Source organism: Manacus candei, unplaced genomic scaffold, assembly GCF_025592945.1.
Source record: "Manacus candei isolate 608988 ecotype Guabito, Panama unplaced genomic scaffold, ASM2559294v1 h1tg000018l, whole genome shotgun sequence".
NCBI classification, from domain to species: Eukaryota; Metazoa; Chordata; class Aves; order Passeriformes; family Pipridae; genus Manacus; species Manacus candei.
The window spans coordinates 21,833,645-21,905,733 of NW_026138066.1; positions in this window are offsets into that span (position 1 = coordinate 21,833,645).

Sequence of the window (72,089 nt, forward strand, 5' to 3'; positions counted from 1 at the left end):
CTGACTCCTAAAGCATCGATATAGAAATGTATTACAAACAAAACATGCCAACTGCTTGCAGCAACAGAAGGGTAAATCTCATTCTAAAAGGTGTTAGCAGGAGTGCTTTACGTAAGAGACAGGAATCCACTGTCCCACAACAGCTCCACTGTTGCCAGCTGGCTGCCAGACTCTAACAAAGATGTGGGTTAGTTGGAAACAGTGCCAAGCAGAACAACAAGAAAAATAAAAAATGGACAGGTTTAAGAAACTACTTTTTGTGTGTGTGTGTGCAGAAAAGCAAAGGACACTACAATGACTATGCAGATGGAGGTTATCCATTGTTTATTTTCCTACTTGTGGGAGACACAGAAAGAAATGAGGAGTGTCCAGACTCAGCTTCTTACTTAGATGATAGCAACTCTTCCATGGAAAATACAGCTGGTTGATTCAGCAATGCCAAAGTCCCCCTGCCAGATCTACAATTAGCACAGGTTTCCTGGTTCATAAATGAACTGAACTGCAAGAATCCAGGGTATCACATTCCCTGAAGAGCAGTCGAAGGGAAGAAGTGGGAATACCACAGAAACAAGCCAACTGCAAAGGGCAGTCTCTGAAAGTGAAGTAAAGCAGCTCTCAGGCGTGTGTGCCCTATCCAACACTGGCTATGATTACTGTCCCATGAATAGCCTTGTCTCTGAAAACATGTAATTTTGTTATTTTCTGTTCCTAGGAGATCAGGGAGTTGGGTATGGGAGTGATTTCTCCATGACAATCTGTAATGCAGATTCCCTCAAATTGTACTTTGCATCTGGTAAAAGTTCAGCAAACAAGGCACATTTTGAAATAGAGGTTTCTGCATAATCTTGGATTTTGATTGCCAATTCCAGACAGCATCATGAAGGTTACAGCCTGTTTTCCAAGTCATTATTCAGGGTTACTTCACAAGGGCATTGGTGTCTAGACCCTCTTTGCTGGACAAATAGATCTGAGGAAAAATTAATAATTGTGTATTGAAGTGCACATGAAAATCCAACAATTAGCAGTACAATGAAAACTGACTGATTTGCAATAGTAATACAACATTAATTATGAAGCCATAAAATGTCCTAGTGTGCCTCAACTAGAAATTAGTCCCCAATATGCAAGTGGCACTTCCCTGTTCCAAAATCAATGCTGTGGGATGTGAAGGAAGTTGCCTCTGAGATGGTTTTGCTTAAAGCCAGTGGAGAGCTGAAAAGCTAAAACATGTGTACAGATTTTGAAGTGTCTTTAAGTTCAGAATCAGATTTTGTTTCACACTAGTCTTTAATCTTATTGAGAACAGTGCTAATTATTGGAAAGTTATGGGAGTAAGAAGAGGTAAATTTACTCTGAATTGAAAGAAAATCTATGGATATGCAAAGTTACTGCAAACTATTCCAAATATCAATGGAGAAACCTTGTAACACCTTGACCTAGATTTAAGGCCCTTTCAGGACACAACAGAGCTTGTAATTTCTGCAAACCAAATATTTCTCTCTGTGGTGTTAGGTCTGGCCTACTCAAACTTGCATCAGTGTAATTAAAAGTGCATTTTTAAATCAATTTAGCAAGCCCATGCAAACCCTATGTGGGCACTTTTTATTTCAGACTTGCATTAATTTATCTTAAGTGAATTCCTTCCTGACTTAGGCTAAATCAATATAAGCCAGGACAAAATCAATTTAGGAGTGTCCAAACAAGTGTTCACATTGGTTTAACAAAATCGATGTGTAAAACGATTCAAATTACATTGGTGTGACTTTTGTGTGAAGACAAGCTTGGCTTAACTAATTTCCTCAAACTAGACATTTTACAAAACCAACCAAAATGAAAAATATGAAATTTCTTTTGGATCCAACGCTATTTACATTGCACAATTAATTGTCTTCAAAAAGTTTATAACATTTGAGAAAAAATTCTGAAATAGGTTAGAAGCACCATTACCAGTTTGGTTTTCAGAAATTTGTCTTAATCATTTATTGATGCACCTGTGAGTTCAGTGAAATGCAAACAGAACTAGGAAAACACCCAGGAAACAGGAAACTTTCTGGACACTCATCCCTAAAACTACGGTTTCATGGGTTAGACTGAAGATCAAAAAAGTTCCACTGAACTCCATTTTTCATCCATCAGTTGTTTTGCAAACCTGACATTTTTGAGAGGCAGTGGGTGATATTTGTTCTGCATGTCTTTGGAAGTACTAGTCTAGTGTCTGTGGTTTAAAAAAAACAAAAAAACAAAACCAAAGCAAAACACACCAATCCACAAAAAGAGAATTCTAAGAAAGGCATTTTGAGGAAGGAATTCTCAAAGTGCTAGAGAAGTGCAAACAGATCAGTATTTGAAACATTTACAAAGAATGAAAACCTTTCTCTCCTCATACAAAATACTTTATCAAACAAACATGAAACAACTTTGCCAGTTTTTCGTGTCAGGGTGAATATTAAATATTTGTAAATTACAAGATTTTATATTAATCAGTTAGATATAAATTAAAAAAAAATCCAGCTATAGAGGAATTCACAATTTTATTTCACTCACCTTCTGAAAACTCTGCACATTTCTCAATGTTACTTGTGAAATGTACCAACTCCCTTCTAAAGTTTTTAATGTTCACAGACCTATAATTGACTGCCAGAATTTGAGTTCATATCTAATACTTTCAAAAATTTAAAACCAACCTTCATTTCTCTCTGTGCAGTATTTCTTTTTGAAAAGTCGAGTCTTATACAACGTTTTTGTGTAAAGGTGTTTCTGAATTGAGCTTTTAAAAGAGAAAATGGAAGGCTATCAGGAAATGGAAAGAGTTTTTCAAAACCCCAGTACTCCAAATAGCTTGTCTATCTACCAATGAGCTCTTCTCACAATTCTGTCATATTCCTTGCTTTAAGAACAAGCATGAATATTTTCAGAAAGATAAAACAAAAGATTGTTAATAAAATCAGTGGCGGAAGGGTCAAGTTGTAGCATCTAATTGAAAGTGTAAGAAATTTTAATTGTAGGTTCAGTATTACAGTTTCACACAAAATCATTACAGTCTCTGCTCAGTGTGAAGCAGATGAGAAACATTTCTGATGCATACTATAGTCATCATTGCAAAAGCTCAAGACAGTAGGAAAATCTCACCCAAATCAACTGAAAAATCACAAAATTTCAGTCTTTAGATGCTAATATAATATCAGGAATACTTTAATAGCGTAACTTTTATATTTACAATGCTATATTTACAATGCTGTTTTGATTCAAAGTGGGGTCAGCAAGATAAAATTTAACGTAGGGTATTGTACACTGCAGATCCATAAATCTCCTCTGGGATGGAAGTGCTATGAACCATCATCACATATACCCCACAGCCATATTTCCACTGGTTCACATACTAATCCTCTGGCCTGTGGGAAATGGCCTTGTCTAAGACACAAATAACTTGAAGTTTTGGGCTATGCTTTGCTTTCTGCTGAAGTAATTGCAGGTTGTCAGTAGAAATTCAATTTGTGCTGTTAATTCAAATACAGAGGTCACACTGGGAAATACATGACTGTTGTGGTTTTAACCAGTTGTATAAATGGGAGTGAGAGAGAACCTCTGCTGTTTCAAAGGCAAAGGTTGCTCAGGCCAGGCACCATTTTAGAGAAAGCCTGTGCTCTGCCTGTGCATCTTCTCCTCCCTCTCCTCAGGATTTCCTAAGGTACTTCTATCTCCACTGATAATGACAGAGGGCAAGGAGGTGGGTCTTGGGACTAACAGTGAATATGAAAAACTACATCATAACTTCCCCCTTACACATGCCAAAAACTGCTGAGCCACCCCTGTGTCCCTGTTCCCTGGCTTACAGAAGGGACACAGCAATGCCCTGCTGCCCTGCTGTGCCTCAGGGTCCAAAGTCCCTGCAAAGATCAGGCAGCAATCAAATTTGTGACAAGCAAGAACCATGGTTTTCATGTTCTTGAGAATGTACCTACCAGCTCACCTTCTCTTCCCAGTGAAGGACTAGGTCGAGCTTAACTGATCCACAGAGAGATGGTGTCAAGCAGTCCTTTTCCAAAGGAAAGGGATATAACCTACAAAGACACAAGGGTAGGGAGGTAGAAAAAAAGAAAGAAGAGAGCAAATAAAGGACAGAACTCTAAAACTAGGCTGTTGCATCTTAGTTACTATATCATATGAGAAACAGCCCCACAGGGGAGGTCAAGAAACCTCTGCACAAACTGGAAATATTTCTGTAAAATATAGGTATTTTAAAGTCTCGAGGAGAAAAAAAAAAAGAAAGAAAATTTTTAAGGAAGGCATTTTGTGAGATCTATATTATTTTAACCTGGAAGTAGGCCTCCTGAATTAAGTTCATAACACCTTTCTCATGGCTGCATATTTCTATATTAGCTATCCCTGCAGCATCTGGAGCATCTCTGAACTTCCCCTTCCATGAGAGCTGCTCATTTGCTTATAGAAAAAAAAGATTTGTTTTTTTCTGCAAAATGTGTGATCTCATGTCAGAAATCAAGGAGCTTTGCTGCTAGAGTAATATACTTGAATCTTGGTATGTCTCATGTTCTGGATGTAAAAAATGCTTTTGTTCTTTGTATTGTTACCTCTTTCACACTGCTAAGCACCCTTTCTGCTTTCAGAGGTAGCAGCAATTTTGTCATCACAGTTGTCCCTCTGCTACCAGAGGGTGCATGCAAGCTGCTTTTTTAAAGAAGCCATCCTTTGTTCACACTGTTTTTATGTAAATTAAGTCAATTTAAGTAAAGGTACACAAGTGGCAAATTGCTTTTTTTTTTTTTACTTCTTCAATGAGCGTCTTTCCAGCTTTCTTGCTATTTTAATTTTATTTACCTGTTGTCTCATTAATATTGCTCAGTTTTATCACTGAAATTTCTTGCTTGCTAATCAGGGATACAAAGCACTAATATCACATTTATTCATGGCATCTGTCAAAATGAAACAGGAAAAAATATTTTTCCACCCAAAAAGATTTTCAGACATGTTAGGGCCTTGGCAAAATATGTAACGAGAACAAACAAAACCACTGGAAGACAGAAAAATCCAGATCAGTAACCAGCACAGCAGAGGTGGTTGGTCATAAAAAAATGAAAACCCATGTGATTAAAATTGGCCTCTGGCAACTCTTCATCTTGCACAGTAATTGAAAGTAAATTTGGTGGAACACATGAGAACCTTACATAAGCCCCTGATGTCTGGTGGCAGCTTTAGGTCTGCACCAAACAAAAAGCAGCAGAGAGAAGCCATGGCAAAGCTGCCTTTGCAACACCGTGTTGCACAGGACAGGTTTTCCTTCTTGCCTTTTAACCTGTCTCTGGAAGGGGCTGGTGTCTTGAGCACCCTCTTCCCAAGTTTTGCAGCTTACGTGGATCAAAAATTTGTAACAAGATCTGAGTTGTATAGGGCCCTCAGAGCTACCTGGTGTCAATGCAGTCATTTGGATGATTATTTACATTTTCTTTTCTCTCTGTGAAAGCACTGTTGTGGCACACAGGAATCAACAATAATCTTCCTTCCATAATTCTGTAAGCTATTTTGCTCAGTCTGCTTGCCAAAATACTCGCTCATGAATATGCAATGAGGTGGAAGAAATATTTCTTTAAGTTTTAAGCCCCTTGGGCCTTTAATCTTGAAGCCTTTTAAATCCAGGATATGATTTTTTTGTGAGTATGCATGTATATGTGCTGAAGTGTGTGTATTGGTGTCACTTCTCTTAACTTGTGTGCATACTTGATTGCTGGAGGGCTTTCATTCTCATTTAGATATATCATGTACTCATGGACACGTACAGCCAGGACAGTTTTTGCCTATTTTTGATAGTATGGAAGAGACTGATTATCCAAAGTGTTTCCTACTGCAGATACAGGGAATAAATATTGATGCATTTTGTAGTAGGGAAAAAAAGGTAAATGAAACTTTTCAAGGGCACCTGCCATACAATGACTACAAAAACTACCTGAAGTGTCCAGTATGGCAGCAAGTGTTGGAATAGGACTCTGTGTGACACAACTTACACAGTGATCAACTGGAAAATACATGTCAACAAAAATATTTTCAGGACAGGCTGGATACAGTTTTAACTGTCTATATCCTTTGGTGGGCCACTTGACTTCTTGGACTCTGGGGTGATGAAGAGGAGGAAGCTTCTGCATTTGATGTGTGCAGCAAGGCAAAAGGGAGAACTTGTCATACCTCAGCTGGCAGAGAGCTGCACCTGGGCTCCAGTCCCCACTCTGTTTGAATAGGAGCAGTGGTGTCAACTTGAACTCCTGTTCTGGGGTACACTACCCTTCCCCCCATTGAATTGGGATGCTAAACTGAAGTATTAATTCAATTTAGCCTGATAGCCCTAATCTTCATGGAGACACTCTTTCTTGAGCCTGCCTGGTGAAATTTCCTGCCTAAGAGCTAATGCACTCATCCAAGGGTTGGGGTATTAATGAGCAAGACTTTTATCCAAAACTGGCAAGAGTGACTCCCTCAATCCACATGGATCTCCTGAATCAAACTATATAATTATTGAACCAAGGTTTCAAGCACATCTGTATCTTCCAGTTATAAGCAGCATGAAAATGGTTAACTCAAACTAATTTGGGAATGCCAAGATGACCACTTCTGTGTTTACTGAAAATAAATATCAAAACATTGAAAGGGAAGCCAGTGATTCAGCTCTTCAACTCAGATTTCCAGGTAACTTATGGTGCCACAAAATCACAGTTTTTGAGCAAATAAACAACCCTACAAACCTAAGTTATTACTTCTTACCAAGAATTACTCACCAGTCATAGAAACACAGTGCCAAGAGACAGTTCTTGCCCAAAAGACTTAACTCCATGGAGTTCTGCTCTGTCTGGAGAATATACCATAAAAAATAATTATGAACTGGTAGCACAAGTTCTATACTCTGAAAGTGGTCCACATATTTATTGCAGCAATTAAAACTTCAGCTCTTGTGCTGCTTTCCACCACTTCCTTGCTTAAATTTCTGGCTCTCCAGAATCTGCTTACTGATTCCAGTGAACAGTAAGGCATGCACTAAAGCCTTATGAATCCCTCACAAAAAGGAGTTCCAGAGATGTGCAGTCAAGCATACACTGTTTTAGAAGAGCACGGAGCTGAGAAAGAGACATTTGGATAGTTAATTCCAAAAAAGACATGAGATTTGTCCACATTTGGGGAAAAATGTGATTTTTCCACTCAAGGTAGGGCTGCTGAAGTTGCTGGGTAGATGAAGAATATGTCCAGTATGCCCTGAAGGAATCTGAAGTGAAGAAAAAAACCAAATTGTCCATAATCATGAATTAGCTCTCTGGGTTCTGGCTCAAAATCATATATTTAACAGATTGGGTAGAGCAAGGAAGGTTCTTTCTCCCATTTGTTTTTTTCATTTCTGTGTGTATGAGTGCTCCTAAGAACCGAAAAAAAAAAAAAAGGGGGGGGGTAGGGGAGAAAAATCTAGAAACAAAGAAACAAAAAGAAAGAGATGTATCTGTCTGATGCTGTTAGATTAAATTAGACTATAATGATTACTGTGTGCCTTCACAAAAGACATTTTGTAACATTTAAGATTTCTGCTAATTGAACGAGGTACATTACCATGCAAAAGAATGTTAGTGAAGGTTGAAAAGGACAAACCAACTATTCTCGTACATCACCATAATTATGCAGCCCCATGTTCGAACAATTACATTTATGTAGACCCACTGTTAAAATCAATGTTACTTGTACAGCTAGTCCTTAATCAATGGAATCAGTCAATTTACCATGGTCACATCCTTCTTCTTAATTAAGACAGTGATATCTCTGGAGCGCAGGGTCTCAAAGAGATAAATAAGTACAGAGGTTGGGAAATGTCAAAGAGGTGACTCCCCGATTTTACTCTCAGCGAACTTGGGAGGAAATAAGACAGTTCCCTCAGTTCAGGGAAGCAGCACAATCTTCTGAAGAGATGGCTTAGCATTCATTAAGAAAAGAGCAGGTAGCAGTGTCTGACAGAAACAGCACTAATGAGCAAAGAGTGCTTTCAACATGCATATCCTTCATAGCCATGGTCTGAATTATGAAGGTTGTGCCACCTAAGCCAATTTTAATTAGAGCGAGCATGGACCTCTTTGGACAGTTAGCCTTTCTTTCCAAAATCCATTTCAATATGGTGTCATTTTGTTGTCATAATCAAAATGGCAAAGTGATGGAATAACCTACTTAAAATGTCTGCGGTGTTAAAGCAGATATGGCAAACGTCCTCTAATGACACATGTAATAAGGGTATTACCTAGAGGACTTTGACAGTGTGTTCCGTGTTGTCAGCGTAGTTGGAATAATGATAGAGGTCTCCTCTGGAATAGGACAGAGGTCTTTAAAGACCAGGTCTAAACTTCCTGTTCTACAGGTAAGCTATTAAACTCCCATGTGCTGAAGGAAAATAGAAAAATACAGATCTACTGAGCTGCCAAAAGCAGATGTAGCCATAACTCTGGGGATTTTTTTCCCCTCTGCAAAATATATTTGTACCGTCAACCTGCAAGATTATTCAATCCTTCTATGGTAAAACACACATCAAAGTACATAAAGTGAAACAAACCTGAAAGTTATTTATACTTGTTTGTTTATAAAAGAATGACCTTTCCAATTATTTCTGATACTGTACTGATATGATATTTACAGTATAGCAATAACGATAATAATAAAATACAGTCCTGTTCAGAGGGACCTGAGAATGATCACCTAGTCCAACTGCCTGATCATTTCAGGGCTGAACAAAAGCTAAAGCATGTTATTGAGAGCATTGTCCAAATGCCTCTTACAAGCCTCAAAAACTTCTCATCTTGAAATACTTTAGGTGTTCTGGGTCCAATATTGAAGGTATTAAAGGTATTTAGGGGCAAAAAAAAGCCACCTGACTGGATCTTCTTTCTCTTTAACATCAGTTACAATCCATGACAGATTTCTTTAAATATAAATTAAGTCTGCAGCAATCTGTTTTACCAGGTATTTTTGGGAAAGATGTGAAAAGTCGGGTCAAAACCATCTAAACAACTCTTTAAAAAATGGGATCCAGGAGTCTAAATCCATGTCCAAGTGGCATAGTGCTGGACTGTGACAAAGCACTTGTAGTAAGCTCAAAATAAGGACTCCATAAACATAAACATCAGAAGGCTAAATTAAATGTCATCAGGATGCAACTGTACTGCCACCCAAACCCAAACAAGTACCTCTGTCTGGGCTCACAGAACATTTCTGACACACAAAACTGAGTTTTTGGCAACATTTTTAGTTTTGTTTCTTTTCAAAAGGCAGTAAATTAAAATAATATTAAAATCCAACTCAGTCATGAACATCCCCATCTAAATTTGAAAATAAAAGCAGAAGTTTGGCATTTCTCCCATGAATTTGGTTGAAGGACTCAGAAAAAACAATTTTAGAGAAAAATCCTGAAAAACTTATTGTTCTTTAAAATGCCATCTGAAAGAAATTCATTTATTGAAACCTGAAAAGAAAATCAATTTCTGAAACATGACCTTTTTCTCAGAAAAAAAATCTTTCATTTGACTTACAGTTCCCACCACTAATAAGAATCAAAATAAAAATGAGTATACTAAAAGAAGAAAAAAGCTCTGTTGTAGAGATAGACAATGAAGTTGTAAATATATCCAATAAAAATGAACTATATTAAAGTTTTTGTGCATTAAGACTATGATGAACAGGAGCCCCTCCCCTAGATTCAATCTCTACTCTGTTCTACACTCCTTGTATTGCCTAAGCTGTGTAACAATCACTGCATTTCATGGCTGAAAGTTGGAATATTTTCTCTCCCTTTAGGTGTATTGCTAAATTTAAGAAGTTAATGCCTTAAATGTGCTTTGAGAATTTCAAGGCAAAGTAGAGAAAATTAGTGTTGTTTAAAACTATTATCCTAAGACTCAGACAAGAAAAATTCCCTTATTTGGACTATGTATAAAATCATGCATATAAATTCAGTTTGAAGTTTGCTGCAGCAAAAGCAGTAAGAAAAAAAAAATCATACCAGCATGCAAGAATAAATAATTTGACTTGCTATAGAACAATTCTTCTTCTCCTTTACTCTCTCTCCATGTTATGACTGAAAACTCTGCTTAACTCCTCTAGATGTATTTACTTCTGCATTTGGGGTATTCTGGTGAAAGCCAAAACTATAAACTTGAAATGAAAGTGATTTAATATTGGGGGGAAATTACAGTAAAAAAAACTGGAATGATTTTCACAGTGTCTTCAGTAAAGAAACAGAATTAGGAGGAAAAAGCCAAGAAAGCTGCAGGGATTAAAGAAGATATTTTATAAATTTGAAAGCAGCTGTTCAGCCATATGTGCTTACCTTTTCATTTTTTCTCAGCTAGCACTCTTTACCCTGGATCTCTACCAACCTGGCTTGCTTTTAATCCAGCACTATCATTGCCTGAATAACCAATACCCTCCCGATCTTCACAGTGGAATCCGCAGTAAGGAGGCTTTGCTCTGGTAGGATAAAACACACAATTTTTTCTTTTCCTTTAATTTATTTTAAATCCTGCCGATTCCAGTATGTTGCAGTATTTCAAGATCATGAATTGCTTGAGCAACTTGGCCACGAACCTCACAGCCTACAGCCATATAACAATACAGCCATACATCTGTTTAGGAACCCAGACCACTGTGCCCTCCATTCAATAAAGAATATAAACATGTGATTAACTTTTATCATATGTTTATAACTTCCCTGAAGAAAGATAACATAAAGTAAATGTTTGCCTACTTTTTTCACCTGAGACTTGCAACAGTACCTGCTCAGGTTTAAATATGATGTCCCCATAAATACAGGCACATGCCCCATCACAGACAGAACTATGAATAAAATAACCTGAAATGAGAGCCAAATATTCCCAAATGCTCATGGAATTCCCATTCAGGTCTCAATATCACCTTTTGGAAAAGCTTTCCGTGTGCCATCATTTTGCAGAAACTATCTCAGAAGCCGCTAATTTACATGGTGTGCTGTCAGGAGTGTGTTCTGTTATGTCAAGAACATATTTCTTATATATTAATTTATTTTACACTGAACTTTGGAAAGCCTGCTCATGCTTTTGTCCTTTTGGGTACTTATTAATAGAAAAATGTGACAAATGGTAGGACTTCAGCAAAGATAGCATATTTAGAAAGGGAAAATGAATCACTGCACATTCAACAATGGATCATATCAAAACTGTTCTTAGCCTTGCATACTTTACATTCAATGGTCAATCTTTGAACAAACTACTGTCTGAGCTATAGGCTCCCTGACTCATTCATCACAGCATAACTCTACCTTCTACATTTCAAGAAAACTACAGAAACTAAAAGTGCAATAAACCCAAAAAGCTGGAAACAGAGATGACGCCCATGGCAACATTAAAAACAGAACACTGAAGGCATGCAGCCATCCATTCAGCTCACAATTAATGCAACTCAAGATAGATGTCTGCTTTTTTCTAATGCAATATCCATCAGGTAACCCATAAGAAGAGCACAAGTTTGCTAGAGTCATAGGACACAAATAATAGAGACCAGTTTCAAGTAGGGATGGAAGAACTAGACAGAGAAAAATCAGTAATATATAAAGTATTTTTATATGAAGCCAAATGCTGAGACACAGCGTAGTGAAACTCTAGATTAAAATACAGTCACAGTACCTAACATGAAGTCCAAAATCATGTACATTGCTCTTCTCCCCACGCTGAATTAATAAAAACTTGTGATTCAGACAATGAAGTAATTGGGACCAGATAGTTTTCTGAATTTGGAGCTTAACGCCACCTTTAATCAACTCTACTTCAAACAAAGTAACTTGAAAAGTTACTTTTCTTCTGATTTTTTAACTACTTTGCTGCATTCTACATATCCTGATTCTGGCCTTGCCAGAAACATTAATGCCAAAATATTATGCCAAATCTTGAGAGTTTTCCAGCCAAGTTTCATCCTCAGGATGGTCATGTTATTTACTGAAGTTAACTTGAACACCCATATTTTCAAATGCTGAAACAGCCTTATAGTTGCATTTAGCCACTCTTAGATTTAATTTATGAAAATATTTTAAAAGCTGCTCAGAAATCAAATTACATGCAAAGATATTCTCTCCTTTATGGTCATATATTCTTTTGTGGAGTATGAGACATCTCATATTTTTCTTGTCTGTGTGTGCAACCAAGGGATGTTAATCAGGAAGGTTTGCAGAATATCTGTACCATGTGTCTGCAATCCAACACCCAAAAAACACCTTTAAAGAGCCTGTAACAAGCTTGAGACTCATAGAAAATGAACATAATTCCACTTCAATGTGCCACAAAAAGGTGACTGAAGAGATCAAAAGGAGAGAATATTGTGAATTCTTCCAGACCTTGGTAGTATTCTGGAAGAGTAAAAGGAGCTACTCAGTATCACCTTCATAAGGTTCTGGTAGTACAAAAAGTATGACACACATGAAACTATAATTTAAAATATGGCTTTTAGCCTTAACTCTAGAAAAAAAGAAACTGCTGTTTCAATAACAGTCCTTTAAGTCTTGTTACTTACATGGAGTTCTTTGCCATGTTTCATTACAGAGTTATAACTCTACTGAAACTATTTCAAGAGTGAATGTCAAACATCTGAAAACAGTTTTGTAGCGCAGAAAGAAAGGTTAGTGTAATACAGTTAAGAATGGGATTTGTCTTCTTCCCCCTCCTATTTTCTTCCCATCACCCAGAACACTGAATATGTATTGGCACAGCTTGGGTACCACACAGAATAGAACAGAATTTATATAGATATATGGCCTTTCATATTCAAGGTATCTCAGAACACTTTATGGAGCAATGAGTTAGATAATGGAGTGACTGTGTTGGCAAACTTGACTCTCATTATACACTCAGCAATAGATCATACATAGTCAAGACATCAGAAATGTGAGAGAAAGCAGAAATGTTGGCCAAAATAAGGGGCATACATTAAAAAAAAAAAAAAAAAAGAAGCCATAAAGGAGTGAAAAAAGATACCTACCTCTTACCCAAAGGAGGGCAACATGCAGCATCATTTGATGGCTCACAGTTGGTCAGTGGTTTCTACAATGGAGTCTTCCTGTGCTGATTAAAGTCATATAACATTCCTTTTCAAAAAACGTTGCATGTCTTAGAAATCTCTTTGTATGATCAAAATTAATCAGATAAGGCAACTGTTTTTCAAACTTCATATAAAATACAACTGCACCTTTGGAGACCCTGTAAGCAGCAAACCAGCTCTGGAAGAGGTGCAGAAGGACTTGAAACACCAGAAGGGTAACATGACAGAGCACAGGCAATTCAAGAGGTTTCTGTAGCACATTGACAATAAATTCTAGACATCAGTGATTGAGGAACCAAGAAGGGGAGATGCTGCTGAACCTTATACTTACAAAAAATTATGAACTTGATAATGATGTGAAGATCAAAGGCATCTTGGGTTGCAGGGGCTATGGGATGGTGGAGTTCAGGCTCCTAAGAGAAGAGGGACAAAGCCAAACAGAGGATCACAACCCTGGAATTCAGGAGGCCAAACTTTGCCCTGTTCAGGTACCTGATTGGAAGAATTATTTGGGATATGATGACATGCTCATGGAGAGAACAGAGGTCTCGGAGAGCTGGTTAATTTTGGAGGATCAACTTCTGCAAGTTCAGGAATAGTGCATCCTAGTGCACAGGAAAACAAGCAAATGCATAGAAATATGTGGATGGAGCCATAGCCTTTTTTGTAGTACCTAGAGACAGATCAAGAGTCAGTGGGTACAAGTTGAACTACAGTAAATTCTATTTAAAAATAAGAAAAAACTGTAGGTCTGATTGGATACTGGAAGAGGTTGTTCAGAGAGGCTGGAGATCCTCCATCTCTGGAGATACCAAAACTCAACTGAACACTGTCAGGAGCAAACTAGTCTAGTTGAGTGTGCTTTGAGCAGGGGAGTTGGACTAGATCTCCAGAAGCACCTTCCAATCTCGGTCATTCTGTGATGTTATAGCTCCTTAAAAAACAAAAACATTTATAAGATAATGCATATGAACACTTCAGTGACACATCACTGAGACACACAGAGTGGTTTAACAAGTATACCCACACATATATTATATTGAGAATAAAAATAAAGTCAAAAGGTATAAATTAAACTCCTACAACACAAAATGGTGGATGAATGTTGGGTCAGTCTTTGTTACTCCTGAACTCATGGAAGGTGATTTAGAAGATAATGTCTTGGTTTGTCTCTCAGTAATGAGCAGATAATAGTTTAATTTCTCCCTGAAAATGTAGGATCTATGTTACATTTTCACAAAGTTCATCAGTTTAAAGCTTCATTTTCCTCCTCTCTAATCCTGCATACCTGGGGAAGGACTGTGCAGTGATTAATCACAGAACAGGATCCCAACTCAAGTCACAGAGATCCACCATTCAAAGGTAGATTTTTCCTGGGGTCTGTAGTGAATTTCTCCAGGATGAAAAGGGGTTTAATGCATATCTGCCATATTTGACCATTTGCTTTTTAGCCCTCTAAGCTTTTAAGCCCCCATTCCAATAGGGCTCTGTCAAATAAAGTGCACCCTCCAAAGTCCCATGGTCAGAAGCACCCAATCCCTATTCCTTGCTTTCCACAGAGAAAACATCGAAAACCTGTGAGGACCCTCCACACACGGATCTGTGGGGCACTGTTGCCCTGCCCACAAATGAGAAAAGATCAAAATGACGAGTAATTCATATTTATAAGGAATCAGTTCCAGCAAGAAATTGAACCAAGAAGCTTTGGGCTCAAAGTAGTGTGGCTTCCTGCTGAGATAAGAAGAAACGACTTTGTCTCTAACCAACTAACTAGGTGTCACGGGTGATGTTCTTGCTTTAATGCCTGCCTTACATATGGTGCCTGATAACTGCAGGGATAAGGGGATAGAAATACATGTCACAAAACACTACCAGCATGCGAGTGGGATATGCATAAATGAATGGATGTGAATGGCTCTTTTCTAGGCCAACAGGCTTTCTGTCGTTTCTTCATTATGTCTGAGAGTAATCTTCAAACATGCAAGTCTTCCCTTGAAGAATATATTAGCAAAAGAACCGGTGTAAAAGGTTCTGTGTCATTAAGAGGACTTGACTTTAAGAGCAGCTTATGTTGCCTGGGAAAGAGTAAATAAATGAAGTGCTGGTTTTTAAATTAGCATCCTCCCATAAAGCCAAGAAGCGCACGCTGCAAAATGCAAGAATTTGTGCATTGGTAAAAATATCTTATCATCAGTTTGTCTGTAGTCATAGGATCAGTAAAATGAGAAAACACTACTAACCTAGTGCCCATTTTGTATATAACTCCCTGTAGTAGAAGTCTAAACTTCAAAGAATGTTTATTTGTGGAACAGCTGGGGCATCTTTGATCACAGAGCATCGTGTTGGACCCAGTCTGGTCTGGTTTGAGTCAGTTGACTCCATTCTGAGCTGGTTGGATCTGGTTTAATCTGTTTTGAGCTGGTTCGATTTGATTCAATCTCTAAAACAAACATCCTGACAAGCTGTTGTGTTTCTCACCATCAGTGTCATGGACAAAGGACCAGAGCGTGCCGGGTAAATATCAACCAATGCTGAAATGCATCTGGGTTGAATTGACCTGAACTGAGACAACTGAGACTGAACTGAGACAATATCAGATTCCTCACCCTGATGAATTTTTTTTCCTCTTCTCTTAAGAATTTCTAAACATTTTCAGTACAAATTTGATATTATCAAGAATTGATACATTAGCTTGGTCAAAGAACGCTGTGATTTGGACTTCTCTTTCTTTCCATAATTCTGTATGTTCAGTTCCACATATTCATAGACAATTGTGGGTTGCTAAAGCCATCATGCTCAGGAGGAGAGGAAAAACCCCACCTCTCCTATCAGAATATTTATAGCTGCCATATTACTTATGGTTATGACAGTTTTATGCCAGTTATCACAATATTAACATATTTATATGCCATTTAGTACTCAAATGCTAATAAAACAAAAACAAAAAATTAAAGAATGGTAAAAGATCCCATTTTAATATTTTTAATCTTTGATATTGATATTTTTTGTAAATACAGCAAATGCTTCTAATTATATTTTAACAAGCAGTTATGAAGAGGTATGCCTCCTATTGGATCCTAAATGACTAAAAATGACCTACTTTAATTTTATTCATTATCTCTAACTGTTATTAGAACCTGTATTTGACATATGTGGATATTATTTGATCTTTTCAAACCACATTCATTCTCATTAAGAAAGCCCCAAGACATTTTCTTTCAGAATATTTTTCAAATATTCTGAGATTTTGCTTGTTATGTGAAATGTGACAGCACTTTCAAGTTCTTTATTATAGTTTTTTTTTCTACGGCAAGAACCAATTATCCCTTCCCAGTACTGGTGTCTAGTTTTGAACTCAATATTTAAGCAATTAGTATCTGTATCTGTAAATTAATACATCTATATTGCTAATGTAGTTTTAATCATACAAAACGAGTAAGAACAGCCTTTTCCACTGTTGCTAAATGTAAAGAAATGTTTATTTAAGTTAAAATAAAATTAAACTAGGAGAGGATGAGAAGTGGATATAATTTTTTATGGCACTTCAGCTTTTCTTTTTCTGAAGAAGACTACTTAAAGGAACATCACCTTTTTCAAAGAAAGTTGCTTGTTTTGCACAATTTCAACTTATTTTCATACTTTTCACTCAGTAATTGCTGACTATATAGACATCTTTGTGACAGACTCAAATTCATTAAAGTATTTGAACTTTTTTTACCAAAAAAGTGCATTTTAAGTTAGAAATATGCTGAGTTCTATGCTGAAAATGTTTCAAGACAGAAATTATATTTAGCTGTAATTAAGTATCAGGGCTAGGAGTTATTATGAATACACAGTGATTGATATAGATTTTACTGTTTGTTATAAAGCTCCCTTTTTGGGAAGTATCTGTGATATTCACTAGATCAGAGAAATGAATCTGGATATGTACAGATGCATCAGATTTCAAAATACGTTTCATCAGTAATCTACACAAAATAGCTCTTCTGGCAAATGAAAACTAATTTCTTCATTTTGTTTTCTTATCTTGCCTGCAGAAAATGAGTAATAACAAAACTGTACTATACAGATTTGAGTTCATTATTACCTTCTTATGTTAATCACCAATTAACGGTTTCTTTCTCTCATGAATAAAAATTCTATAAATATTTTAGGTCCACTTGCTGATGTGCTGATGGATGGGTTTATCTGACCTGCAGATGGCTGTTGTTGTTACATCCTATTCATACTGATGGTCTTGGAATGCCTGTCTAGAAATGCTAGAGAGGAAAATAGAAAAGTTGAGAATGAAAAGAAAAATTACTAAAATTGCATTGAGTCTGCTATTCAGTTCAAATTTGGTGTAATACTCACATCATTGTACTTCTTTTCCTGATGTGCAGAGATTATTCTTATACTGCACTTACAGCCAGGTGAACAAGCTGATGAGAAAAAAAAAAACGAGACTTGGCTTAACATTTGACTATTGCAGATAGAATTGCCTTAACTCACCTTTGTTAAATCAGATGAGAAAAGATAAATGCAAAAATTAGTTCAGGGAGAAGTTTTCCTAGGAGTTTCAAATACCTACACACGAGACCATCGAAAAAGGACAGTAGGCCTGAATATTTGACAGATTCAGTAAATTTCAGCTCTATACCCAACCATCACAGCAAGCCACTGTCTTCAACACTGGGAACCAAACACTCTTATCTCAGTTTGTAATCTAACAAAGTTCAGAAGGTAACTTCATAGTTAACCTGCTGGTTCACTTACTCTGTTCGAGAAATCACAGGCACTCTGTAACTGGTCAACGAGGAAACAAAATCAGAAAAGGGAATTTCAGGCTGACCTGGTACAAAAGAAGGCCCATCCTGCCCATGACAGAGTGAGGGTGGTGTAGTTACAGAGGATATTGTATAAGTGGAAAAGTGGAGCAGTTATGCCAATTCGTGGCGGGATTCTGCTCTCTAGGGGCCAGATGCTGCTTCTATAATTCATAAGCTCTGCTGGCTCAAACCTGATCAAATCACCAGTCCTAAAATAACCAAACAGGGATTTGTCAGATGCACCCCTGATCCTCTACTAGCCTTCCCCTACACTCTGAAAGAATCAAGGCATAGAGGGGACAGAGCAATATCTGTGCTTTGAATTTGACTTGTCTTGTTGACTCAGAGATCTGACTGCCCAGTTCCCACTGCCACTAAAACACAGACATTAGCAAGGTTTTATCTTAAACCCGCTGCAAATAATGGTTTTTAACATGAGAAAACAAGGCTTATTTCTCTTAATCTTGTTCTTAGAAACAGTTGAACTCTTTCAGCCTACTCAGCCTGAGGCAGATATTCAACCCAGAAAATTTCAGCCAACATTCCTGAAGTCTGAAAAAGTTACAAACAGCAGAAATGTGGTCCTATATTACAGGGGGATTGCTAAGCAATTAGAGGCATAGATGTTCTACCTAAGATGTTCCACTTAGGTCATTCACCTGTGGACAAAACCATAAACAATTTGTAGCCTTTATTGCAAAGGAAGTCGCACAAAACACATTCAAGTCAAAATTAGTCTAGGAAATCAACACTTAACACAATGAGCAAACAGAGAAAACATGCTTAGATGCAAGTCGTCCTACATCTACAGTTCAGGTAAAGGTCAGAAGGATCTGATCTATGCCCAGATCACAGAGCAAGTACACAAGCCACATGTTTTGAGCCTGAAAGAAATGCACATGAAGAGTGGCTGGTTCTTCAGAGAAGAAAGTGTAGCCAGATGGAAAAGGTTAGATTTCCAGGGTGAAGTGTAAAATCTATTACTTCTACTTATATGATTAAAATGCAAAATTGTGTTAGGGAAACAGAAGCAAAAGTAAAAAAATAACTTTTTTTTAAAATGTAAAAGTTACTACAATTTTTCTTTAAAATACCATTAGACTGGATTTATTTTATTTTTTTGTAAATTGGAAACATTTCACTTTCTTTAAATGTAGGTTTTGACTATGGGAATTTCGATTTTTCCATCACTTATGTACAAAGTTAATAACTTTAGCTACCCTGAGAAAGCACCTTCAAAGGCAGAAAGCTTGCAGTTTATTTAAGGAGCTTAATCTTCACTGAAAATTCTTTTTTTCAGCCTGATGCTTCGTGCCCAGATCATATTTGTTTCACACAGTTTTTATAACCTTAGCTGTTCTTTCAGAAAATGCAGCTGTTATCAACAGAAAGATGATTGTTCAGTTAGTTCTTGACAAGCTCAATGGAGAAGTGATGTCACTGGCTAAGTGAGCTGGCATATCTGGAATATCCTGGAGCCTTAACTTTACTTCTGCTTTAAATCGTGTACATAATTAGTTACAAGAATATAATTTAGCACTAAGGAAGACATTGATCACTGCGACAAATCCAGGAAGAGGAAAAGCTTGCTTATTTTTTTTTATTGCTCCCATTACTGCCAGGATATGATTCTATGATATACAGACAAATTAACTGAATGAGATTGTGAGGCTACTTGACATTTTAACATCTCAGGTACCTGTTCATCCTTTATGCCATTTACTTCTCTTCAGAGCGGAACACGAACCCTTCAGCCAGAATTTCATACCTTCTTGGTTACTCTTCCAGAAGATAAACTGTGCTTCTAAATACCACTAAGAAATAGCTAACCATCCACAGAGTCTCAAGGCAATATTCAACAGCATGACCTTCCCTCCCAGAACTACAGAGAAGTGGAAGCAAAGTAGACAGAGGGGTAAAGAAGAAGAGCTGCCTGCTGCTAATCCCAGACTTGGGTTTGCCCTCTACACCACATGTGCTATTACAGAGGCATGAAAAACGTGTTGTGGTTGAGACCACAACTAATGATCCAGAAAAGCTGAACAAAGTGGCCACTGGAGCCATATTTTGGTTCTGTGGGACTTGGTCTCTGCACTGGAGTTGACTGCAAAAGTTCCAGAGTCTCCCTTAGCAGATGTCACGTGCTTTCAGAAAGCTCAGGTACCGTTTTCTCAATGACTCTCTCTAGCTATTAATGAGGAACTGCCTGCATATGTGCAGAAGAGGTTGAAGAGCCAATCTGTTTTGAGAGGTTTTGGGCTGATATGAGTGAGTATGAAAGTAAAATATATGTTTCTTAAGGAATATAGCCACTCTGAATAACTCTGAGAGTTACTCAAATCACGCTGATCATATTTTTCAGAATTACATCGATTTTTAAGCATCATTCATCTCTACCTCATTTTAATTAAAATGTTCTCTCCCTCGTCCATATCCATGCAAAAAAATGCAGTTTGCAGTTTGACAGGATATTATTGAACAGTATGTGAATTGGTTTAAAAGCAACCAGATTTGAAGCATCCATCAGTCAGTAGCAGTGCACTCATAGGTCACTGAAGCTGCCAATTTCAATCAACTCTGTAATTAAATACATCACCAATATAGATTTTGTGTAAGAATGTCACTTGTTCTTCAGATGTCTGCTACGAGGACAAATCGCACTTCAGTGTCTTTGAATGTGCCTTCTAAATACAGTTTTTTAAAACAGCATAACATATCCATCCATCTCAATCCAATTTGCTGAATAGAAATCTGTTTAACGAATACATAGTCTAAACACTGAATTAAAAAACAATAAGGGTGTTTCCCTCTCTGTTTAAATGAATGCTGTAATGCTGTAGTAGATATTTTATTGCTTCTCTTAAAACTCTTCTGCTGGTATTTGTTACGTAAAAATATAAGGAAAGAACAGTATCTCACAAAAAGAGGAAAATTGTTCACATCATCTGTAATTAAAATTACTTTGCTTCATGTTCAAAAATAAAAGAACAGGATCTTCAGACATGAGGAAATAAATCATTAATTCTAACTTTGCTATGGACAGAAATATCAGGCATTTTCAAATTAAAAAAAAAAAAAAGGAAAAAATAAAGAAAAACCCATTTAGTGCTTTGGAGTGTCAGATTCTTCTGTTATACTTGCCATTAGATTGGAAAAGTCTGAAACAAAGCTGAATTACCAAATATATATTGCCTGCCATTTGATTTAATCTTCAAATAAGCTCCAGGAAGCAGGTCCCTGGACAGTTAATCTTTAGTTTTGTAGCCCATGCACATTTTCAATAAGGTTACCAGGGAATTAGGCCCGGTAGGGAGGGGAAAGGCATATTGTCTCATTCTAAAGACAACTGTCGAGATCCTGCTAGCAAATTATAACTCTCCTAATACAAAAAAACTTTATTAGCTGAGTCCCTGCTGCAGTGAAACAGTAGTCACTCAGAAGTGGAATGTTCTTCACGTTTTCTCTCTGTAGTTGGATACTTATCCAGTTTAAAATATAAAACCTGTAAATATCACAGGTATAGCACATTTTAAGGTGCAATTCTACAGCCTAGAAGATGTTAAGGAGGCTACAACTGAGGATTCTGAGGGGAATGCTAATGGATTAGGGGGGTCAGGGATTTACCACGTGCAATAGTGACGTTATGGAAGGCTAGTTTACTCACCTCTTTAAGCAGCAGTATATAGGTAATTGTGTTTGTGGAAAACTGGCACCCTTAATGATTGCACCATGAGCTAAGAGGAAGCTCTAGAAAAATTGAAATATATAAATAAAAACAGGATTTTATTTCCTGTGCTGTGCAGTTCCCAGGGCATGAATTAAAACCTGTAGCAATGGAAGCATCTTAGCACTCTTTAGAATATTTAGGTCTTCATTACCAATTCAAAAGCATATGATACAGGCAAATTTGAAAATAAATACATTTTTCAGACATGCAACACAAGACATCACAGTAAAAATCCAGCTAAAACGTCCCAGTGTATATGTCCTATGAGGGAAATGTATTTATCTAGTAGCACAGCAGTAGAAAGATAATAAATATACTCTGAATAATGGTAGTTTCAGGAAAATCTAGAGAAAGGTTGATAAGACCATATTTAAAGAAGGCTTGAAGGAGTACAGAAGATACTGGAAGGGGATTGCATCAGACTGGAAGTTCAATAGCTAATTTGCAAGAGTAATTTTGGTATTGGTTCTTCAAACAACTGAAGAAATCTTAGTATCAAATTAAGGTTAAGGTAAACATGTTTCTCATTTAAATGCTACAGTAGCTTATAGTCTATTTGTGTTTTCTAAATTGGCAAGGTAAAGAAACTAAAAAAAAAAGACACAAACCCACACTAAGAATTATTAAAAAAAAATATAATTACATTTCATGTAAAATTCAGGGAAATACAATAAATAGAACTTTCCATATAAAAGAAAGCTTCATCTAACTCATAAATTAACACAAACCATTGCTGTTCACTAAATATTCTTGCTATCACACAGTAGGCAATGTTTAGGCTATGGTTGCTATCTGCAGACTCCTTTTATATACAAACTTGATGATTATACTTTTTACAATCCCATAAAAAATGGCATCATGTTCCTTCCAGTGCAATGAAATTATTCTTCCTAGCTTAAAATTACTTCTCTCTTACCTCAGGATAGTTAGAACAATGTTTCCTCTCTCAATCTCACTGACCTGTTACTTGCCTTTGAAGCAGTGAACCAAACTGTTCTTGAGACTATTCTCTTTTGGCCTCAGAGACCCTCTTTCACTTTTCTTCCTAATTTTCTAGCAATTCCTACAGTGTATTCCTTGGTAAACTCTCCTTATCCTCTTCTATTGTCCTACTGGGGGGCTTTTTTCCTCTGTCCACTTTTCATCTCCGGGTAGTCTCACATGCAAACAGGAGCTCACTGAAATGTAAAACTGACCCCTAATCAATACCTGAGACAAGTCTCCACCTTATTATGGACCGTGGAGTGCACCTCTTCCTCTTTCTTCTATGCTCAGGCTACAAAGGGTATACAAGAAAGGAGGAAGATGTGCATTTCAAAACGTAGAAAGGATGAAGATAGGCCTCAAAGGAGTACCTTATTATCATCTGTAAAGCCACCTCCTTATTCATCTTCCTGGTCTTAAAATTCACTGGTGTGATGCCAACAGAAACTGAAAAACACTAGGTCCCAGCTGTGCTGAAACTACTGGTGTCCTTCTTTCTTTGTCTCCTGTTCTTGAATTCAACCACTGTCTATTCTTTTAATTTTTAATGCTTATATTGTACAATCCCTAGAGCAGGAACCATTTTTGTGTTTGTACAGAGATAAGCAAGTGGAATACCAGACTTTGACTCCATCATACAGGGACTATGATGCCAGAGAATGTTGATAATGCACACGACTCAAGCGTCTGTTCTACAAAGGATTTGTGCTTCCAGTGGAAAGATGTGTGGAACTGGAAGAACAAACAGCCTTGACTTTGTGAATGTGCTGATGTCTCTGAAATGCACCTTTCCTTTTCCTTAGAAAAGACATATGTGCCTTCAAGGCCTGACACTTGGCAGAAAGGGCCATTGCAAGTATAAGAGCAATATTAAGGAATAAGTTCCTCCTCCAAGGAGCAGGTTATTCTAGGCCAAGTATTATTTACCTATTACTCAAGTCCACCTTCACGTGACCCCAAAGACTTAATTTTTTTCTATGCTCAGACATGTTAAAGTACATTATTCTGTCTCAGTGCCTCAGAGCAAAATGAGCAGTATTCAGACCATAGTAAATAGATTACTGGAGAGAGAAATTTAAAAATCCGTTTGACCAAATCGTGAGAACCTAATCACTCTACAACCCAAGCAGAGAAATTTGAATAGTATTTCAGGCACATTAACCTCAAATAGCTGATTTGAGCAATTTTTTTGTGGTCATCAGTAACAGGTGATAACTCAATTGCAATTTCTTGTGAATTACATTACACAGTTCAATATATTTCAAGGGAATCCTTCTATCAAGACTGTAACTCAACATCTAAATATGGGTTAAAAAAAGGTAATAGAGAAATACCAAGACATCCAAATTTTCTGTGGTGCTTTGTTTATTTTTAAGGACCTGATAGATTTTACAGGGACTGATTAAGGCTCACTCATAGATACAACAGTACAGCAGGCATGTAACATGTGAGGTTGTGTTTAATAATCAGTATAGGCTTTAAATGGAGAATGATGAGAATGATGCAAGGGACCTTGCTATCATATTATGTAAATACTGGACAGAAAACCTGCCACTGATGTCAGTGAAAGAAGGTTTACTGCACTTCTAATTTTACTTCTACACATATTTTTGTTTCTACGATGTCATACAAGTAACAGCAATGGCACCATGGGAGCACATCCACAGACACTGACAACTCTTAATTATTATAAAGACTCAGAAAAAAATTTTACGATTGATACATACCAAAGAGTGGGATATTCCTTGGATGGGTGGCTGAATACAAGGAAAGAGATTTGTAGAAAAGCAGAATCAGGAGATTCTTTAAAGTTTGGTATAAAGCCAGATTTTCATTTTACAGCATATATCCTTTTTTTTTTACATCTATTTTGCTTCTCAATCAATAACAACACACTAGTGAGCCAGATATGATGAATCTCATACACTCACTAACTTTTAGCAAAAGTATCAAGGTATTTGTCTCAGGGAACACCAAGAATGAGAGATGTCAGAAGGCAAACTTAGAGCATCTGCTGGAGGAGACCCCACATGTTCCAACTCATGTTCACATTCCTCTTCATATTATGCCTTCTATGCAGTCAGAACAAGAGGTCTCATTTATTTTATTCCACTTAAGTAAAAATTTATGAGGGAAATTAATTTTGTGTTAGGGTTACGCTCTGATTCTATAAAACTAAAATCCTTTAGTCTAATCTCGACTTTTTAAATCACAGATGATGGTTAACAATCCAAAATCTAATACATCTTGACACAAAACATTGCTTCAAATCCAAAAGTTTCAATGGCCCATTCCAAAACTAAAATGCTTTTTTCTCCACAGTATCTCTACGAATTTTCTGTATTCCCACAGAACATTTCAGCGTTGACAACATAACATTTTTGGTCGGATCTGCTTCATGGTAAAGGATTATTCTATTTTCCCCCACTACAGCAGTTTGCACCTTGGAAAGTGAGTTACTTCCCCTGAACATGTACAACTTCTGGGTATTGCAAAAAGCCTTCTTAATGAATTGTTCTAGGTAATTTATCCCTTGTAAGGTAACAAATTTTCCTTAAGAATGTCATCTTGAGCATTGCAGTGCTTAGCCATTCTTTCCCAATATTACACTGCGATAAATAAAGCAGGTAGCAAAATTTCCTATGGCTCTCAGAGGTGAAATTCAGTCTTAGATTGGCAAGCATAATAAATATCCATGATTCCTAGATCTGGTTAACTGACCAGCCAAACAAGACAGTGCAGGGGTGTCAAGCCTCTGTGGTAAGAATGCCTAGAGTAGATGTAGTGCTGGGAGACCATCCAGCACAGCATACACCAATACATGCTTCCAGCATGATTAGCAATGCTCACATTTTACTAAGATGGACATGGCTTTAAATAAAATCCTCAGGGTAAAAAAATAATAATAATAATTAAAAAAATAAATAAAATAAAAATCAAGGATGCCATCTGACTTGACAGTAACGGTATATTACTTACAGTACATACCATGGCAGCAATATTTTCTACTATCTCTCCCCACCAGACATGAATGGCCAGTATTTCAAGAACCAAGGATGCCAAATTACACAAAGAATACTTATCTTGTGGTGATGTCTGCTCTGTGGATGTTTCCTTTCAGGAAGGTTTGACTTCCCTGGCATAGTCTACACTTCTATGATTCTGAAAGGGAAGTTCTTTATTTCTGTAATCCCTAAATGTAAATGACTCAGGCCAAATTTGAACTTTGCGGAAAGAACAAAAATTTTTCTTGCAAATTGTCTTGCCTACAAGAAAGAGGGAGAGAGATTATTTGCAAGGGCATGTAGTGACAGGACGTAGGGGAATGGCTTCAAACTGAGATAGTAGGTTTAGATTAGATATTAGAAAAAACTTCTTTACTGTGAGGGTGGTGAGGCACTGGCACAGGATGCCCAGAGAAGCTGTGGCTGCCCCATCACTGGAAATGTTTAAGGTCAGGTTGGATGGAGCTCTGAGCAACCTGAGCTATTGAAAAGTGTTCCTGCCCACTGCAGGTGGGTTGGAACTGGATGATCTTTAAGGTCTTTTCCAACCCAAACAGTCTGTGATTCTATGATTCTATGAAAGGTACTTGGAAGCAATTTAACAAACCAGAATTAACCTGCTGAAGACAAGCGCTACAACAAGTTCATCCTTTCAGTGGCCAAAAAAGGAAGCCACTGAGCTCCACAACTTATCATCTGTTTCAGCAAAAACCAGAGGAAGTGAAGCAGACAAAAGGATAGTGAACAGGGAAGGCTGAGAAAGAGTATGTGAATAGTTCCTCCTACCTCAGGTGTTCTTCACAAACTCGTGCCTGGGAGATGCCCAGCCTCCAGGAGCCAGTCTGCCAAAGAGCAGTGCTGGAAGACAGGACATGCTGAGGAACGGAGCTGACATGGATCTGGTTTCCAGTAGGTCTCCTTAGACCTATAATAACTTGTAGTTTTACTGTTATTTGACTTTCCCTGCTCTTCTTAAATAATACGACAGAAAGAAAGTGTGCTAAGTCCAAGATTTTCTTAAACAAAATGGGTTCAACCCCAAAAACTTAGAGACAAAGAAAAGAAAAAAACAATTCAGAAGCCCCATTTAGCAAGGAATCTGTTGCAAAGTTCCATTTTTTAATATTTATTTGCCACATTAGGAAAAAAAATTAGGAATTTAAAAAGAAAAAGTCAAAGTTTGACATACTGTGACATTGTCAAAAGACCCAATTTGATTTAGGCATTAAAATCCCATTTTTTAAATAGAAACTCAGCAATGGACTCAGCTAGACCCTTTCAAAAACTCTTTGCTTCAATTTTTAACAGCATGAGGATAAATGAGAAGCTTATAAAAAGTAAGACAAATGTGAAATAAACAGAATTTTTTTAGACATGGCACGAATCAGAAGACTGCAAAACTCAAAAAAGGATTTTCCTTGTTTCTCAGAAATGGATACATTCATTGTTCCATGGGGATCTAATTTTAACTTCTTAGTCAAGGTTACTTGTAAAAATACTGTAGGTTTCATTACATAAAGAAAAGGTGATAGGTTTCTTTAAGTACTCAGGACTTGCTGTAGAGATTGATAGATACTGTCATGTTCAGGCAGTCAAGTACCTACGGTACAACTCGTATGGTCGTGTCTTGGGCTGTCATGTGATCTGGAACAGAAGCCTTTATTTACCTTCTGAATAGAGTGATCTTACCAGAATCAAAAAGTAGGAGCTCCATCCACAACACAGGAGTTAAACAAGGAACCAGCTGAGGTACGAGATAGTTTTTTCATTTTCTGCAGAATCATAATAGGCAGAGAGAACATATACATAACATAACTCACAATATTACTACACATTTACTCCTGTTCTGAGCAGGCATGAGCTCGTTTTGTACATGGTTCAAGCTGACTTGAAGTGATTTACTGACTGTATTCAGTGTAATGTATTCTGTCCCTCAGCAAAGCTTATTAGTTTGGCTCGATGCTACACTAATATGTCTACACACCTCCTGGCTTGTGTTCAGCCTATTCAGAGCACAGGGAACCAAAGCTCACACCTGACTGAAAAATGTTAGGCACACATATATTGTATTAGGTTTAATGGAAATATAATAAAAGAGGGATAAACAAAATTATACTGAGAACAGCATCTTCTGCTTTTACGCCACTTCGGTGCAGGACAAGAAAGACACTAAAAAAAACATTAAAGATTATTTTGCTCATAATTTGAAGAATATACAGTTTACAGATTATTAGATTAATGACAATTTGACCTTGAAAACACCTCTATCTGCTGAAAGAGCAACACTCCATCACCTGTTTTGATTCATTAATGTATCATTTAACTTGCTATGACACATGTTCAGCAGTTATAATTACATTATGGCCTCCCTATTACATCAGCTCTGCTCCAAGTTTCTGTCACCACAAGTCCAATTTTCAACACAGAGCAATCCAGTGCACTCTTTCCTTATTAGTGTCATCTTTAATGTAGCACAGAGTCTGAACCATTACTTGGCACTGAGAGTTTAACAGCAATTAACCCCTGCTCTATCCCCAGGGAGAAGTACATCAGCAACTTGCCAAAACACTGTAAACAAGCTGGCCAAGATCAATGCAAAACCATGCTGGCTGCAGAGCACCTACTGTATTAATTTAGGACTGATATAGAAAAAGAGAAAATAGTCTGCATGAATTTGACCTAAAAGGATGGCCCACACAGGTTACAAGATTTTCTTGAAGCTGAAAAGGGAAAATTCTAAATCCCCAGCCTGTTAGCTTACAAACACACATTCTTTTCTATCTTGGCTCTTATACTATGCTGATCACCATAGGATTTGCAATGATGGCAGAGAATAAACATTCATTACCAGCTAATCGGTTAAAAAGGAGTCATGATGATTTTTATTTTCCTTTTTCCAGGTGAGGAATTAAACACTTTTCAAGCGTTATCAGGAAAGAAAGCGAAAAGCGTGAAAACGCCAATTTCTCTTGGTTTCTGGTTACTGAACGGGACAATGCACATAAAAACCTGAACCAAAGGTTAAGGTTCTTTCCCCATGGAATCAAAACAGAGCAAACCAAGGACTGCAGAACTCCCTGCAGGTCCCTCACTCCAGCTTTCCCTGAGAGAGGACAGCATCTTCAGCCATGCTCTGACAGGGTCACACAAAGCAACCCAGAATGCGACTGCAGAGCAGGGAGGATGCCGGGCATGAGGGCACCTCTGAGGACTCCCAGATCTCACAGATTTCTGTGCCACTGCTCACAAACAGGTAGGCAGAAGGAACAGCAACTTTGTACTGCGTGATTAAACCAAACTAAAAGGCAACTACTTCAGTTAGAACATACAGGTGAAATGTTTCAGCGACAATCCAGTAAAAAAGCCAACCCACCTGAATGTGGTTAATATTGTCTTAAGTGACCCAGGATTAAACATTCTTTCTTACCAAGGGAGGTTTTCTGTTTTTCTGATGTCACAATTTTCCTCTATAAAGTTTTGATTTATCTACAAGCCAATGTTGAACTAGAAAAACAAAATAAAAAAAAAAGCAATCAAACAAAAGCCAAACCATGTTTCTAAGTGGAAATTTACCCACACAGTCTTTCTCTTTAAAAAAATGGAGACACATCAGGAAAACTCATTTAAATGAAGATTTTAAAAATCAGATGTTTTTAAGAAAGACAATAAGAAGTAAAAGTCTTCATTCGTTCATCTCAGTATCCTGCATAAATTGTACGGTATAATTAGAAAAAATGAATGACAGAGTAGTACTTCCAGAAGTCCCATGGGGTTTGGATCAGGGTTTTTAATGCTCCTAAGTAGTAGAAATGGCAACAAGCCCAGGGTAGTATCTGTGAATAGATAGTCTTGTCCTGTGGGAGCTGGGATGCACTGCAGGACAGGAGTCATCAGCTGAGGGTGAGTCCTAAAGGGTTTTCATGTTTGGCTCATTGGAAGTTTTCCTGGAGAGAGAAGATGGAGAGAGGAGGAGAAGGATGGTACTCACAAGTGAAATAATTTCAATAACTCTGTCTTTAAATAAAAAAGTATCTGTGGTTACAGTTATTTGAAACGTGACTCATGGAACAGACTTGTTTATCGGCAAAAACTAAATAGTAGGAAGTACGACCCTTAAAACTTTTTTTAGTACTTTTGTCATATTGATCTTCTGTACTAGAAGTAACAAAAAACCCTGAAGTTTAAGCATGAATATTTTTAAAGTCATTTGGTTAAAGAGACAAATTTTACACTTAGAAGAAAAAAAAAAGCACCTGTAGTGCAGAAGAACTAGAATATAAATTGTTTAAAAAAGAGTAAAGGAAGTCTTAAATTTGAAATTTTCTAAACACTGGCTATTTGTCCATTTCCATAAACTGATAAATGGGAAGATTCAAAATGTTGACCTAAATATAGAAATGCATGCAGAGGATTTACATGTAAAATACCTAATATTGATCTACTAAGTCTTAGGAACACCAAAGTGTGCCAGTTTAATACTGCTTTGGCATGGGACTGTTAAAGGCTTAGTGATAGCACAGGACCTTTCTTTTCATACTTTACAGATTTGGACTGAAAATTTCAAATATATGCATCTAAAATATGTACTTAAATCTACTTGAATACACTGGGAAATGCCAATGCTTTCAGCTTTGAAAAAACAGGCTTAATTTTAACCCTTCAGTTCTGAACTTTCTGAACAGTCACTCTTAAGGCAGTTGCTTAATTTCAGTACACAATAATTTTAAAAATCATATACACAATTCTCACCCAAGTATGTAGGGTTTTTTGTGTTCTGCTGGATAAATATTTCAAGCAGAAGTGTAGTCACCATTTTTATTTAATTACTATTTTAAAAAAAATTAAAGACGGAAAAAAATATGGTACTATTAGGTAAGTGAAGGGCATTTGAGTGGAAAAGTTAGAATGGACTTCATCTTCCACATGCTGATCCAGATATAAAAATTCAAAACTGGCAAGTGTGAGGGGTTCATTTGCAGAAAAGGGAACATCTTAAAATTAGAACCTAAAACCAAATTCAGTTTGTGTCTGAGTGTAACTGCTAACCAAGGCAGATCCAGCTCAGTGGAAAGGATTCTCAACTGTTATGAAATAATTATGGTATTTGCCTTTCTAGTTAAGTTAAAGAATTGTGATAGTAGGAAGAAGATTGAATAGAAAAGAGTGAGTGGGAATAAAATGAAAATTATGAAAAACAAACAAAAAAACCCACATAGCTTATAATGCAGAAGAGCTCTTTCATGTTGAAAGGCTTTGACATAGTTTCTTGTCTTAATTAATGTGAACAACATCAAGAAAAATCTGAAAGACCATGAAGAAGAAAAGATGATCAGGAATAACATGGGTAAAGGAAGTTGAATATCAGTATAATGTTACATTAGAAATGGAAAATTAGGGGCAGAAGCAGTTAGATACAGTGATTCAGTGTGCCTACCATCTTTCACATGTAGATTGTGGGGTTACATTACACCCTTTATTGCTTCAGCTTTTCATTAGGAACAAAAACGTTTTCGTCACATTCTCTAAAAATCATTATTCTCTAAAAATATGCTTGGTTGGTAGCTTTTTTTTCCCAGGGGTATTTTGTTTTATGATAGTGTAAATACAGGTGAATTTCATGCTGATCTGGAACTAGGAGAGTAAATCAGAGCACAGCCATTTTGCAGCAAATATTCCCAACACCTTAAATTCACTTGAAGTTTCACAGCAAGAGCTTATCATCAACAGTCTAAAAATGAAACAAAAAGTCTTTCTACCAGCAAAGACAAAATTTGTCTGGATATTCTATTTTGGCCTCTTCTCTACAAAGATAGAGTAAAAAACACATTATAAAGGCCATGTTATTTTTATACCCAAATAAGTTTAATACAATGGAAGGGAAGAAAATCAAACTATTAAGTTCTAGTTTTAAAAAAGTCAGTAATTTATTGACAATAAATTAAAACTCTGCCTAGACCCTTTAGTCACCTATCTGGAGTCACAGTCAGGAGTCACAGATGTTAAGAGCTGTTACAATGCCAAGTTAATTTCCTGAAAATGAATGCTTAGGTTAGATGAAGGATCTTACCAGTGTTCAACATGCCTGATAAAAAAGAAAAACACAGCTTAGAGGAGATAAAGGAAAAGGTGACAGTAGTGGAAAGAAGGAATTAATTTTTTTTTGTCAGTAATAGCTCAGCTGATCATAAATACCATAATGCAGATACTCCTGAAAAATAATTCTTTGTCATGGCTTTTCATTTTTCCACTTGACCAAAGTATACATACAGTTGATCCTTGTCCTGGGCTCTCTGCAGGGATGATGTTCCCATAAGACATCACAGAACTCCCACACTGCAGCCCAGTTCCTGCTTCCAGAGGAGACCTGGCTGTTTTATGTACAGATAATCAATCGGCCACAGAAGATAGAATGGGAATGAATTAGGACAACAGTCTAAGGGACTGGTGGTGTCCCCAGACTAAGGTGTCTGGGGACACCACCACAACAAAACAAACAATAATATTGAACCAGCTCATCACTAACTCTTTCTGGACAGTTGAACAAATTGAGATATTTTAATCAGGTCCAACCAGCTCCAAAATAAATTTGGTCTTGGATTTCCTGACATAATTTGAAAAACTCACTGCAGAAGTAAGGTGTTTCTTTTTTTTTCTACACAAAACTTTTCTTTTAAAGAGAGATCTTTTTATGAAAGGAAGTTTCCAGCCACTTCTCTCAGTGGTTTTCTTCAAATCTCATTCAGGTATTTCCAAATATAAGGAGCACTCTGTAACCTCATATCAAGGCTGGAGTCAGGGTTGTCAAGCAGCAAATACCAAGACCCAAAGACACCACAGAACCAGCTGGTGTGACCCTTGTATAACATCAGTGATACTGCTTGACCCAGACACTCTTACAGTGCAACTAATTCATTTTACTTGGCTGAAAACTATACTGCACAACAGCATGCAGTCTTGGCATCAACACCATGGTCCACTTTTTTCCTGGCTATTCTAATTTCCATGATGAAGAGACTGTTTATGTATCTAATATGAATACATGTGGATTTATCTTCCTGCCACTGGTCTTGTACTGCTCGCTTCTCTTAGCTGAAGTATCACTACTACCTAGGAGTTTACACACTGTAATCTAATAATCTTTAATCTTCTGTTTAAAGAGCTAGTACTGCATGTTTAACATCTTGCTGTAAGGCAGCATTTCCAGCCCTTGCATAGTTACAGTAATTCTTCTCCATACTCTTTCCAGCTGTTTAATATCCAAGTAAGACACAGGACTTGATTCTCTGGAACTTGTTTAGTCATTGACAACTCTGAAAAAGGATTATAAAAGAGAATCAGTAATGTGTTAAGCCAGCCAGGTAGCAGTGTAAATGCCAACATCTGAAGAGCTGGGCATACAGCATTATCACCCAAGAGACCAACAAAGAACTTTCACTTTGCCTTCTTTCTCCTCCAAAGACAGAGGATGTTAAGGTCACAGTTCAGACCCAAAGTTTTGCCATCGTGCACCTGCAAGTTTAGAATTTTTCCTCTGACTTTCATCAAGTGCCAGAGTCAGCAGGTATGTCTTCTCACAAAGTCAAATTGCAGGTTTGAAGAAATTCCTGCGAATTGAAACCGTACAGTTCTGCTCAGCTTTATCCTTACCTGTGCCTGTGTAAATCTTTCCTTCTTGCAATTCTTCCTTCCTCATTACATTTGAGTCTTGAGTCACTGAGCAATTGTTTCAGGCTCAGAATCTAAAGTATTTCTCATCTTTTTCTTAACTCTGATTGATGTCATCTGTAATAAAATAAAGTATATTTCCAAGAACTAAAATATGAAATCACATCATGAGCCAAGAAAAAAGTTAAAGAGCATGTACACTTTTTCTGTTCTGCCTAATACAGTCATTCTCAGGCTGAACCAAGGAAAAACAATTGGCAAGACTTAAAAAGGACTCTAATAATGGCCAGTAGCAGTATATATCTGAAACCTTTCACCTTCAGAATGGATTTGGTCCAGATTGAGAGCAATTTAAAAGAAATATTGACTTCTGGATGCTTAGTGACCTGTGTAAAAATGAATTAATAATCCCAGCTGTTTCCTATAGGACATCACTAAAAGTGTCAGTGCTGTTGCCAGACCAAATGGCACCTTCATTGAAAGGTGTAAAAGATTTTTCACTTCATTTATCAATACAGCACGCACAAATAGGTCACAGACTAGCCAAAGAAACTGAAATCCTTCCAAGACCCTGGCAGATTTTGCTATATCCTGCAATCCATCACTTAGTCTACACATGTATAGACAAGTGGCCCATGTGTTCATGTGTGGGGTGCTGGATTGAATGGCAAGTGAGCAACTTCCTAAGGCCACTGAGCGTCTAAGATCATTGGACTGAAATAAATAGAGAGTGCTGGGCCTCTCTGGAGTGAGTGGACAGGTACAGCATGAAGAAAAAAGTGAGGAGTAGACAAAACATTGACTTTCTTTCCTACAACACAGCTGGACAGTGCAGCTAAACTCATAATTTGTTGTTGGTAAAGGCCAGCAATCAATTACTATTCAGTTGAACACGGGCTATAAATGCAGGGAAGTGATATATTTCCTGAAGGTAGCTCTTGGAGATGTCAGGGATAGGTCAGAGAAAGAGGAAACATCAGCTCTTGCACAGATCTATGTGAAAATTCAGGTTTTACTGAAAGAGCTGTTCAGTTATGAAAAGAATGTTTTGGCATGTACGTTTTTCTTACGCTATTTGCAGATGGTTAAAAATGCATTGTGTTCCAGAACTTTTAAAGTGCAGTGAAAAATGAGTAATAGGTCAAATCAACATCTGTATTTTTTAATTAGCTAAATAATTTAAAAAGGCTTTTACCAAGAAATGGGTTTTAAACATTATTTGCCTTATTCTCTTCTGTCATCGTAATTGTTCTCTCTCCTCTTTTGTTATTTCTAACAATTTACTCCCTCCTCTGAACTCAGGAAAAGCTTGCCCTCTTTAACTGAGGTTAAGATGAGAAGCTGGAATGGGGGCAGAAAAGCAAATATACCACTTGCTTTCCGACTGTTCTTAACTGCAGAATATCACAAGAAATAGCATTTGCCAGGAACATCCACAGAAGCCATCAAAGCAGGAACAGAAATGAGGATTTCTAGGTTTTCAATTAGCTTTTAGCACATTTCCAGTGTGACTGTGGGCACATCACTTTTTTCCATGTGTAAAATGAAGAGGGCAGCTACTCAAAAATATTATGCAAGAAGAAATTAATTCTTGTTGGCAAAACTATTTAACACACTTTGTAAGCCACAAATGAAGGCCACTACCAACTATATATATTTTACCAACTGGACATGTATTGAATTGTAATCTTTATTGATATCTAGTAATTAACAGAGTATTTCAAAGGATCTTCAATTTCAGAGAGTGGTTACTGAGAAAAAGCAAGCAGACAGGCTCTTGCTTTTAGCTTTGGTTTTAACAGTGTAATTACCCCTTCTCCCTACTCCATTTCTAAAAGAATAGCCAAACCCAATCGAGAGCAGAGGGTGCCCCAGTCTCAAAACTGACCTTCATGGTTAACAACAAGTACAGAGAGAGACCAGCCCAGCTGCTTCACAAACCAAAGAGTTCAATCTATACAACCTGCAGTTCAAGATTTTTCAGCTGTAAAGGAAGAGAAAACCCAATATTTTGGGGGTTTTTTTATGGTACAAATGGCATGGTAGTATCCTGAACCTCCACTGGCACCCTCCCCAAAAAAGAGAATATGCTTCAGTCATGCACTGAGTAAGGCCTTAACCATGAATGAAGACAATATGGGTCAGAACACCTCTTCTAACTTCAGGCATCTTCAGAAACACTTCTGTCTTACTGCTGTTAAAAGCTCCTGTAACCATGTGAGGAAGACTAAAAGATTCTTCATTCATCTTGACCCAAAATGTCTGAATTTGCCAGATTAAAAAAATTTAGCCATCAAGCTGAGATGAAGGTATCTACTCTGAAGCCATCTAAAATTAGGTGAGATGAATCCTGCAATAAAAAGCTGGGAAAGTAGGAAAAGGACTGTTTTCAAGAAGATGATTCTTGTGTTGTTTTGACACCGAGTTGAGTACCTCTAACAGCCTTTGAATATCAAACCCACCTCACAATACTAATTCCAGCCTGAGACTTTGACATCTAAGGAAGTGAATCGAAATAATGAGGCCCCCACTTGCAACATGCATATGATGAGTAAGTAGATGAAACTATGATAATTAGAAACCCAAATGCAGACAAAAATTTGGGCATAGGCTGTGAATCTTTCTTTTTATTTTTTCCCCTCAGGCATTAACTTATCTTGGCCAAACCCTCCTTTCTACAAGTTCAGAGATATTTTAATTTTGAACTTCAAATGGAGTGCAAATAAAACACCAAACAAACTTAGGATGTTGCACTATTGTCAGTGGGGCCCATTTTAATATTTAATGACCTGGACACCTGTGACTATTGCTAAAAATAAAAAGAATTAATTTAAAAGGAATTATTGACATAATATAACACATGATAGTCTGTTAATAAAAATGCATACTTCTAATTGAATGCTGGCACCTAGCCACCAACTAAGCACAACTTCAAAAGCAACAGCTGGGAAAGCATCTTTTAGATTTTAATTACAGAAGCTCGTAAGCCACTTATCTTTTCAACTTTTTTCTTCAGAAAGCACTTCTGTTTCATAGGAGTGAGTTCAAAGGTATTTACAACATGTAGGGTAAGAGAACTAGCTCTGACATAGTCAAACTTCACTTGTAAATTTGAATTCTGGACTAAGACAACTATTCTCAGCTTTGAAGTGTGAGTCCCATTTGAACCTGAAAGAACACAAGCTTCAGGTTTGCTGCTCAGGTGTTTTGATTCTTTTGTATCTCTATTTGTGGGATAAGAATTTCTATCGTATTTGTTCTTATCTATTATTTGTATTTTAGCATTATGTCAGGGCTGCCACTGAAACTGAAGCTGCACTGTGCAAGTATTTTACTAATCAAATACATAGTGAACACACACAATCTCAGATGATTCAGTCATGAAAGGGAGAAGGCACTATTAAGAGTTTGGGAAATGGACATGGAGACAGACCTGAGTCTTGAAAAGAGAGAAATTCTGTAGCTGCATCCAGAAAACTATTATACTTGTGTTTAGAACAAAACTATAGAAGTATATATATGATTAAAACTCTAAATGAATTTAAATTATTTGCTAGATTGGCTACATGGCTTGACATTTTTCAGGGAAAAGCCCAGAGGGGGTTATGACGTATTTCATCTAATATCTAAAGTCTTATAGTCTGGGCAGCTCCTGTGGACTTCCTCCACCAGTAAAGAGACAAAGTGAGACCGAAAGAAATGGCTGCTGAATGACTCTTCCCAAACTAAAAGAGGCTTTGTCTCTGTTCACTGATTCAAGAAATCCAGATAATTTCTTTATATTAAACGCCAACATTTTAGTCAGCTAAAATTAAACTAATTCAATCCTACATCCAATGCCTTTGGGTCTACGGAAAAACTCTCTGCCAAAATCTAGGAAATTAACTGTCTGTGATTTGAAACATGAAACTCATCCCAAGACCATCCCTCTTTTCCCCTGATATGCAAAGACAACTTCGAGCTAAAGTGTTTTTGACTGAAATAGAAACCATACAAAACAAAATAATGTTTATTATTTCCCTTATACAGTTAATAAAAAGAAACTCTGACAATAAGGGCTTTAAAAAAAGCAAAGTAATCTCTTTTAAAAACCCAGTGAGACATCCATGAACTGTAAAAATATTAGCACATAACCACCAGGAAAAGATTATTGGAGTTAATAAGTACATTTGATAGGAGGACCTTTAAAGAAGACTTTCTAGAATGTTGCAGGCCCAGTGAGGATGTGTAGTAAAAACAATAAGAAAAGAAAATCTATTTCATTAAAGATTAATTTATAAAATGGAATATGTGAATTGGTGTCATAGAAGAAGACTGAACCTGAAGAGTTCTGGAGGTCTTTTCCCATCCCCCAGAAGTAACATGACAAATTCTTAAAGTTGCCGAAGGATGTTTTTGACTATAATTCTATTATCTCTTAGCTAAAAGCTGTATCTAAATCAGTTAATCTAAAAAAGATGGATCAGTCTACCTTTTCTGGAAAATCAAAATTTCCTTTAGTCTTTTTGTGGGTTTTTAAGACGTTATACATACAGAGATAACAGTATGTCTTTGTAGGAAGATAAATAGGATGCAGAAAGACTTGGTGTACTCTGTTCACTCTGCAGACATAATTCAGGTCAGACTGTGTCAAGAGACTAAGAAAAACATTACTTTTTTTTGTGTTAAGGTGTCCTGCCCTGTCCTTCCAAAATGTGCAGGACCTCCAGGAGGAAAGATGAGAGAAAGGAATTGGGCCTCTCCCTTCTTAGATATGCCAAAGAACCTTAGAGCCTTGAGCAACAAGCTTATGAAGGAACACTTTTTTGCATTCAATTCCAGTCCTGGAGGAAGTGGCAGAACTATGCACTTTTCCCTGAATTTTGCTCTCCTGTGTTGCATTTGTTCTTGTTTGAATGATAGCTGCAGAGTAGACTAGTCTATAAAAAAATAAAAAAAAATATTAAAAGAAGAATCATACACATGAATAACCACGTCCTACTATGAAAATACCAAAACTTAAGTCAACACTACTGTAATCTAGACACCTTCTGCAGAGTTCATCACAAATTTTGGGATGCTGTGATCATGGTTGCAGAGCCCTACCTGATTAATTTTTGTATATGTAGCTACATCTTTCACAACAAAGTTTAATATACTCCCACAAACTTTGCACTCCGCATTTATAGCAAAGGATACAAAAAAGAAAAGTTAATAAAGAACCTGTGATCCAGTGTAAACAGGATGACTGGAGTTTATTAATCATAAATGAAGGTGATGAGTAGTTCAGGAAGCATATAAATGAACAGGCAACCTTGCTAAAAGGTCAGAACCTTTCAATAGTAAGCTGTCTCTGCTCATTTTAATGTAACTTTCTAAGTTTGGGGTCAGAAAGCATCCCAAATACAATTACTAAATCTGAAAGATGTTTTACATCTTTTTAGTTTTGTCTTATCCCTCTTGTTTAATAGCTCTGTGTTTAGAAGTGCAAACAACTTGGTAGATAGGTTTTTAGGGGACTCAACAGAAACATTTTTAACACAGGTAACAGCTGCAAAAGCAATAGGATTTCCTTTTCAGCAGTTTGACCTTCTACTTCATTGTAATTACAGTCACTAGGCTAATCCTGCAGTAAAGGATTGGGATTATAACATTTATGTTATGTGTATACTCCACCCTGTGCTGAGGTTACTGTAAATAGTGATACAGTTTTAAAGGCTTCTATTTCCACTTTGAGATAAAATTTTTCTCAATTTGCTGACATCTCCATCTTCAGAATGTTGCCTCAGTCCTTCTGAATGCAACCTTTCCTGTACTATGCAAATTTTGCTTTCTAAATTAAAATAAACAATGTTTGCGTACATGTCTTCTTTTGTCACAAGTATTGAGGGAAGGGGGAGAGATTTCTAATGGCAAACATCCATTTAGATGTCAAAGAGAGTTTTGTATGTCCACTGAATTAAAACATCATTTGCTGTCAAGCCTTAAAGATTTTGGCATTTCTTCTGATTTCTATTTATGATAGCTCTCAGAGGACATGCTGTGCAGTACTTTTACCTACTTTAGGACCAATTGCATGTGACAAATGCATTAGTTTTTAATACCACAAGTGGACATATAATTTGATGAAGTATGTCTTTAAGCCATCAGCTGTTGTCTGCCACCAGCCTTTTACAAAGACACTTTAAACAAGATCACCCCCAGCTGCCTTGACAATTAAATCTCTTTTTCCCCTGTAACCAGACCAAAGCCAGCTTGAAATCAGCAGGAAGATTTCAAATGGGGATTGGATCAAGGCTGTAAACTAAAAATGTCTAGACCTCATTCCGTTATTTCCTTTAGATGGGAAAAAGCAATGTTCCCTGTGTTCACAGAGCTCCTGTTTGGCACAGGCAAAGACCTGCCCAACATTTGCAGTCTGGCATAGACAGCCTGAGAGGACCACATCACACCCATGGAAACAGGCATCCTGCTAGGCTGTGCACTGCCAAACTCACCTGCAGTGTCCCCCTGCACGTTACTGAGCACGCTTCCTAACTCATCACACCCCTGCAATTGTTACCACGAGCTCCAAGTGTGATTCCTCTGAGCTCACTTGTGTTATTCCAAAGGCCGTGGTACAGCTTATACACTATGTGTGAGGAAATTACATCAATGTGTATTCAGAGATTTGAGCACCCCAGTAAAGTTACAGCTCCTTCAGGGGTCTGCCAATTGTTTTTCCTTACAGCACATGACGGCAGCATACAGTTGCAGTGGGTTGACCCTGGCTGGACAACAGGTACTCACTACAGCCACTCTCTCGCTCCTCTCTGCAACTGGACAGAGGAGAGAAAAAAAAAACAGCTAAGGATTCATGAGTTGAGATAACAGCTGGGAGAGGTCACTTCCTGATTACCTTCACAGGCAAAACAGGCTCAAAGTGGGGATATTCCCTAAATTCATTACTAACAGGATCAGAGCAGAAGAGTGAGAAGTAAAATAATCTTAAAAACACCTTAAAACACCTCCCCTCCTTCCTTCCATGTTCTCCCTCCTCCTCCCAGCGGTGCAGGGGGACGGGGAATGGGGGTTGTGGTCAGTTGTTGTTTCTGTCACTGCTCAGGGAGAGGAGTCCTTCCCCTGGTCCCGTGGGGTCCCTCCCATGGGAAACAGTCCTTGATGGACCTCTCCAGCGTGAGTCCATCCCACAGACAACAGTTCTTCATGAAACTGCTGTCCCATGGGTCACTCCTCCATGGGGTGCAGTCCTTCAGGAATGAGCTGTACCAGCGTGGGTCCCCACAGGGGCCACAAGTCCCACCCAGGAAAAGCCTGCTCCAGTGTGGGCTCCCTTCTCCATGGGCTGCAGGTCCCCAGCAGGACCCTGCTCCATCTTGGGCCTCCCACGGGGTCACAGCCTCCTTTGGGCATCCACCTGCTCCAGCCTGGGCTCCTCCATGGGCTGCAGGGGGGTCTCTGCACCCCGATGCTCCCCCATGGGCTGCAGGGGCACAGCTGCCCCACCCTGGTCTGCACCATGGGCTGCAGGGCCTCAGCTCCAGCACCTGGAGCACCTCCTGCCCCTCCTTCTGCACCGACCCTGGTGTCTACTTTGTCATTCCCATGTTCTCACTCTGCTCTTCCCTGGCTGGAATTCTGACTGCACCATAACTTTCAAATATGTTATCCCAGAGGTGTTACTGTCACTCTTGGTTGGCTCAGCCTTGTCCAGCGGCTGGAAGCCGGTCCTGGAGCCGGCTGGCATTGGCTCTACCCGACAGGGGAAGCTTCTGGCAGCTTCTAACAGAAGTCACCCCTGTAGCCCCCCAGCTACCAAAACCCAGCCATGGAAACCCACTACAATAGTCTAGGTTTTTAGCCCCACTAGGTATATAAACATATCTTAAAGTATATGTTAATTATTAAGACATCTGTTTGATTCACTGAACAGCTGAAAAACACCTCATTAAATCTTCCTTTTCTTGTCTTTTGATTTTTGATTTTTCAGCAGCCAGCTGTATGCCTTCTGAATTATCAGCATCACATGCTCAACAACACAATTTCTTTGCTGTTCCAATTAAACAATTAATTAATGCCTATGGTACAAAAATAAATAAGAAACTAAGGAGGAATAGAAGATGTACAATGAACAGTGGTTTTTTTTTATTTCCAGTCTGGTTTGTGAAACCTTTTGGGAAAGCTGCTAAGGTCTTATCACTATATTTTCATAGCTTCCATTTTCCTGATATGTTTTTATCTAAGCCAGTCAAACACCAAAAGGATCCAATACTACAGATTACATTATTTGATGAATGTTTCTGTTATTCGCTAAATAATTTATCGAACAAAGCTGCAGAAGCTAGTCAAATGCAACAAAACACTGCTCATCACATAAATTATTTGATAAAAAAATGGAAATAATTGTCAAGGATGTATGTGATGAACAGTATTTGGCTTCAGTTGTTGCATACCTGACATAAATGACAGTTTAAAGAGTGAAAGAGCTTTGAGATTATTTGGGTCTAAAAGCAGATCCCAGTCACAGAGACCTAACAGTGTTAGATATACTAAGAACTGGAGTTTCAGTTTGGAAAAATCACTGCTCATTTGCAATTGTAGCTGCCTGAATAACAACATTTAAGTTCTGTTGGATGGTACTTAAATTCAATTCCTTCTATTAACATACACATCTTTTTTTAGTATTCTAGTGGAAACAGTAACAACAGTTTTTCTTCACTGAAGAATTAAAGGACATACCTAACTACAGCAGCAATGTCATCAATACTCCTCATGAACAGTTTTAAAATTTTAGGAGACTCTAAAATATGATTTTATCTACTGACTTACTGCAACAGCAGGGGAAATCAAATCACCCGTGAATGTCTTATTAGAGCAATCTCTCTTTGACACATCTCTTACATCTCACTTTTACATCTTCAGTGCATTTTTTAAATTAAAAAAAGGGTAAAAATATTTTAAAAAATAATCACACAAGTGCTTTCCAGAAAAAGGAATTACATGTGAAATAATGAAAAAAAAAAAGAAATAAAATAATGAGACTCAGGGACTGGAAAGTGAACTACATCTCTATTTTGCTAAAAAACTAGACTGCTGTTCCTCCTGTAGACTGTGGGCAAGTTGCAATTTCTTTTCTTTCAATTCCTTTTGCAAGCTGATTATTTTTAAGAAGTGCCAACCTGTGCCTTATTTCCCTTTATAGTATGAAGGGCAGTAAAGCCACAGAAAGAGCCTTGATGTATGCTCTTTTTTTCCCAAAGAACATCTTCAAAATCAAGTAGAATACCTATCTTGATTTTTCCTCCTGCCAACTGGAGCAATGCAGTTTCCTGGAGCAGCTCCATGCCACTGCAATGCTTCACCACATTACTCAGGTACGTCTTCCAAAGCATAACTGATCTGTGATCTCCAGAGCTCGCCTCACAGACTCTATGAGTATTTATTTCCAGTGCTTATATTACTCCCCTCTTCCCTTCACTTAAGTGTCAGGGACAACAGGCTGTCCTTTCTGCTTGGTTGTATGGTTTAAGTCATATGGATGGCTATCCATGTTCTGCATCTTCAAGAACTACATGGATGAAGCACTGCTGTTGACCAGGGCTGCTACATGGAGGTTCAACTCAACAGTCAGAGCTTTGTGCAAGAGGTTTGAGAGGCAACAATAGTAGAATGCAGGTGATTTGTGAGGTCCTTGGACTCACTAAATCCCCAGAAGCTCTTAAAGACCTTCTGAAAGAAGTTTTACAGGCCAAGTTATCTCCCAAGGTCATTTATGATAGCAGTTTAGTACCTGATGAGGAGGAATAACTTGAACTAGCAGGAGCATTGCTTGGCTATGCAGCTTCACCTTGAATATTGTGGCAGTTTTGGTCTCTGCAAAATAAGAAAGATATTAAGCCGTTAGAGAGTGTCCAAAGGAGGGCAACGAAGATGGTGAAGGGCCTTGAGGGGAAACCATATGAGGAGCAGCTCAGGGCACTTGGTCTGTTCAACCTGGAGAAGAGGAGACTGAACAGAGACCTCATCACAATTACAGCTTCCTCATGAGAGGAAGAGGAGGGGCAGGCACTGATCTCTTCTCTGTGGTGACCAGTGAGAGGACCTGAGGGAATGGCCAGAAGTTGTATCAGGGGAGGTTTAGGTGGGACATTAGAAAGAAATTCTTCACCCAGAGGGTGGTTGGGCACTGCACAGGCTCCCCAGGGAAGTGGTCACAGCACCAAGCCTGACAGAGTTCAAGTGTTTGAACAAGACTCTCAGGCACATGATGTGACTCTTGGGGATGATCCTGTGCAGGACCAGGAGCTGGACTCGATAATCCTTGTAGGTTCCTTCTAACTCAACATATTCTGTGATTCTGTGCTGCTATGATCCCCAAATTCTCTTTCATTTTGTCTTAAACGGGAGTTAAAATCTTTCTCATTATAAAGAACAGAACAACCTGATAAAGGGGAATTTTTATTAGATGATCACAGAATTGCTGATGGAAATTCTGAAGGAATAATGGGAAATTATTACAAGTTGTTTCAATTTTATTGTTTGAAGTCACAAATTAGAAGCTATTGGAAAACCATGATGCATGTTCACATAGCCCAAAGTGGAGTACCAGTGATGAATCACTGTTTGCAACTCACACCTATATTATATTAATTGCTAAAACTGAGGTACATAACTCATTTACATGCCAGCATATTACATTATTGATTCATAGGAAAAAATCTTACAAAGCAAAAAAAAAAGATTATGCAGGAGTGTTTCCAAAAGCTGGCTACTGTTCCCTCTGATTCAGTAGAATCCCATGCTGAAACCACTTACTGATTAGGAGCAGAGATTTGCATGATTTTTAGGATCAGAGATTATCTTTACTATTAGGAAAAATTCAATTTATTTTTATAATTCACTAGAGTACATTATTAAATTATGATTTTATGATATCAACATATTGTTTTGGAACATATCAATTTAATTTAAAAAATATGTGGAATATTACCGAGATATTTTGTTTCAAATGTATACTTTTATCACTTGGTAACATACCAGACAAGTGAAAAACTAATTTTTTGAGAAAGTTGAAATACTTGTTTTGACAAAAAATTTAAATATAATTTTTCATCCTGATATGAAATCAAATCAAACCTTGAGAATTTTCACAAGGAATGAAATTTCAGTCCCTTCTAATTAGACTGTTGTGTCAAAAAGAATAAAGGTCTATTTGACAATGATTGTGTTGCTTTTTTTTGTGATTGTGATTATCTTAGGATCAAAGTGCTACCTGAAAATCAGATTAAAGCACACCTTTAGGTAACGTATAAAACAACAATGATGTTTTCTCCTTTGTGCTGATGGAGAAGCAATGTTCTTTCCTTTCAAAATGAATACATTGCTGTTTTGATCTTTTCTCTAAGAAAAAAACCCACAACCAAACAAACTGAAAAATTGTAAATCTTCCTGTATTTTTTCCTGCATCTGTAAATTAATTTCTTACTTTTACAGCCATGTGAATGCCTATGCATCCTAGAACTTTTAAAAATTTCTTTTTATAGCAAATTCACATCGATATGAAAACATTCATTTCTTGGAGGACAGTTCAAAACTTTCAACCATCACAAGTAGAATCATTGATTTGATGCAGAAAACAAAACAACCATGTTAATCACAAAAGCATATTTCTCCCTACTGTTATGCATTAGGCAAGTCACTTCTCAGTTATCAAACCCAAGTCCTACACTTGAGAATCCATCCTCTATATTTCATTTAATTCTGCTGATGCAAAGCGTTTTTTTCAAAGGCACAAAGAACATTATTTCCCCCATGTCATATATTTATAAGGAGCAAAGCATGGGTTTTCTATACAATTTCTACTCTCACTTTCCTGATTGTTTTTCTCCTCTCAATACTGTCTGCAGAACTACATGGCAATAAGGAGTAGGTTGTCAGAGAGGTTGTGTCACCTCTGCTCTTAAAGGTGCTCAAGATCCAACTACATAAAACACTCAGCAACATGATCCAACACGACTGGCTTTGAGCAGTGAGATAGAGGAGGTGGCTTCTAGAGCTCTCTTCAAACTAAAACAGTCCATTAATTTAGCCAAAGGTTCTGTGACAGTTTCTGTGGAATGTTTTCCTGACCAACCTCACTGCTCAGGAAGAAGCAGCCTGGTTTTGGGTTTTCTTGTGTGGGGCTTTTTCTTTGGTTTGTTTTGTAATTTGGTTTCTGGTTGTTTTTCTCTCAGGTTTTGCTCTCCTCCTAGTACTTCCTATACTTTTTGAGCCTCCCAGTGTCTTGACATATTTATCTCAAAGGAATTCTTCACCGTTGGTGCAGGGTTAATTTGTAAAGGAGAAAAAGGAGCGCTTTTAAGTTTTTATTGATATTCTGCCTGCTGGATAGCTGATGATCATTAACATCAGCCTAAAGGTTCTTCTCTCTTTCATCTGGTTTAGGGCTCATTGACCAGCTCTTGCTAGTTATGCCACAGCTGTCAAATCTACTCCTCTGCCACAGTTTTGGAGCAGGTAAAAAAAAAAAAAGGGTTGCCCGTGCCTCATCTATAGCAAGTCAGAGCATTAGGTTGTACCACAGATAAAGGTGAATTCACAGTTACATGGAACATCTGAGTTGTAAGTAAATCCCATCTATTTCTGCTGCTCCTGTGATGGGATGCAAACAGCTGGGTAGTATATTAAAACACTGCAAATGTTTAGTCAAAGACAACAGCTCAGAACCCTGCAGTGTAGTTAGCTGGACATTTCTTCTGCTGACTTAACTAGGATAATATGCATTATAACCTTATTTCCAGCCATGGTCATTAATATGTTAGAGATATTACTATAAAATAATAATAAAAATGAGCCGTTTTCAAGGCTCTCTTGTTGACTTCCCCTCAAACCTGATATTTATGGATTTTGCTTAGAATTTCACAAAACCCAATTGCATGATATAATCCACTTATTGCTCTTCAAATGCATCCATTTTGTTTTACAAATTTTAGAAGCCTCATTAAGAGACCAAGGAAAGCTCTTTCCTGATTAATTTCTGGCAAAATGCTCAGTGCTTCTTTCTAGCCCTCTGCTATTCTGAGTCCTCAGATTAGAAACACTGATAGCTTCAGTGTGATTCAATTGTTGTGAATAGGTCTGCACTTTTACATCTGAAGTAAAAGCAATATTTGCTCAACTAACACTTTATGAAAATCAACTAATACAGAAGAAAAGCTGATTTCTATACTTGGGGAATTTGAGGAACCCCAAGCACTGACCACATGCCTTCTCCCAAACAAGGGTCTTTTAGCCTTTTTAACATAAAAATAGTTTCATGCTTGGCTCATTACAGCGAAACCACTGCAGATTAAACCTCTCTATCAATTACAAGCAGCTGAACATCCTTTAGCATCAAAGAGAATGACAAAAAGCTACACTATAATGAGTAATGGCTAAGGCCAATTGCTATTTAATTATGTAGATGACTTAACATCCTTTCATTGATGTTATCTGTATGTTTCAGAATGAAAGTTATCATGCATTGCTTTGCTACAGCTCTTACAGCATATGAGAGCAGAAGTAAAAAGGAAGTCTTCCCAGGGAGAAATGGCAAAAAACTAGAAAAATATATCGGCCCAGCAATACAAGTCACACTTCAGCATGCACCTACAACAGATAGGAGCTTCTACATATTGTGGAAAAAAGAAATTCATGCATGACAGCTTAGAGTGGGGAGGAAGCTCGAAAGAGAGAGTGACAACTGCAGCAGCAAGAGCCTATGTCATGAGCCGTTCCCATGAAGACGTCTGGTCCCTGAATTTTGTAAGTGGGAGATAAGAAGGACAGTGAAGTTAGTCATAACATGAGAGATATTTTAGATGGGAAGGACCTGGTAGGTCATCTGTCCATCCCCCTGCATAGGCAGGATTATACTTTGCAGTATCTTCTCAAAAAGATTGTTCAGAACAATTTCACATGAGCAGAGGAATGGAGTAAAGGACATAATAGATCTTTTCCATCTCTAACTTCTACAAGTCAAGAGGTCCAGTCTGTAGCTGGTGTGAGGTGGCAGTGGGCACAAATACTGCAAGTGTTTTAAGAAAGGAAATTTGGAGGGAAATTCTACCCTTGGATCAAATCACACAAGTGCATGTAAAACACAGTGTTTGATGTTAGTGAGCACAGAAATTATCCCATAAAGGACGTTCAGTTCAGTCATAAACAGTGACCCCGTTACTGGGGGCATACTGCTGCATTTTTGTCAACTTGCATATGTGACTCACATCGTTCAGACTGATAGTTCTGCACTATTTAAAAGGATATATATGGATTAAATTATTTCCACTAATATTATTGATGGAATCTTGCACTCATTTAAGCTTTCAGTTTGAGACTGTAAAAACAAATGCTGTTATAGAAAATATTTGCCTGTATATGTACAGTATGGGAATGACAAAGTTTGTTTAGCAACTATAATTTTTCTTGAATTAAATGAAAATAGCAGCACCTGGAGTATATAAGGTCAATACTGGAGGAAGGAGTGTAAGACATGGCTTTTTATACGCATCCAAAGTGAAAATTTCAGAATATGAGAAGAAGTAAATGATGGTTCCTTGCAATTCTTATGAAAAGCATAAAGGAGGAGACAAAACTCTTGAATATGCAATCAAAAGACAACATTTAAAAGCCTTCTTCCAGGAAATCTTTACATGTGTTTAAAGCTAAGAATGAAGGGAATCCTGCTGATTGAACCTAACCATAAATATATTCATTTGCTGAATTTGAACATAAAAGCAATTAGAGGAAGAAAAAAATAAAACAGGCAAGCTGTTGGCTGGACAGTTCTTAAAATAAATTGGTTTACCAAGACAAGGTTTTGCAGAAATAAGAAATTTAAATCTATCTTCTTTTTTGCATTCTCCCTCAACATTAGGTATTTTTTATGGTCACTGTGATATAACTGAACATAAAGGAGGACAAGCAGTGTTTCAAAATAGCACGGAGGTACATGCATATTTTCCTACACAGAGATAAGTATTAACAAAAGTCTGAATCTGAATTGAAAATAGAAAATATCAGAACATCAAATAAAGTGTTTCGTATTTAGCTGCCAATAGCCTGAAGGAAAATAACTGGCAAATTATGACCTCCTAATAATAATCTCTGTAGATAAAATGTTATGATTGAGAGTGATATTCAAATGTGTATATTATTGATAGATTAAATTTGCAAAATCAGTAATTGTAACTCCTCATAATGGCTTACATATCCAGCATATGGGCATATGAAAACATGCATATGGTCTAAATATGGATACGTGCACTTCTTGGAGCTCTCCAAGTTTCCCTGATTTCTCTCCTACTCTGTTGTCATTTAGGACTTTGTTAAATTTATATGTTGGAGATTAGAGTACTTCACAGTTGCTAGATTCAGCAGATTTTCTTTTTTCAATAACACTTTTTGATTTTGCACCTAATCCTACGGTAGCCTTTGAGTCTTGATTACAAATGCACAATCGATGCCATTGGAGCAGCTCAGCACTGATCCGTCTGAGGGAGCAGAGTCCTTTCTTAATTAGCACCTACCAAAGAGCAGCCAAGATGCTCTTCTGGTTTGATGGCTGGGAACTGATCTAGTTGCAACAAAGCTTTATTTTTTGTTATAGAGAGAAATCCCCTAAAGAGAACGTTTTCCGTATGTCCTCCATAAACTTCACAGCTCCGTGTCTTCACAGTGAAGAGCACACTTGAGAAACATGTGCTTTTTCAAGCAATATATAGGAAGAAAATTTAAGATTGATCAATTTTGTAATTAATGAGAAATGACTCCATAAAAGGAATCTTATTTTGAAAACCACTGAGCTAACATGAAGAAACCATGATGAGAAATGAAGAAAATACTTTCACTATTCCTGGCTTTAAAAAAATCAGGAAAGTATCAGCCAGAAATGCATATGAGAACTAGTCATCTCAGCCTTGGGGCACAGACCTGGAAGGACATTAAATCAGATTCTAAAGTGTATCAAATTATGTGTGTGATGAAATACCAGTGTAGTGGAACCACAAATAAGTTCTCCCTATCAGTTGGCACAGATTAATAGGTACAGAAATCGCTTTCCAAAAGAGTAGGTGCAAGAGAAACCCACTTGTTATTTCCGTTCTCCTGTAGGTATTTCTGTTACTAATGGCCAAAGAAATGCTTGCTTTGATAACTGGTACAGTTGCTTGGACTCTGCAAGTCAGCTCAGCCTTTTATGGAGAGGGCTGAACACATTTCACTGCTAATTATTGTTTGAGTCAGATCTGGTTATCCACATGCACTGCAGGAAAACAGTCCATGTACTTTCACACAAGCACCACTGGGTGAGGCAATGCAGTTCAGTGGCTAGGGATCTGTTGCCAGCCAGTGATTTTGTTTGTGACTTCAGGCAAGACACTTTACATCTCCCTGACTATGTTTCTATCTCCTCTTTCTCACCTGGTCTGCTTTGTTTATTTAAATTCTAAGCCTTTCCAAGCCAGGACTATCTCTCACCAGGTATTTGTATCACACATAGCAAAATCTTTAATACATTTCACTTGGGCTTTCATTCACAGATGTTGCCATAACATCAATAGTATTTGTTTTTTTATATATATTATTGTCATAGAAAGAGAAGTGAGGACTCTACTATGACAAGTATTGTGACTACACAGAAGAAAAAGAAAGTCTGTTCCTGCTAACTTTCACTCTTCAAAAACCTGTGATACCACATAAATTAGTTTCATAGTACATGTTTTGAGGATCAGTTTTTGTGTGACATCAAATACTTTACTCTTTGAGAATGTCTGTGAGTGCAAACACAAACATGTTTAATAGTTTGATATCAAAAATAAAGTTTCTATTTTCACAAATTCATACAAAATTTTCCATTCTTTTAGAAACTCTCGTTCTTAAACAGCAACAGCCACAAAATGAGAGATAAGAGATTTTCTTAAGGGAGATATAGCCATTCACAGATATTTAACTCAGGTAACTTCACAAAGCATTTTACAAAAGTCAGAATCACACAAAATTCAGGAGCAGGGTCTAAGGTCTGTGAAGCTGAGGGTAGAATGGAATACAGTGGAAAACCCTTCTGACAGAGTTTTCATAACTTCATCAAGTACGTAGTGAGAAAGGAATGATTGTAAGTTCCGAATAAATATACCAAATGCTTTATATTTCTTACCTTTCTAGAATAACTTATGGATTTTCAGACCCAATGCTTTGATCAACTTTCAGCCTTTTAGGCCACCCTGAGTCTATAGCTTGCAACCCCTCATTTTGCTCGTGAAACATTTTCAGCTGTGCCCTATCAGCACCAGCAAATGAGCTCCTCTACATTCAAATATCTCTGTGGTAACACTGAGACATCCATTTAGACATAAAAATCCATTTAAAAAAATGGAAATTTCCCTTTTTTTTTTTTTTAATATTATTGAGTCTAAAGCAGAGTCAGCAGTTTCCCTCCCTGCCAATAGGAATCTAAAGAAAGCAGGAATATTTTTCTCAATGCAATCCAGCCATATGTACCAATTAATTGTAGAACAGGATATTTTGGTTGAAAAAGAATAAAAAGTCCTGATGGAGTTTGTTCCTATAAATCATCTTTTCTCTCTAAGGTATACAAACCACAGGCTCCCTCAAAACAAAGGGGCAGCAGAAGGATGGAAATCATCATCCCATTAAGGCCCAGTGTGCTTAATAATGCGCTTCTGATCCACCAAGCAGAAAAAAAAGGAAAGCAAGTAGGTGAGAACGTCGAAAAATTAGAAGTCATTTGTTCCTTTTGAGATAGGTGATGTCACAGCACTGTGTCTCGTTCAGCAGTTCAATCTAGTGGCAGGCTAAGGCAGGCATGCTTGGTTTGTCAGAAGTAAGTCAGGTGAGGATTTCCATGCTCCTCTCTGCAGTTGTGCTCCGTGCAGTGCTAAGTGAAGCCCTGATCCACTAGAGGCAATGTCTTGCCCGTGCAGGCTGCTATAATATATCATTTTCAGCTCATTCTTTCTAATTACCTTTTTTTTTTTTTCCTGCAGAAGATTTCTACAACTACAGGCAATCTTAATCCTAATAAAGAGAACATTTAATAAATATTACTCGTGCAATTCTTAGAGGCCCCGTTGAATTCTAATATAGAATCGCTCTATTTTAAGCTTTGGGATGTAGATGATAAAGTGAGCAGAGGTGATTCAGAGTGAGGGCAACACATAGCCACCTTTCTTGCTATGGAAAGACACTCTTCTGCAGTGCTTAAAATGTAGGGAAAAGTCTAGTGATTGATTAGCTAGTTAAATGATAAGGAGGTATATCAGGCAGGGATGCAGAAAAGTACAGATGATAAGGACAATCAAGTATCCTTGATCTGAAAAAATTACAGTGCTTTCTAATCATTTAAATTATATTTTTAAGTGAGAAAAATCTACTGCACTGAGTCTCTAATTTTCTACAGTTACTTTTTTTCTTTTTTTTTTATTAAAGACAAAAGCAATGGGAATTGTATCCAGTTTTTTTCCAGTGGTGTAATCTTTCTTTGAAAAGGAAATTAGTGCATCATCAGACTTTCATTTGTCCATATAACATTTATAATCTTTGATCTCTTACTGGCATATTATAATACTGATAATTATCTACTTCTCCTGTTTTTTATAATACTATGTGGCATTCTATTATGTTATACATTATTAACAATATTATACATATAATACAGTTCTGCCAAATCAGGTTGTGGAAGTTGTACAGTATCAGGTAGGCTATTAGGCTTCAAATTAATGATCTCTATAGGTCACAGGCACACTAAGGATACTCATAAAATATTTTCATTGTGATTTTCAGGACCTTGTACAATTATATTAATATTTCAGATATTTTATGCATTTTATGTTCAAAGGGGAGGAATCTTCATGATTAGATGACAACTCTCCATTTTCTCATTATTCAGCCTCCATTACCATAAAACCCTGTGCTGTGGTGATTCTGCTTTTACTTAAAAAGTACTTGCAACAAATGTCATTAATATGTCAGAAGCTTTACTACAGATCTGGTTAGATCAGTAGTTAGATCAGTTGGCTGCTCATCATTCATGAACTTCTGTTATTGGGATGCCTTCAGATCAAGTTTCAAAACCTTTTTCTTCCTTCACTTTTATTATGACAGGATCCAAAAGACTCACTAATTTTATTTTTTTTTAAATTTGTTATTCCTTTCTTTATTTAATTAGTTGTAGAAGTATTTCCTCCCTTACTCATGAAGGTGTGTATAGTCTTTTGCTAATGGGCACAGTCATAAGGAGCTTTCTTGTACACATAGAAACAGCCTGTCCTGTTTTGTCTGGTAGGCAGCTGTAGTTTTCTGGATCACTATTTTGAAATGCTGTAGCTATCATTACCTGTATACTCTCTCCATTAAGAATAATTTTTCATTTTCGTGAGAAATTTTAATTTTCATAACAAAACTATGTTAACTTTGCATCTTCATCACTTTCCTGTCTTTGTCTTTTTATCTTTCTCTGCGAGGAGAAACAGTCATTGATTTCTAGTCCTTTTCCTTTTTAGAAAATTTAGACTGCTACTGGAAGCCTTCTCAGGTTCTTTATACAAACTATGTAGTTTCCAGAAGATAGTCCATCACTAAAGACTGAACTACCTCTAAGGACAAAGTCCAGATCTAATATAATCTAATCACCAACCATGGTTATCCTATGAGGACACATACATTTTTTAGGTTATATTTTTCCCAGGGCTATGAATATTTCAATATAGTTGCCAGATAACAGTGAAAGTGATAGGAAGTTAGGAGCAGAAATAAAAGACTGTTTTGAAACTAAGTTTCTTGGAAATAAAAATAAAGTTCAAGTAGTCATTGTTTTTTTCTCATACAGATGGGCATCAGGACAGGAGTCACATACACTGTTCCACAGCAAGACTATATTCTCTGCTAGACCTAGATCTGCTTCAGCTTCCTCTAATTTAGTCTTACTCATAAATCCAGTTGGAGCTCCTGGTGTCCATACCTAAGCAGATGCCTTTTTCTGAGACCAGATCTTGGACATCATTTCTGCTTTTGCTGACCTGCTGGATGCTAAGGCCAATCCTGCTTTGTTTTACTGCTCAAGGAGCAAACCCTGCTAGGTTTTGCTGTGAAGTTCCCTCTGAAGCAATGGCATTAGTTCCAGCCCCCATGACACTATGGCCATAGATCAAACACTTACCAAAGGGGTAACCAGGATAAATTAGTGCTCCTTACATCAAAATTTCCAGTCATCCAGAAGAGTTGTCATCCTCCTCTGCCAACCTTTGGCTTTGGTCCCACCTGTTTGGGAACAAAGTTATGTTTTCACTCCAATTGTACTTCTGTACACTTTCATGAGTACAAAAGCATAGCAGTATTATTCACATCTTCAAAAAAGAAACAAAGCTCAGTTAATGCAACAAAACAGATACGAGCGAAGCAACTACGCGTAATCAGGTTAAGCAATGTGATTTTATAATTTTTGGGCTGGCTTTTCCCTCTCCTCCCCTCTGGCAGACAAAAAGAGTTCCAACCCAGCCTGGGGTCCAGGTGTGCCTCACCAAATACTGCCAAGCCTGTTGTTTCAGACTGTTGAAATACTTTTTTAAATATAAAAAAAAAGAAGTGACGTTCAGCTGTTAAAAGCTAGTAATTGGGAAAGGACTTAAGAGAGTAGCAAAGGCTGAGAGAGGAAACAAGGAGCTAGTGAGATCAGAAATTTGAACCTTGCTTTTAAGCATCATTTTCCCCACTACATGATTCAGCATAGAATTAAGGTCTGTGGGATTTAAACAAGTTAGGCAAATATTTATGTGCCTTGCTGAAAAAGGACAGTTTGCTGAATGATGTTTTATTGAATCAATGTTCTGCTACCTCCAATAAAAATCTAACCACAGTCAACTACAACTGACAATTCCATGCTTTGTTTACTTATTTATTTATTTATTTCCAAAGGTCATGCATTTGTATCCTGAACGTCTCTTGTCTCCCATTTATTATACTATTTCAGGGTTGGTTAATCTTTACAATATTGAATTATGTAAGTTTCTAAAGCACAATTTCCCTGTTTCATTTTTTTAGTAGAAAATTACTACATGTTTAAAAGGTTATGAAAATTAATTATACTAATACTTACTCACATCTGCGGCATTAGAAACTGCTCAGAAAAAAAGAAAAGATATCCAGATGTCTCCTTTTTGTGCTGCAGGAATTTAACATTCCATTTTAGAGATTTGGAATCTGACTTTTCTTTCCATTGGAGTTAAAAAATACATATAGACAGATGCAGCTACCTTTGCATTACATCTGTAGGCCACAATGATGTAATCGAGTTGAAAACTCAAGAAGAAAACTTCAAATTACTTTGCTAGAGCTGTACCTAGCAACTGTAAATGAGACTGAGGTCTCCTTGTTTCTGAAGAAGTATCAAACATAGGAATTTTATGCTGAGGTTCTTAAGCACATATATTCGGCTTTGCCATATATTGGATTAGAGATGAGAGCCTGAGCAACAAAATGCCTGCCCAAGGCCAAATCAGTGTTAGATGTGGTAAGTGTCAGCCAGGCACACCTCTACCATGCCCTTACACAACCAGCTTCACTCTACACACCCTCTGGCATTGCCACACTGCCTGAAGGCAGCACAGCCAAACCTAAATTGTTGGTTTTCCACATTTCGTACAGCCCCTTGTGATCAATCAGGATGAAAAACTTTATGTAACTGTAAAGTAAATTGTTCCTTATTTCGTTTCTTGCAATAGTACAAGTTGGTTACCAGTCATAACTTAAGTCAAACCTGAGAAGAGAAAGCAGGATTTGTTATCTCACCATTTGTGAAAACAAACTTGAATGCATACAGAAAACTAAATGCTACATTTTCCTATGAAATAAGCCACCAATTTTCACTATAACAGTACCAAGCTTCAACAGATACTTTCTTTTTTTTAATCTAGGAATCGATTACCTTAAAGTTTTTATTTCATTCTCAGTGGAATAACTTAAATTTTAATACAAAATAGTACCATTAAACCTCATCTTTTCCTTTCCTCCTGAATTTTAGGTCTTTTCTATAATCAGAGAATCCTTTTGTTCTGATGGGCTATAGCATGTGCTCTATTTTTGTAAGGTATTTCATAATCTTTTATCACTGAGCAATAAAGTGTTTTACTTTATTTATCCTTAACAATAAACATGATTTTTTGGGTTTGTCTTCATATTCACACCGAGATTGATAGAGGCTTTGCTAATTTATTGTGCATAGCATTATGGAACATAAAATTTGCAATTTAATATAAGTATTTGGTATAGGTGCCATTACGTTAGAAGAGAGTTGTAAATGTCTCCAGCATTTGTTAAGTTTTATGACTAATCCTCATTCTAAGTGGTCCCATTGGACAGAGGTGGTGATTTTCTTCCATACTTATCCTCTTTTTAGGCCTAAACACTCCCTTTCTGACAAAAGCCATTAAAGAATAATAAAATTTGCAGGAGTGCTTCATTGCCTTGGGCAATGCTTACTTTGCAGCCACTGCAATCTACTGTAGGCAAACTCAGACTAGCCCTGTGAGTAACTGGCTCATGCCCTGGCAACTGCAGGGCCAAAGTGCCACGGCTGCAGTGCCAGGCTGTGCCTCCTTCCTCCCCAGCAGTGCCCAACCCATGCCATGCTGCAGCTGGTTCCTAAGAGGACCCTTGGAAGAAGTCAGTGTGTGTCAGAAGTCAGAAGCACAAGTGTGTAACCTCTACAAAAAACCACATCCTAAGCCTGTGTGTCGTGCCAGCCAGCGGCACGACACCCTGAAACCAATCTTATTCTAGTACAGCAGTACCCCAAGTTTTACATTCAGATGGGCAGCGTAGCAGTTTGAGGGACATATGCCTAGACACTCCCCTTATGGCCTCACCAAAATGTAGGAATTCCCAAGCTTTTTCTTGGTGTTTGTCTAGTCTCACACTATATATTCAGAAAAAAAGCCTGGTTCAGATGCTCAAGGTCCCTGATGGGGCTGGTTGGACTCTCCAGTGTAGTATCTTAACTATATCTCTTGTTCTGTTTGCTGAAATGAAGCTCAGCCTGCCAAGGGCACAAAAGTAGGACTTTGGAGAATAGGTGTATAACCCGTGCAGGTGTGACTTTCACAGCTACTGCCACCTGCATTTGTCACCACTTGGCTTCCAAGGGAAAGGCTGAATGTGCCACAGCTACACATGCACTGCCTTTCCCCACCCTGATCCATGAAATACCTACTTGGTCACTTGGGCTTAAGTGCTCTCATGTTCCAGGCATTCCTGGGAACCAGGGTCTGCATTTTCACACTTCGAAAACACCACCTTCTGAAATGACAATTTCTGTGACTCCTGTTTAAATTAGTAGACTGGGACAGTCTTTCTACCTGTTGGAAAATGGCTTCAGATAACGTTGTGTTCAGCAAAATTATATCCACTGTTGAGGACAGTTTACAAATTTAGATAGGAAGAAACTCACCCAGAGGCACCATCATTGCTGTAACTTTTATGAGGTATCCACAGACCCAATCTCAAGGTAAACTGGTACCAGTAATTCATGGTTTATCATACAGCAAATTCTGTGGTTGCACCCAAGAAAGGAAAAGAAACACATCCATGAGAAAGATATCAGGGAACACTAAACTGATGCTGTATTCAATTTTGTTTCACTCATGCTGTTGTAAAAATTCCTCATTTCTAAATGCCACATATCTTTAACTCTCCCTAATTTTAATGGAAAGAACAAGACACCCACCTCCATATATGAACACATAAGTCTGACCAAATTGAATTTCCATCCTTGGCAATACTCAAAATCCATCTAAATATGCTCTTGGGCAACTGCTGTGGGTGACTCTGCTTGAGCAGAGGGGTTGGACAGGATGATCTCCAGAGTTCCCTGGTGACCTCAATTATTCTGTGATTCTGTGAAGTCTAGTGCTAATGCTGGATTTCATGAAGAGTATCTAAAATACAGTGTTAGAAGACCTTCTTTATATATTTATCCTGTTAGTGAAGTGATTTAGAGTGTTCACAGGAATATATTTTTTCCTTATTGCATTACAGTTTATAAAATTTGACCATACGTGTCACTGTTTCACCACAGAATTCATATTCTTATTTTCATCCCAACCTTACTTTACTTAGTCTTGGAACACAGAATTTAGTCTTGGCAAAGAAAAACAAGGATGTGTAAGCATTTCCTGTTGAAGTGTGTGTTCTGTAGGATAACCACAGAGGGAATTTAATCTCTTGAAGTTTAGCTTTCTAAAGCCTATTTTGAATACAACATGGATAAGAGACTTGTCATTTTATTAATGAAGAGTGACCAGTTGTCACCCCCACATGGGAAAAAAAAGATTGTGACACATTAGCAATGAAGGACCATGAGACAAACCAAATGTAAATACCGATGGTTTAAAGAGATAATTAAAGCTCTTGAGACTGCAATTATGACAAGGCAGCATGACAAGGCACATGTATGTCGACAGAATATATTTATATTGACAGAATCTGTCCAAGAAATCCTTTTTGTACAATATATCTGTCTATCACATCTTTGGACTTCACATGCATTTATTGACTTTGTGTTAGTGCAGATCTTGAAATTTGTCCCTTTGCCTTATTACTCAATGACACTTGGTTAAATGTATCGTGTTTTCAAACACTAGGCTTCCTGAAGCTATTTTTGTGAAAGTTTGAATTCAGTGTGTACATTACTAAGTGATATTTCCATTCCATTACATGTATTATACACATCATGTTACTGTCACTCACAGATCCCTAGTTTATATTGGTGGATATGTATGCACAGTAGGTGCACTGTGTGTCCTTAGGATATAGAGGGCTGTCAAAATCAGATCTGATCTGTGGACATTTGATTAGTTTTCTAAGGAATTTACAAATACACAAGTTAGAATTAAATTAAAGTCATTCTAGCTTAGAAACTTAGCACCTGCACCTTTCCTTTACCTGCTGGGACAGACATGACTTCTTTTTCTTCTTTAAACCTCCTGACTCACTCCAGCAAAGAAGGATTTGGCTGCAGAGGAAGGGACACCATTTCTTCACTACAAGGTCAGAGGCAGTGGCATCTGGCTGCTGTTTTGAGAACATCTGTTAGAGACAGACAGACCTGAAAAACAAAACTACTCTCATCAAGTTCACCTCTTTTGCTTTTGGTAGCCAAATAGATTCTGATAATATTTTGTTATGGGGAAAAAAACCCAACAACAAACAACCAAAACACCATGTCGATGCATACTGACACACAAAAAATAAACCTACATAAAAATAATTTGTATGTGCATAAAAATAAAGATAATATTCAGCATTTGTATACAGAGATTGATTCATTTACATTTTGCATATTGAAGAGAGAAGGACAAAATATTGCCAAAGGGCAGTTCTCAGTAAATAAATGTTTCAAACTGGTCAATAACATTCTTTAGGTAATAAACACAGAAATGGATTAGAAAGAGCTTCAACAAAATCTTTTATCTGGAATACTCCTTTTTGATTAACTTTACTACTTTTACATTTGATTTGATTATACCAGCAAGTAACATGCATCCCTTTTTATTCATCAAAACAAAACAAGAAATAACCTAGCTTTCATTAAGAATTTAGACTTCCAATCCTTAAAAAAAAAAATCTAAGTAGACTTATAACTGATTTTATACTGAGTTTGACTCAATTTTATACCTCAGTTGCCAGGAAGAACAAAGAATGTCTCCTTAAAAATATGCTTCAGCTTTTCCTTCTATACAATTCATAATCTCCCATAATCAGACAACAAATTAAGAAGAAAATCATCTTTCATTAAGTGAGTAATCCATTTTGAACACTTGTGTCTTGATAAAGGGGAGGTGAAAATGTGACTTGCTGTTTCAGAAAAAAGCTGGCAGACAGAAGGACCAAACATAAGTTCCATTTTCTTTCCTTTAAAGGAAACTCCCTTGTTTCAGGCGGCCTAGTTTATTGATTTTGAAAGGTCAGTGGTAGAATCAGGGAGATTTAATGATAAATGTGAAGGTCTGCTACAAATGACTAATTTCCTACCATTCGTGATTATATTAGCTCCTGGTTTACTGACATTTGGGTGGACATTTTGAGAAGAATCTTCTACAGTTTCTCATTGAATTATGGTGTAGAAACCCTCTGTCACTGTTGACTCTGCTCTCACAAAATGCTGAGAAAGGGTTAATGCCGGGATATTTTTTCGAGGCAGAAGTTGCAGATTTAATCCTGCTCATAACTGTGCAAGGAATCAGCCCTTCTGAGAGTGAGATGAACTTGGAGGAGGGGACAGTTTCTCTTGGCTCTTGAAAATTCACAGCCAAATTCACAATTCCTGTGAAATTCATAATTCCTTAAAGAATAACCAGAGAGTAGGGAAACGGGAATATGAGAAGAACAAGACAGAGAACCCTGGCAAATGCATTGATACACCAGTGCAAGGAGACAACAGGAAACTGTACTAGATATAGACAGGGGAATGGAAGAGAGGTCCAAGGAACAATGCAAACCTGGAGAACAGAAGGTAAAGGGAAAGCTAAGGCACACTGCCCAGCTGCTTGGCATTGCTCTGCCAATGCAAAGCATCTGTAAGCACAGCCTAACTGGGCAACTCATTCTGGCTCCCTCACAGTGCTCCAGATTGACTTAGGGCTTCTAAGGTCCACGTTCAAATATGTCCATAAATAAATAAATGATTAACACAAAGAAAACCTATGTTTGATGTTTCTTTTTCAATTCACTGCGAGATAGCTAAGAGTAAAATTGTCTTAAAGTTTCCTGTGGAGACCTCATCCATAGGAAAAAGAGAACTAAAAAAATAAAACAAAAACCTGAACTCTGTTCTGTAGTGATACAAATAGGTAACAATCACTATTTTAAAAAAATCATTGCATTTTGATGACAAGCTGATTCTGTGAAGCCCAGAAGTGCAGATGAGAGGCTGGATTATGGGTTTCCTAGAACACAGCATTGGAGGGAAAAAAAGTTAATAAACCCTACTCACTTTTGTCTATATTTCTTCAGCTGTCACCTCCAGAAACTTCTTCTGACATCCCAGAGGCATGGTTCTTATTAAATTCTGCATCTTTGCCTAAAGTTTATATACTGTTGAGAAAAAAGTCTCATTCCTCTTTGAAACACAGTAATTTTCTCATTGAAAAGTGCTCTGAGGTACAGTTTGTATCTACTACTATAATAATTCTGGAGGAACCATATAATAATAGAATCATAGAATGTTAAGGGGTTGGATCATCTAGTCCCAAAACCCTCTGCCATGGGCAGCAAGACCTCCCACTAGACCAGGTTGCTCAAGGCCTTATCTAACCTGGCCTTAAACACTGCCAGGGTTGTGGCATCCACAGCTTCTCTGAGCAACGCGTTCCAGTATCTCACCAGCATCACAGTAAAAAATTTCTTCCTAATATCTACCTAAATTTCCCCTCTTTTGATTTGTACCCATTACTCCTTGTCCTATTAACTACAGTTCCTGGTGAAGGGTCCCTCTCCAGGTTCCCAGTAAGCCCCCTTCAGATACTCGAACCTTCTCTTCTCCAGGCTGAACAGCCTCAACTTTCCCAGCCTGCCTTCCTAGGGGAGGTGCTCCTCCAGTGCTTGTCCTCCTTGTCTTCACAGCTCTAGGAAAAACAAAATAGTTTTATTCATTGCTCAGACTTGAAGAATTAGATTAGCTAAATCCCACAGTTAGATCTGTTGTATCAAAGAAGCCTTTCCGAGGTCACTTTTCCAAGAAGAGCCATGTAGTTTTAAATCTTTATTTTCTAATGCCGTTTGCTTGTTGGCCACACTGCTTTACCTTACCCTACTCTGCTGAGCTAGGTGTTCCATGAGTCCAGAGATCTTCTGCTTGATGGAAACAACAGGAAAATCACAGTTGGGGGGGGGGAAATGAAAAAAAAATATTAAAAAAGATACACGTCTACAGAAAAGGATGGTTTTCAAATTAAAGATGCCCTAATCCCAGTCTTTAGGCATGGAAGTCAGCAGCAAGCATGGCCTGATAACAAGGCATGATGCCCATTATCTTGCCTCAAAGAAACAAAAATTCCTGCGTCTTTCCAGTGGCAGCTCTCAGGTCTTCCTGATGTCTAAAAACTTGAAGTGATCCATTGGAATGGTTGATATCCATCTGTGTGGGCTGAACTTCAGATCTGAAATTGCACTCTAAGTCAGAAGTTGCTTTGTACTTCCAATCTGATTAAAGTCTAAAAATGTGGAAATAAACTTTAAAAGTTTCCATTTGGAATCCATACTATTAGGTTTATTCCTACTCCCTCACTTCTATTACAATTGTTTTTATAATCTTAAAAGTGGTCAACATTTTTGCAAACTTCAACAGAAATCTGAAAATCTGGGACTGTTTTTTCTGCTGTGTGCCTCTCCACCATGCTTCTCTGTTGGCATTATAACTGTTTATTTGTATAGAAAGAGATTTTTGAAGCATAGGTCAGTATATTATGTAAATACAATATGAACCAAAACACTTGCATAAAACAAATATGTGTGATATATCTCTGTTCTGAAAAGTATCATTGGAAATGATTGGAAGTAGCATCAGATGTTTTCAGAGCTCTCTCACAACATCTGCCCCTGGAAACATTTACACTGCAGTCTGGAAAGTACAAAGCACAGATTGGGTCAACAGCAGACAATCTGGATGAACAACGTGTTTGTTTTTATTGTTTGACTGGTCTTTTGCAAAGGTGCTTGTGTGGTATCTTCACACGTTCAGACAAACTGAAAATATAGCAAGAGTATACATAGCCAGATCACTGGATTCAATTTCATGAAAAGCATTTAGAAGGTACAACAAGCCTTCAAAGACAGGAGCAAATTCCAGTATTTACCATTTTCCTCTACTCAGTGTGAAGTGCTTCTCAGAGGTGTAATGTTTTAACTATAAATATGCTCTAAATCAAAACAATGCTTTCTTATGTCTGAAGTTGCTCTCAGCATGAGCTAGATTTGAGGGGAATGTGAATACTGAGTGTCATGGATTTTCTGCTGTTCTTTTAAAAGAATCTCATTATCTTTACAACCAATAAGGTACAAAGAGGGTTGATATGCTCAACACATTGTGGCCAAGACGAAAATTAGCATTTCAAATGGCTGGAGCTATTGTACTCTTAAGTATGCCTGTTTAACCCATCATTCAAGCAAGGGAAATAAAACAGATGAAGGGCTTCAGCAATTTTTTCACCTTAGTCGATTCCAAAGATGGTGTCTGCTGTAACTAAGATCTGGATGTCCCTTTAGCCAGTGTAGTAACCGTGCTTTGGGAAGCCACAATGCCATCCTCAGCTGTGGCTACGAGATAAGGATGCTGACTAATAAGAAGGGTTCTAGGACAAGCACAAATGAGATTACTTGAAGAAGACCCTAGGTGTGCCAAAACCTAGGCTGATTTTTTTTTGTCTTGAGCTGTCACAGCTGGGAAGGCTTAAGCATGTGTATCACATAGTTTTAAAAGGAGGTTGCAGAACAAGATTTTCAAGGACAAAGTGTCAGGGAAATGACACAAGGGTTGGACTTGCAGAAAGAGCCCACAGAACTAAACCTATTAAAAAACTGGCACATTACAAATTTGCACTCTGTTCAGCAATTTGGCAGAATCCATTTATAACAGATTTCATGTTGGGGATTGAGTCCAAAAACGACTCCTCCCCTAATTACGAACTAAATCCCCCTCCCGTTTCAAAATTTTTTTTTTTCAATGCAAAAACAAACGCAATAAAACAAAGTGAAATAAAATAAAAATTCTTTGTTTTGACCCGCAAAGGAACACGAAGGATAACGAAGGGCAAGGGGGCGAGTCTCGTCATAAGGAGACGTTACCAACTGGAAAATTTGGAGAGAAGTGGGAACACGGGATTTGAGGCTCCGAGCTGGTGGAATCTGAGTATGTCATAAAGGTTAAGCGCAGTCTCCGAAGGGGAGCCAGGCATCCCATGCAAGAGTAGCCCTGTTGGTTGATGGCCAGCTAGTGTTGGCTTTGGTGCTGTGGCAGATGCTCATTTAAACTTCCACCCTAAAACTTGCTGGAAGAAAACTTACAGCAGTAGGTGGGGGGAAGATTGGAGGAATGAAACGGGGAAAAAAATAGTAGAAGGACTGGAGACTGAAATAAACTGGCTGTGGTACAAATGCATTTGAATTGTCAATGTGTAGCTAATGGTTCTTGGTCCCAACTGTCCCCTTGGCTGCCATCATTTTTATCTTTGGGTCATTATAGCATAATACATCTGATAGTTACCAACTTTCCCTTTGTTCTTTCATAGCAAGTTGAATTATGGTTTTGCAACTATGGTAATATTTTAACTGAATTGCTGTTCTATTACACAGGAAAGTGGAAAAACACAGTATTTGATAGGGTGCACTCCCTGTCACTCCATCCTGAAAATAGTTAACCTAGGAAAGGTCTTTGCAAAGCCTAGTTTGAGACTGACTGACTGTGTGTGTCAGGAGGTTCTTGATTGCAATGCCAAAAGTGAATTTGATTTCACATATACCTGTGTCATTATAGTTTGATGTGAGATTTGAAACTAAGTGCACTGAGGGTTCCTTAATTTAGATAAATTGCAGCAGCAGCTTAGGATCATCTGCAAAGATGTAACCCAAATGATCAGCACAATTTTCAAGAGAGTCTATGCAAAGTGGAACCTCTAGTTCAGGACTTTTCATGCATTTTCCATTGAAATTTCCCATATGAAATCATGTTTTAACTTACACAGTACTTTTTCCTCCAAAAGTATTTTCTTTGTATTTATCTCATTTTGCCATTTAATTTCGTACTGAATGCCAGATGCAGAGCCTGAAATCTAGCAAGAAAAGGGAATATGAAGCCCTGTAACTAGGAATCCTTGGGCTTCCAACATATATTGAAAGACATATTGGAATATACGCAATTATGCAGAATATTGAACCATATTGTTATAACATAGTGATATTAGATCACAGATATTAGTTGTAAGACATTACATATAAATAATTATGCATATTGATAAACACATATAAGTGAAATACAAACATATCCCAAAAGAAATTTTCTGTACTTACTATTCAGCTATTCAAATGGTTGCATCTTCAAAAGACATTATTTGTGGGGGACTTTTCTAAGTTCTAATGTACAACATGGCAACATATTTTTTATACTGAACTGCAAACTAGTACTACATATAGTAGCTTACTACTGATCTCTCCAAATTTTTTTGCTAGTTTGGACACAGTAGTGGCTTACAGAGTTTCTACCTTCCCATTCATTTTCATGTGATACCAACAGAAATATCAGAGGCATGAATTATAGATTTGAACAACTACAGTCAATTTGCAAGTTTTCTTCTTATTCCAGAACATTTCGGTGATCCAATTAACCAAACACAAATATGTGTGCCAGGAAAACTAAGTGGGAAGTGAAAGTCTACAAAGAGATGCGGGAGAGCTGTAGGAAGAAGGGGACCAGGATCTACAGCCATCAGCAGTGATTGATGCTGAGGAAAAAGCAGATGGAGACTGTCTTGGTTTCAGCTGGGACAGAGTTAGTTTTCTTCCTAGTAGCTGGTATAGAGCTGTATTTTGGGTTTAGTATGAGACCAATGTTGATAACACAGTAATGTTTCAGTTATGACTAAGCAGTGCTTACCTTACACTTTTCAGTGTCTCACCAGCAAGCAGGTGCACCATTAGCTGGAAAGAAGCACATCCAGGACAGCTGGCTTGGACTGTCCAAAGGGATATTCCATACCATGGACCATCATGCCCAATATATAAACTGGGGAGAGTTGGTTGGGAGCCACCAGTCACTGCTCAGGGCTGGGCTGGGCATCAGTCAGTGAGTGGTGAACAGTTGTATTGTGCATCTCTTGTCTGCCTCAGATTTTATTCCTCTCTCTCTCTCACCTTTTCCTTACTAGTGTTACCACTATTATTGTTATTGTTATTATTCTAATTATAATTATTATATTTTACTTTGTTTCAATTATTAAACTGCTTTTATTTCGAGACACAATTTTTAGGTTTTTTTCTGATTCTCCTCTCCACCAGGACAGGGGCAGTGGGGGAGAGAGAGAGTAGTTGAGTGGTCCTTAGTTGCTGCCTGGGATTAAACCACAACAGAGACAGAAATTGGGCCTCTTGTCCATCATCTGCCTCACAGTGAGGCTGCAGGCAGAAAAACTCTGATATGTGTTAGCTGTTTTAGGAAGCCTGCAATTGTTCATAGGAGAGTTAATCAAAATTATCTCCAGCCCCATCAGTGCAATGCTAGTTCCCTGGTATTGTGATGCCAATTAACTATGGGTGTTGGTCACTATTGATCATTTTGGTACGAAATTCCGAGCTACAACACTTGGGAGTGCTGTGTTTAGGTAAGGTATTCACCATCATCCCCTCTGCTCCATGTGACCTTGACTAACAAATCTAGTTAGTTTACAGGGTCAAACATCTTCGTGCAATGAAAGCTTTGTGAAAGTTTCATAATGCAAACGAAAAAGCTGTTGATTTCTGAAGGCAGGAGCTAACAAGTGCTACTAGTGACTGAGTCAGGTTTGTTGTAATCTTTACTTTGAAGATAGGCTGGAGTTCTCAAAGGTTAATGAACCACTTGTGGTAGAGCTTTTCTTCAGACTTTAACTCTGTTTTATTCTTGATAGAACCATTAACTTCTACACTAACCTTTCTACTTGTTACTATTACACACATTCTGCCCACTAAAGCTTTATATTGATTTTTGCCAGTGAGCTTTTACAAAATGTAGGTTTAAATACATGGGGGTTTTGGTTCTGTTAGCTTTGGGTGGTATACAGAAAGACAATGATTAATTTGTAAATTTCAATTTATTTTAGATATATTTTACAGTCGCTTTGGCAATATCATTATCCTTAGGTTTTGTTTCTTGAATCATTTGCACTAATTATTCCAGATATCTTTTTAATTGCTACAGTTTCCAGTTAAGAAAGTAAAATTTACAAGATATGATGAATAGTGTTGGCAAAATACATTGAGATACTGGAAATTCTTCCTATCCTTCCGAATACAGGATCTCATCTGTGAAGAATGGTGCCATTGGGTCAGAGAACCAGCAGTTTTTGCCATCTGGAATCTATCCATGCATTATAAAATCCTGTATTCTCCTTTTAACATTTTAATCTCCAACCTCTTCATGTTGTTTATGAAGTTTTCATATCAAGATTTCAAAGAAACATAATTTTTTTCTTTGGTAACATAACCTGTGGTAAATTAACTAGAAAAAACTTTAGGATGAGTCCCAATTTTTAGGGATTTAAAAATTATTATTTTAGATTATTTTTCCCTTTTTACTTTCAAGTTTTTTATATATAATCTATATAGTTGGTTATCCTTCTTGATTTCCTTCAGTGAATGGCCCATTTCTATTTCATCTGTACTCGAAATGCTGAAACACTACAGCTATAAATATTTGGTGAATGAAATGTTGGTTTTATCCAACATTTTGAGTCAAAGATGGTTTTTCTGCTATTGCTGTATTTCTGGTTGTATTTTACAAATAGAAAATAATGCACTTGTCAGTGCCAATTTGTTGTTGGCAAATAGAAAAATAAATCAGGGAATAAAATTTTTCTGGGATTTTTTTTTGATTACTATTTTTTTAACCTCTCTGTAGGCAGATATTTCAACACCATTGTTTTTACGATGGATGGCAATAAAAGCTTGGCTATTTTCCTGTTTGATTAGGAAAGAAACACACACACCTAGTCCTGGGAGCTGAGCACGTTACTACTACAGCGAAGATGCTTGGAAATTACTTTCCATTTTAAGAATTATTAATAAAAGAATTCTTTGCATTATGGGTCAGATTTCTATCTGTGTATTCAGGCTTGACTCCCTTGATTTGATTGCTCTATACATTTCAGAAATCATCGTAGCTTTGAACAAGAATTATTTTCAATAAGACATTATTCATGTCTGCCCAAGAATTAGGCTTTGAGAGATTTGTACTAATATTTTCTATTATGTTGGTCAACAGGGTGGCATTCTGCAAGTTTCATTTTGATATTCAGATTCAAATATTCACAACAAAAATATGAATGTCTCATGATTGCAGCTGTGCAAATAGCATGGGATTACACCAACTTTGAAGTTGGATTCTGTTCTTGTTCTTTTTATTATTCATTTTCCCTGTGAACAGTAATGGTAGAAATTTGGGGAATTTGCTAAAATTGACAGACAATAATGCATATTCACATCTGAAGTGTTTACTATGGTAAATAGCCCCTATGCACAAGTATATGTATAAAAAGAATCCCCTGCCCCAGAGTCTCAGGACAGATTCCTACCACTAATATGCCTTTAATAATTTGAAATGGGCAAATGGGTACCATTACATCAATGCATTTTAGACTGCTTGGTGCAGCCACAGTTACATTCAGCACAGAAACAGTAGCTATACAAAGATCTCACTGAATTCTTCAGAAGTAATATTGCATGCATTATTCTGTGGTGTCAATGTAGTGAGAGAAAATTAAATGTAAACATTTGCTGTAAGCAGCAAAAAAAGTCTAGCATTCAGCAATTTAGGTCATGATCCCTCAGTCAGAAGGAAATAAGATTTTTTTTTAAATCTGGTGTTTGTGAGCATTGCCAGAATATGAGAGTGGCTGGATAATTGAGGGGGAAAAAAAGGTTAATGTATCCTAATTAAATTACCTGAGCCTCTACTTATCTTTTTCTAAAAAAAAAAAAGAAAAAGATTCAGTATTTTCTTCATTGAGTCACTCTAGAATAGTAATTGCATCACATAAAGGATTAAATATATGGGAAGAAAATGACCCTATCAGCTTGAAAAGTAAATTCAGAAATAATAGTTAGGTGTGTAATGGCAGTCCACGGGCAAGAATTTGTCAATAGATATTTGCTTGGTAATTTTGAGTAGGAGACACAGTCTTGAAATCTATAGCATTTACAAGCAAGCTATGAACAAAGAATTAAATCCATTGAATTAATATATCAATAACACAAATAGTTCTGCCTTCCTCAAATCAGACAAAATTAGTTTAAAAACAAGACCACATTTACTTAAAGAATTATGAACCGCAGAATAACTTTTCAGCAAACTAGAAGAGAGTCTGAAACGAAGTACAAAACCACAGTACCTTAATACAGTATAATACTTCACAGTGAACACTTCATGCAGCTGTATAAATAAAAGCACCATCATAGTGAAGACAGTGATCGATGATTCAGCGAAGCATGTTTCCAAGAACTAAGACAACTCCATATTGCTAAAATGGAAACCAATTTAGCATGAACTAGTAAGTTAGGAAGTGATGGTTTGCTTAAAAAAAAGCCCAACCCAGCAACCTTCTCTTCTTTGTAAACACCGAAGCAATATCAAATCTAACGTCACAAGCACAAATTTCAGCTGCAGTTCAGGAATAGACAAGGCCAAAATATGATTCTAAACTAAGCAGTTCCCTCTGAGTAGAAAGTCACTATTTCCTATGGGAAACTAATTGGGTTTAAATTAGAAAACAAAAGAACTGCATATATATAGACACTGAAGCATAAATGAATTTATATTTTGATGTGATGCAACTCATTATTCATTATACACTGGACAACATTTGAACATCTCTCTAACCTGTTCTCTGTATATCTGTTGTACCTTCCAAGCCCTTCAGTGTCAATGCTCTTCTTCCAAAGAATAGGCATCATCACACACCATGTAAAATGTAGTCCCATGAACATGAATAGTAGAAGGTAACACTTAAAAACTGGGATATGATGAATCAGAACTACAATTCTTCTAGAGATTATATGGAACTAATTAAGTATATCCTTTTTCAGCTGAAATTCCCAATTTTGCCCAGGTAAATAGGGAATTTTTGATTTTAGAAAAATTTGTCATGTTTATATTTACTAATTAAAATGCAAGATGATTGCAAGGTCAGAGGTGAAACTATCAGGATTTGACTACTAACACTCCAGTTTCTTTTAAGAAATTTTATTTGGTTTGTGAAGTCATATGAAGAATGAATTTTTGCAGGAATAGTGAGTAAAGGCCATTCTTGCTTTTAAAAATGTATGGAACAAATTGTGAATATAAATACAGGTAGCAAATTGTTAAGGGAAGGATTTAAAATGATAATGTGGATAAAATATGTTTCCTTTGAGCCTATTTTGAACTACAGTGGAGAATTTTTAATGCAAGTTCATTCTTTTTAAGTCCCACAAACCCAAACACAACCACGAGGTTCTAGTATATGATCACGAACCAAACCAAAGTGTGAAACCACCCATATAAACCGAAGATAAAATAATTGGAAAGTCTTAAGAGAAATGGGAGTTAAAATGGATAAACAAATTATTTCTGTGGTATTAAACTAAACAAAACATTCATTATTCAAATAAATACAGACACACACACACACATACATGCACATGTTTAAATACACACTGACTCAAAACTAACAGAGCTAATTCTGACCCAAATTGTAACTGCATATCTGATTTCCATCTAAATACAAACAAAGCATCTGAGCATATTGACTGCATGCTAGTGCATGCAAGAACAATTCAGTTCTCAGCCATGCCACCTTAACTCTGGAGAAACCCCACAGATGTCAATGAAATGGTATTGGATTTGTAATGGAGTGAGAACAGAATATTGTCCAGCATACCTTTTTTTTTTAATATATTTTATTTTAAGGAAAATATACAGAAGAAATCTTCCTTTGCTCCCCAGTTATCAATCAATGACCATTGCTCTGTTAATGTATTACAATAAAATATCTCAATGGTGCATTGAGCTGGTTGACTGTAATATATCAGCAGATCAATGGTTTGCAAAAAGGGAATGGTCAAATGCAAGACAACCTTCTCCAATTAGATAATTTTCTAAGATTTCATACACTGAATTCGTAATGGCTTAGAAGAAACGAGTCAACAATATTAACTAAGTGGAGATCTCACAGGACTTTTAAAGTGTTACCCTCCTTCTGGTTCCCCCATTATTAAAACCAAAGATAAATCATACATTAATAATTTAAGGATGCATGTATCAAGACCTCGATACTGGAGCCTGGGCTTACCTCTGATGTTAATAAACTTCTACACACTGAAAAACACAAGGAGAGAAAGTAGTAACACAGAGAAATGGGGTCTGCAGCCCACATCCTGGAAGTGGGAAGTTTTCAGCCCTTTTGTAAATTCTGCACAGCACCTGTGCACCCACCAGGCCCAGCTCCCACAGCCAGTCCTGCCACTGCTGCCCCAGCACACAGCAGCCCAGACTGCCTCCCTCTCTGGACTCCTGAGACTCTCTTAGCAAGCCTGTTGTGCTATTTTATAAGCAGTTCTTGAACCCATTGACAGCAGAAGTATATATTTGAAAGACAGTGTTTACAGCACTGAGGTGAAATTCAGTGTGAAGGTGATATGGCACACACTCATGAAAAACTGAACCAATTTTAAATGGACTTTGGCAGTCTCCTCTGTGAGCTCCACGTTTTTAATGCCTGTGATTACACAGTTATCTGCAAGAAGTCATTAGAAGTCCTGTTTATGCCAGAAATCTAATACAACAAACTTACATTATATTGTGTTTGTTCAGTTTGGTGGTTTTTTTTTAAGCACTTAATAACGTCAGGACTGCAGAACTCAACATTTTGGGCTACTATCAGGACTCATTCATCTCCAGAAGAATCCTGTGTCAACCCAACGGGAGTCAGGTCACTGCAGCATCAGTTCTTTCTAAATACATTTTCCTTTGTCTAAGATCTCTTTCAGGTCTTTAATCATACTTATACGTGGAACTGATGCTATTTACAGAGTAGACATGCACATATTTCTTTGTATGCAAGCAGACATCTGAACACACCAAACAAGAAGCTGTGTTTCTAAATGTGTGATTTCTTCCTCCCCCACTCCCCAAAATTTAAACCCTTCTTGTGGGCAAAACTGTTCACATGAAAAAAAATATCTGTTCAACTTTAAAAGCCAGAGTTAAAAGCTTTGCTCTGCATGCAGTTGTTCTGCTGCAAAGAATTTTTTATTCATACATCCCTCTTTTTCATTGACATCATATATTTCCGTAATGGTGCATAATTAAACATTGACAAATTTAAATCAATAAACATCTTCACTGGTTGGGGTGGCATCAGCACTTAGAAGTGCTGCCTATAGAGAAGCTCTGGGGTCTTAGAGACCAGATTATATATTTCAAGATATTGATATTTCTGATTTGTTCTGATCTGGGAATACAACAAGGAAAACCTCTCTGTTTTGCTTTGTTGTTTTTTTCCTCATTGAGAAAGGAGTAGAATAAATAAGAGGGGGAAAAAAAAAAGAAGCTTAAGCAACATAAACAGTTAGACTAGTTCAGTGCTGTCTTCACAAGTAATAGACATTTTTAGAATAAGATCTCCGTGTAACAGAAGTATGAGGTGATAACTTGTCAAAGAACTAACAAGAGTAAGCGGAGAGTTGGGCTTTCCTGTGAGCTGTGACTCACCAGATGGAGCTATTCCAGACAGCTGTATTTATCCAGCAGTAAATGTAGAGTGCCAGAAGAAATGCTCCATGATCTTTAAAGGCCTTTTCCAACCTAAATGATTTCATGATTCTAAGATTCTATATAGTGCCTTCTTTTAAGCAAGTTGAATCTATCTCCAGTAAAGTTCATTCTCTGTACTCAAACTTGCCCTTAAATCACACAAGCAAACAATTATCCCTACTGCCAAAGTATTGCAGACTTCATTTAATTACTCAGAGCTCAGAGATATTTTAATTGAGGCTTGATTTTTT